Source organism: Schistocerca piceifrons, chromosome 3 (assembly GCF_021461385.2).
Source record: "Schistocerca piceifrons isolate TAMUIC-IGC-003096 chromosome 3, iqSchPice1.1, whole genome shotgun sequence".
Taxonomy (NCBI): Eukaryota; Metazoa; Arthropoda; class Insecta; order Orthoptera; family Acrididae; genus Schistocerca; species Schistocerca piceifrons.
The window spans coordinates 645359684-645431772 of NC_060140.1; the positions used below are offsets into that span (position 1 = coordinate 645359684).

The 72089-nt window shown below is 40.9% G+C and overlaps 2 protein-coding genes across 2 annotated transcripts in view; both read left to right on the forward strand.

Moving 5' to 3' along the window:
* LOC124788921 (trypsin-1-like) overlaps nt 1–1931 on the forward strand; it is a 6145-nt gene extending 4214 nt beyond the window's left edge. The window contains exon 2 of the mRNA XM_047256204.1: nt 1569–1931. Within this exon, the coding sequence (XP_047112160.1) occupies nt 1569–1931 (363 nt within the window). The remainder of the gene's footprint in view (nt 1–1568) is intronic.
* Nucleotides 1932–20083: 18152 nt separating this feature from the next.
* On the forward strand, nt 20084–33661 carry LOC124788922 (trypsin delta-like). The gene is made up of 2 exons (XM_047256205.1): nt 20084–20485; nt 33602–33661. The coding sequence occupies exons 1-2, from the start codon at nt 20084–20086 to the stop codon at nt 33659–33661; spliced, it is 462 nt and encodes a 153-aa protein (XP_047112161.1).
* Nucleotides 33662–72089: the final 38428 nt, after the last annotated feature.

Consider the following 72089-nt stretch of genomic DNA (forward strand, 5'->3'; position numbering starts at 1 on the left):
TGTGTAGATACATCATTTAGGAACAATATTTTCTTTTCTCCACATTATTTTCATCCCTGTCAACTGCCTTACGCCATCTTGGAACTAGCGCCTGTAAACCCGCACGGTAAAATTCTGGACCAACCTGTTCGAGCCACTGTTTGGGAGTGTGCACAACGGAGTCATCATCTTCAAACCTTATTCCACGAAGATAATCTTTCAGTTTCCCAAAGAGATGATAGTCACATGAAGCCAGGTCAGGACTGTAAGGCGGGTGTTGGTGTTGTCCATCTGAGTTTTGTGATCGCTTCCATGGGTTTTTGAGTGACATGTGGCCGTGCATCGTCGTGCAACAGCAAAACGTCCTGCTTTTGCCGATGTGGTCGAACACGACTCAGTCGAGCTTGAAGTTCCTTCAGTGCCGTCACATATGCATCAGAATTTATGGTGGTTCCACTTGGCATGATGTCCACAAGCAAGAGTCCTTCGGAATCGAAAAACACTGTAGCCATAACTTTTGCAGCAGAAGATGGGGTTTTGATTTTTTTTTTCTTGGATGAATTTGTATGATGCCACTCCATTGATTGCCTCTTCGTCTCTGGTGAAACATGATGCAGCCATGTTTCATCACCTGTCACAATTCTTCCCAGAAATTCATCTCCACCATTCTCGTACTGCTCCAAATGTTCGCTGCATACCGTTTCTCTTGTTTCTTTGTGAGCCACTGTCAACATCATGCGAACCCACATGGCAGAAAGCTTTTTTAACGCCAACACATTCAGTATTCTGCAAACTCTTCCTTCCACTATCCCAGCGTAACGTGACAATTCGTTCACTGTGATGCGTTAGCAGTCACCAATTCGTTAACTCTCTGCACAATGTCTGGAGTGTGTGCAGTACGGGGCCTGCCGCTGCGAGGACAGTCCTCAATATTGCCGTGCCCGATTTCATCACGTACCCTGTTTGCCCACCGACGAAATGTACTGCGATCGAAGCGGCAACTCCACACACCTTTCTCAACCTCTTGTGGATGTTTCCCACTGTCTTGTTTTCACAGCACAGGAATTCTATGACAGCACGTTGCTTCTGACGAACGTCAAGTGTAGCAGCCATCTTGAAGACATGCTGTAACGACGCCACTCACAGGAACTGGTTGAACTAAGGTTGAAAACAAGCGGGAAGGATGTATCTACATACTGTAAAACTTTCATACACGCAGAATGAAATCTTTATTTTTACCAAAATAGTGTGCATTTCTTTTAGAGTGATCATCGTACTATCACTTGATTTACAACGATGATTTTTTTGGCAGGATCGGCCATGTTTCCACATGGATTCTTGTTTTCACTCTACGCTATTTAAACATTCCCCAGACGTTAACAAGGTGATCAGTGCCTTCCTTCTGTCCTCGTTACAGGCTATTTCCTTCGTTTTCTCCTTCTGTATTCTGATGCAGAAAAACCTTTCTCAGTGAAGGAGACAACACATTGTCAGTCAAAAGCAGTCCAGTTTCCTTATCAAAGACAACATTTAAAACCTTTTTCCAAGGCATCGTCTACACCATTGATGCAATCAATGTGTTTTGGCAGCCGGTGGCGCTGGCGACGTCGGAGCCGCCGGTCGGTAGCCAGGTGGACGTGACAGGTTGGGGCGCCCTCAAGGAGGACGGGCAGAGCGCGTGGCAGTTGCAGGCCGTCACCACCACCATCGTGTCGCGCGAGGACTGCAACGCCGCCTACACCACGGAGATCACGGAGCGCATGATCTGCGCCGGCGAGCCCGAGGGCGGCAAGGACGCCTGCCAGGGCGACAGCGGCGGGCCCCTGGTGGCCGGCAACACGCAGTACGGCATCGTCTCCTTTGGTTCCGGGTGCGCCGACGCTCGCTACCCTGGCGTCTACTCCAACGTTGCCTACCTGCGCTCCTGGATAACCGAGACCAGTGGCGTTTAACGTGGCACGCCGGAGTTGTTGTAACAATCTGTGTGTTTCTATGTATGTAAAACTGTCTGCAACTATTTACGTTTCTGTCGTTAAACGGTTCCATGTTTCAGCACAGATAATCGAAGGTTTTTACGAAGCCATGGAGACACAGAACTAAGGTACAGCGTTGATTATCACAGTTAACTGATGACGGAGAGGGGCGGTGTGTTCGATTGTTTCTTTGTGCCAGAGTCATTTATGAAAATATATTGTACTAGTGTTAATATGAATACGAAAGAAAAAAACAATTAATTGAACACATGAATGTACATATGAACTTCTCCAGAATTCTATCTTCGTGTTCAGTGAAGGATCAGCAACTGTGTCCAATCTTATTATTTCTTTATATTTCTGTATCAGCTGCACTGATAATATGGGTGAATGGTGACTTGTTTGGATTATTTCCGTCCAACATCGAACAATTACCAGGGTGCTTCCGAAATAATTAACGAAATAATAATTGCACATTTCAAGGGACATGCAACAATTCAACTTTAAAATTCCGTGCCCAATGAATCCATAACTTAAAAATTAGAAATGATGTTTAATTAAAAACTTCAGAATCACAAGCTGTAACGTTTGGATCTAGCCATCGTTGACTCAAATTATTTTTCAGTGCAAATGTTATGTATATTTTGTGTCACATGTTTTACATATGAACCAGAAATCTGACCATATATAGAAGTATGGAAAGTTACAAATGGTCTTTAAACCTGTTTAAATCTCCTAATACCAGAATTCTTTTTTGTTTCAGTAAGTACCACTGGGGTCATAAAGCCCCCAAGTAATTTAAACGGAGTACATCATCACTATTTTATTTATTTAACATGAAAATAACATTACAGCTCTTCAATACAACAATCACAGTTCTGTTTTCATAAATGTTACATTCAAGAAAGAAACAAACATTTTAATAGCGGTCTTATGGCTCCAGCGCTATTGCAGAAGGCTTTGAATAAATTTTCTTTCGTATATACATAAAAATCAGCAAAACATCATTGGATACAATTTGCTCAGAAGAAGAAATTCATATATTTTGAAAACAATAGATTCGGAAACACTGGAAATATATGTTTACAACTTGCTTGTGATGTCATACTAAACCCAGTGGTACAGAGAAGGACAAGATTGCAAGGTAATGAACGTAGGTGTCGAAGGTAGATCTCACAACCGAAATTCATAATTTTGTCACTAAATTTCGAAAAGGAGAGCGTCACATTATTCTTGCTGATCTAACCACATCAAAGGCGTCTTATTTCAGGGCTGTCACTAGTGATCTATGACCCACACAGATGGAAAAGAATAATCACAGCACCAAGAAGGAATTGCGTTACATAAACGAAAGTTGGTAGGCGTGTTTTCCCATCTGAAAAATGGTGTCCAATTAACATTCGCTCCAGTCACATAAAAGTGGTGTTAATAGCGCCACAATGCGAATGCAAATCTTATTTGCTTTAAATCCACGCTGAGATGTGAGCGTTAGTTACCTTTGAGACTGGATGCAGTGAGTTGATGTTAAGAACGCCTTTAAGGCGACAAAGACGCCATTATCTACATATCACTGAGTTTTAACGAGTAACGAGGTTCTGTAAGTGGACTACGAGAAGCTGGATCTTCCTTCTGCAATACTGCAGGAAACGTGGCAGGAATGTAGTTTCTGTAAATAAGTGTTGGCAGTGGTGGTCACAAGAACGTATAGTCGCAAGAACACTGCCGTGAGAGAAGAGCATTGTGTTTGGCGTATACCTCTGACGCACCGTACTGAATCTGTAGTAGCAATTTCAACAGCAGCTGGAACCATAGTGATATACTAAAACGCTAAAAATGAGCTTCTTCAGGGACTACTCCGAGCCAGATGACGTGTGGCGTGCAACGCACTGACCCCAAAACGCCGCCATTTGCGACTTTAGTAGTGTCAAGCGACAGCTCACTGGAGGTCAGTATCGATTCTGTCAGTGTTTCTGGTGAGAGCTTGATCTGCCTCGTTGCCAGTGATGGCCCTCGGTTGGATAGAAGGAGGCCTGCTGAGTGCTTGCAACAAAATGGTTCAAATGGCTCTGAGCACTATGGGACGTAACTTCTGAGGTCATCAGTCCCCTAGAACTTAGCAAATTTGTATGTCAGTCTGGTGTCTCGACTTGTTATGCTGGTCTTTATGGACAACATTCCGTGGTTTTGGTTCCAACAGAATAACACTCGCCCACGTATAGCTGTTGTAATCTAGTATGCTCTACAGATCGTCGACATGTTGCCTTGGCCTGCTCCATCACCATATTTGTCTCCAGTGAAATACATAGGGGACATAATCCAACAACAACTCTAGTGTCGTCAACAAACAGCATTAACCGCTCCTGTACAGAAGGACCACGTGGAACAGGCATGGAACTCCATGCCACAAACTGACATACGGCACCTAAAAAATTCAATGCAAGCACTTTTGGATGCTTACACTCAACAACCTTGTGCATATCCGATTATTAATGTACCAGCATTTCACATTTTCAGTTGCTTATCTCACTCTGAAATTAACTTATAATTTTGCGTTGTTAATCAAATGTTACCTGGATAAATTGTTCAAATGGCTCTGAGCACTATGGTACTTAACAGCTGAGGTCATCAGTCCCCTAGAACTTAGAACTACTTAAACCTAACTAACCTAAGGACATCACAGACATCCATGCCCGAGGCAGAATTCGAACCTGCGACCGTAGCGGCCGCGCGGTTCCAGACTGAAGGGCCTAGAACAGCTCGGCTACATCGGCCGGGTAGATAAATGTCATTACCGTACTTTAATTGTTTTTAGGTTTGACAATTTTTTTCCGTTATCGTATTCAGGGTACATCCGTTGTCGCTGGCTTTTCTTCTCACCGTAAGTATATTGTTCGTTGATGAGACTGTCAGTTCGTTCCTCCGTCAATAGGTGGCAGTCATGGGCAAGAATTTCACTTTCCAGTCGTTATCAAACAACATTCTTTATTTCAAACAGTGGTGATATTTTAACATATCCTGCTAATTCAGATGCAAACTGGATGTGGTTTTTCAGGTGGAGTGACAGAGTCATCTGAAGGAAGGAGGTTATTCCAAGATTTTTGCAGTGGCTAACTCCCATTTTAACCGTTTTCTGTGCAAGATTCCATCCCAACTGTTACGAACGCTCGCTAATTTTATATAGGTGTCAATATCCAAAACCTACGCTTTTCTAGCTTCATGTTCTTGATCTATGCTTAATTACGTATCATCGTTCATCATCCGGCCTATTATCGTCAGTTTATCGGAAATACTTAGGACAATAACTTGAGTTTAATCACAATTGCCTAACCTCAACAATAGTGGGATCTGTTATCAGTGGAGCTTTTCACATCAACGCAGACCAGCAACAATGACGGTTAGTACAGAGGGAGAAAATGCGTAATTGGGCAGTGAAATTGCTGCAAAATTTGAACAACTGAGACGCTATCGGTTGATAAGCATTCGGACAATCAATGTTCTGTTATATCTTAAATAAACAGACAAGTGTAAGAAATGTACTTCTGCTTCATGAACACACCATCGGTTGTTACTCTGGCAAAAATTTAGGTAGTGCTTGTACACAAAGCTGATCTTCATACTCGACTGTAAAATCATATGAAGCTGCTGGCGTGAAAATAGTGCTCGATATCCGGGAGAATAACATCAACACTGATTAAAAGTTAATAACCAAAACCATCGGGGAGCGTTCTCCCTTATAAGGACATGCCTTCCATGACGCCGAAACTGCTACCAGATGTAGCATATGTCACGAGTCAAGGAGTTTCCTACTGACAGGTACTCAGTGAACATGTCAGCATATCGTTAATTCAACATGGAGTACAGAACGCTTCGGTCATTGCACATCGCAATGACCTACACATCACAGATTTACAGAAGCAGTCAACATTTCGGGATTAACAGCTCCTGTGTGACGAATGGGCGTCACGTAGCCGTTCCAGAGCTATATAGAGCAATTCATGGTCTACTGCGAGCATCATCGCAGCCGATTTCGTCATAGGGCGTTAAGAAGCAGTTTCTATGTACTGCACGTGGCTGCATGCACACGTAGATGAATACAGTCGTTTGGTGTGAACGGCTGGGAGATCCCAAATGACAGGTTTAGCCTCATAATTGAAAGATTTTTCCAATCCTTCGCACGGACAGGCATCTTTCCGTCGCGAAGTATGATCTGTGTATGTAAGTGTAACTTTCAAGTGTAGGTGTCTACAACAGACGTACGTCTACTATTGTGCTCGTGTTGAAAAAGATTATAGAATGGCGAGGGTGACACTAGGGGCTGGCACGTAGCCTGCTCCTCGCGAATAGCACCACGGGAGCTGCAGAGCCTCGCATCCCCGTCCGATGGACGGATCACTATCAACAGTGACGCGTTTTCTGACTTCACTAGACACTGGGTAAAAGTTTTGAATTTAGTCCAGGCCATCGGCACAAAGACTGATGATCAAGAGCTTTACAAGTGCACCTTCACTCCCACTACTGGCAAAATAATGGTAGTGAAAATTGCATTCACCACCATAAATCAAACCAACCCACCTCCGAGTCCAGTGCCAATGCACAAGCGTGTATTAGCGGTCTTGGCTACGGAGGGGGGTGGCACGTGTACTGAGTGGGCTTCAGCATGTGGTGAGTGACCCATGTCTCCGTGCCTTTCAAGAACTTTTAACCACTCTGTGCTTCACTGATTGGAAAGTAACTCGTTCCTGACACTATTAGAATGAGAGCTTGTTTCATGTACGACAGAAATGCTGTGTCAGGCATTGTTTGGATAACATTTCAAGCATGCACAAGCTGCATGCATAAACCCTGTATCGGGGAGGTGCTGGAGAGTTCTAATTGGCTCCTACTTAGCGAACCGTTCCTCAGACTCTGACAGGTGGTGTATCGCCATTTAGCGCCATAGACTTATATGTCAGCCTATTCAAGGAGCTATGCACAAACTCGACCTACAGTCTTATACAAAGTAACGGTAGTGCGTCGACTGCCAATTAAAAAACCATATCTCTACGTATGTGCTGCAACTGGCTGTTGCAGTTTGTGCATGCTTGAAATGTTCACCTACAAGGCTTTATCTTTCTGGGAAAGCTTGGCTGTTTTTATCTTGTACGTGAACATAGGCAACAACGTAGGATACTTTTACATTACTTTAACTTTACAGGTGCATTCACTATAAAAGTTTCCAATAAAAGCTTATCACCATAGATTCTGAAGACTTCTGGTACACCAGTCCTATTCTTCGAAAGATGGCAGAAGAGCAGACAGAAATTCACAATCAGTCTTGGAGTGGTTGTGAAACTACACAATGGGATACTGAAAACTTATAGTGTAATAAGGTGACACAGAAAATCATGAAACAAGTGATCCACTGATGGAGTCATAATTTATAAAGCGCTCGACGGTTTGACTGTTTGACTCAAACAACTGAGCAGAAAGATAATATGCCTTCTGAACTACTGATGTCTAAGGAAGCTATCTTTAAAATTAGAACCATCTTATGGTTATGACAAATGTACTATAGCGGGTATTTAATTGTCAGATTGCAGAAAGTAAATTGTCAGATTTACAGTTTGAATATTTATAGATTTCCAGAATTGATGAGACGTGTTATACATACAGCGAGAATGTATTTAATTCGCTAGAGAATGAATTACAGGGTAGTGGTACATTCTTTCATCTCTTAATGGCGTTTGGCTAAACATTATTCACAACTATACCAATCCAGAATGGCTTTTTGAAACAGCCAGTTTGGCAACTGAAAATAATGTTGATGACGATGTCAACTTTAATACTGAAAAGAAAATCCCGTTGAAGCGAAGGCATAGAAATCGATCGACACGATGCTAAACGTTGACGAAAGCGCCTAGTTCCCTACAGAACTTCTAACCTCTTCGCAATTGTCTATAATACCGTTACGCTGCATTCCACTTAACATTGGATCTCCGATCACATAACTCAGAAATCTCAAATAACCAAAACAAGGATGATAGGCAAACAGCTATCGAATAACATCATCGAAGCCGAACTTAAGACTGATAAGTACAAAGGACACACACTATTTATCCCCAGAATACCCCTGACCTATACTTAACGATTCTAATTTAAAAGTTTGCAATTTCCAATCAAATTAGCCTCCAGTTTCAAAATTAACAAATCGCAAGTACAGACTTTAAAACATTGCGGTATCAACCTCAAAGGCAGCTGCTTCTTTAACGGTGAAATATACATAGGTTGCTCCCGAGTATGAAATTCGAAAAATTGGTTCATATATACTCCAGATAACCAAATGAAAAATGTTGTTTGTAACCATGTATTGTAAATAGTTAGAGTATGTTTTTGATAAAATTCTTTTACTCTTATATTTTACTAATTATTGTAAGGGGCTAGAATATGTTTTCAATAAAAAAAATTGCCTAATATCCTATCATTCCAACTAGCACACAATCTCACATCAACTCCCAGAGCGAAGCCGGGTACCCACCTGATTCAAGTATACTCTGTCTGTTCAAAATGTGTCTAGACTATTTATCTGAGTGAAGAGCACTGAATGTTTATACAGCCATGTGAAACGGCCAGAGAAGTCCTTCTTTGGGATTTTGTTCAAGTCACACGACACACTGGCTTGAATGTCGGTTATGTCGTCAATAGATTGATCCTTATTGTAGCCATGTTTAACTTTATGTCTTTTGTCATTTTGTGGCTGTTTCATATTGATAACACCAACCCTGAATGCATGTGACTATTTTTTCAGAAAAGAACTGTCCGAGTTCTGCATTTCAGTCAAATCTCAGCAGGCGTCCAAGCGTCCTTGATTTTCGCTTACGAGTAAAACTGTGCAGGACAAACTTTGCACAGATATTTTTCTTCTGCAAACCATGGTGTACAATGTCTTGAACATTTGATTTAGTGATGTTGCTCCATTGCGATTTGTTGTGCAACAACGTAGTATAACTTCACACTGTTTGCACACAACTGACTAATCGAATGTACATCAGGTTTCCTGAGGAAGACTTTGCAAAATAGTGTCACTGTATTCAATAATTGTAAATATAAGTACTTACACATTTTTGTCGGATCAAGAAGGAAGAGTTGTCCACGATGGGGCAAATGAAACTGGCCCCGAGAGCAGATCCTCGGTACAAATAAACACAGCAGAGGAAGGGATGTACAGTACGAACCTGACTACAGCAGATGTTGAAAGTAACCACCATCAATCTCTTGGCACTTCTGGGGCCAGGCCAGCAAGTTGTCGAAGGCGGATCGAAGCTGCACTGCTGAAATTGCTGCAGTCTCATCGGAAAAGTTCTGCTGCAGTCCTTGAAGACTATGAGGGTTGTTGTGATACACCTTGGCCTTCAGGACTCCCCACACAAAGTATTCGCACAATGACAGATCAGGTGACCTGGGTGGCCAGATGGGGCAGCGACCAGATTGACCTGTGCTAACAACTCTGCCAGACGTGAAGATTGCGTAAATATGGTCCAAGGTGCGGCCCGCTGTATGGAGAGATGCTGATACCTTCTTGCGCTTTGCAATTACGGTCTCAGTGCAGTTTATACTTTCATCTGTTACTGCTCCTCCTCTCTTGTCCGAGGGAGAGAAATTGATATTTTTTCCATTTAGGATTATAGGTGGTAGGGATTCCAGAGATATCGGGCTAACGATCCTAGCATCGTCCACCACTACCGCTTGGGTTTTCGATGGCTGAGCTTCAGCCCCATATTCTTTTATTCTTTCCCGTTTCGGTAATGCATACGTGTCTTAACTGAGATTCTCGATAGCTGTCGTCAGGTTTATTAGTTTTGCTCTTCGGTATAAAAAGAAGTCGTCAGCATACACGTGATATTTGCAGTAGGACAAAACGGATGACACATCACTGACATACAATGAAAAGAGTATGTGGCCAAACACCACATTTATGTAATATGCTCAAAATGGTTCTACCAAGAAATTCTTCAATTTCTTCAGTGAAGTAAAAGATCCTCTTCAAACCCATTTTCGCTGTGAGATGATGGCATTACACACGGAATTCTTTTAAAAATTGCAAGTTTTTTCATGTGTAGAATTTATGTAATGGACATAGTTGCGACTTCTCTCGAACTATTTACTTCATGAGATGGTTTACCAATGTAATCACTTGTGTTTGGCTGTAGTGTGCTGCGAATTTCGAGTAAGGGATGTTGTACACTTCGACATTTATTTATGTGAGATACACCATGTTTCCAGTTTTGGACGGGAAAATCACTTCCGAGCCTTAGAACAGTACCTTCTTCCTCAAACAGTTCAATATATTCCTTAGGATCCACAATGACATTTCCTCTCCGCACCTTCTTCTCTGTTCTTCCAAATGGTCTGGAGGCAGGAAAGAATGTCCAAGAACAGGAAACGTACTTACTGAATGTTACTGGGAGATTCAAGCTGCAACCAATAACACGGCATTCCAACCATTGCTGAATTCTTATTTTTGCCAGGGCATACGCCTGCATACAGTTCAACAGCTGTAACTTCCCGTAGATTAGAATGGATTAGGTTGTAGTGTAAAGGGGAAATTATTTCATTGCATCCATTGTGGCTATAGATCGTAACCGTTTCTTTGTTCTGAGGAGAGTTTGACCCAGCTCTGCCAATTGTAAGGTTGTAGGAATATAACTACCTGGAATAATATGCCGCTCGATCTGCTAGCTTCGGCAAGACCATATTCTTCTGACAGTCGATAGAAAATTTGATCACCGCAGACACTTGTTTCTGTTATACGGCTTTAAAAGCAGCCGCCTTGAGCTTATTAACACGAAATTGTGTCATTGGGGAAATTTTTTACATCAGTAGCTGGTGTCGTGAAACTAATATATTAACCAGTCACAAAAATTGTTCTGAAATAATTGTAATTCACTTTTATTTCCGGGAGGGCTCCTGAATTATAACTTCCCCATAATTTGCGAATACTTAGTTCCGTTGGCAAATACAGTCTCATAGATTTGTGTCTGCAATGGTGAGAATCGACTGGCTGTAGTTTTTCAATGAAGACCTTAACCTCTTCTCCCATTTTGAGATACTAGAGAGTTAGAGTCACCTCCTCTATTCTCCTTTGATGACGGACCAGTGGTGAATGATTTCTTACACACTGCATTCACTCTGACGTTGCCTATGCCCAATATTGATAAGAAGGTCTTCTGATAAATCTGCGCTAATATGGGTCCACTGTTGGCATTAACTCTGATGAAATACGTGACAGACATGCATTGTTTGGAACTGTTCAGCTTCACAGCTCTCTCTCATTTAGTCGCTTCTTGAGTTGTGTATCTCAGAATAATGCGCTTGCTGAAATCGCCTTACATCTTGCATTTTAAGTTCATTGCACTAGAACACAGTTTTCACGTGTTTGCATGTGGGCATTGTTGGCAGGCGTTTAGAAACATACCTGAAACGGTTAAGAGTAAGGCGGTGCTGTGGTTTAAGAAATAAATCGAACTAACTTCAATAGTTCTTATAAGGAAACTCTGAGACAGACAAAAGGTTATGTTGAAGCAAAATATAGGTAATCGCGTTCACCTTTTCCATTTAGCTGTGTTCTTTCTCCATCTTGAAGCATCTCTTGTCTTCTTCCTGCTATGTATGTGGCTGATCTCCAATGCACGCCCGCATCTCGTGGTCGTGCGGTAGCGTTCTCGCTTCCCACGCCCGGGTTCCCGGGTTCGATTCCCGGCGGGGTCAGGGATTTTCTCTGCCTCGTGATGGCTGGGTGTTGTGTGATGTCCTTAGGTTAGTTAAGTTTAAGTAGTTCTAAGTTCTAGGGGACTGATGACCATAGAAGTTAAGTCCCATAGTGCTCAGAGCCATTTTCCAATGCACTTCCGTCTTCCATTCCTACAGAAAATAAGGTACTCTGTTTTACTGAAATTCGAAAGACCACTGGTATGTATTAGAAACACATGCGTATGCGTGTGCGTGTGAGAAACTGGCGGGAAGTAATCGGGAGCAGTATTGCGAACTGCTTCAAAGAATACACAGTGAACTCGGCACTTCATAAACATCGTACTAACGTTTACTTTATACAGTATTATTTGACATATATTCCCGTTTCGGTACCTCCTGTTCGGATAAGGTGGATTCTGGAAACAACACCTTAGCATAATGTGGGTTTTGGAAACGTCACCTGAATTTGTGCTATATTTACATGGTGAAAAAGCCGGTTTCAGAACAGTTTTCTTATTAGAAAAGATGCCAAATAACATGAGCTATAGAGATAAGGCAATAACTCAATTTTCATAAAAAATGGTTAAGGTGGATTTTGGGACCGTGCACCTCATATGTAAAGAGGAAGACGCAACTCTGAACCGTTTTCGAGGAATTAGAGTTTCAAACATTTAAGCGAGCTTAAGAACTGTGTATGTTAGCTACTGCTGAAGGAGTCCGCAGCCGCTCGAGTCAGCGCTCTGTTTCACAAGCAATAGTTCGCTGGAAATTCTTTTTCTTCGTGCCCATTTTTCTCTAAAATTTTGGGGAACAATTTATTATTTTAACCGTATTCCGGCAGATATGTTCAAAATCAGTCCGTTTTCCCGGTATCTGTGCAGGTACGTTCGGACCTACCATGAACTACGTTGCCTGATACACAGCCAGGTACAGTACGACTCACCGCTGGAACGTAGTTTCCCAATATTCTTGGAGGTAGTTTTGATCCACCGGAAAAAAAATGCTTGAGCATAGACAGCTTTTGGTTGGTGGATGGCGAGGGAAAACCGTTCAAAAACCCAGGGAATACTTCATTTGTACGTTAGCCCCCGAAGTTGTTACTTGCCAATCACGAACATATATAATTTTACGTGTAAATGTGGTGACGTGCCAGGTACTTTGACAGAAAGAGAAAGTGAACCTAATTGTGAAGCTCAATCGCTTTACAGTGATGTTTAGGAAAAAGAGATTAAAAATATCACTCATGTACACTGTATGAAACAATAGCATCACTTCGGATTCTTGTATAGTTTAATAGCATACGAACACATGGAAGTTGGAGAAGAAATATTTCGCACCACTTTTCAGATTATAGAAGAGAAACGACCCATGGTAGCAGACGAAGTAGTTGTTTACCAAAAATCTACGAAGGTCTGCTCCAAAGAAAGTGAAGAAAACGCTTCATCAGACGGTTACGAGATCGAAAAGAAGCAGGCGAAAATGGGCAGCGATTAAGTTCTGTTACCGAATGTGCATGCGGGATGTATCTTGGGGAGGAGGAGGGGGGATGAAGAATTAACAGCCATAATAAATCCGTTGTTAGAAGTACGTGGTAACGGAAAAGGAAGTAAGAGCAGCGAGATTCCACCCAGACACCTAGCATTTACGAAATTAACTGCTTATTCGCTCAGATTGGGACTTCTTAAAAGCTAGTATAGTGTTTTACATGTATGAAAGGCTCAAATAGCTCTGAGCACTATGGGACTTAACATCTATGGTCATCAGTCCCCTAGAACTTAGAACTACTTAAACCTAACTAACCTAAGGACATCACACAACACCCAGTCATCACGAGGCAGAGAAAATCCCTGACCCGGCCGGGAATCGAACCCGGGAACCCGTATGAAAGGTTTAGGAAAAGGTTCCCTGTGGGTGTATGAATGGAAACATATAACACCAGCCGCAGACGGTTCGAAACTGTCCTACTGTACTGAGTTCGGGCCGAAAGTGCCGAGTGGCACAGGTATGCCGGTGCAGCCATAAATGTGCACTTTGTGCAAACACACAGAAACACCTTCAGAGATCCTATGTAAGTCACCGAAACTTGAGATTCCTCGTATTAACAGACATCTGGAAATTCCGCTCAGATATACTAAATATCAAATGAGAAACGCCCCACGGAATTCAAAATTAAGGCCTGAGTGCACTTATCCCAGATGTATTATGTGAAAGAAAAATCTTTGCAGAATTCTTGCTTAAATGTCAAGCTATAACTTGAAGTTAAGGAAATGCACCAAGGACTTCAAAATGAAGACCTGAGTATCTTTATCCTACATGTATTGTGAGAAAGTAAAATCGTCACAGCCGGTCAGAGTGGCCGAGCGGTTCTAGGCGCTTCAGTCTGGAAGCGCGCGACCGCTTCGTTCGCAGTTTCGAATCCTGCCTCAGGCATGGATGTGTGTGATGTTCTTAGGTTAGTTAGGTTTAAGTAGTTCTACGTTCTAGGGGACTGATGACCTCAGATGTTGAGTCCCATAGTGCTCAGAGCCATTTTTGAAAATCGTTACAGAATTCTTGCATAACTGTCTAACTATAGTTTGAAGTTAAGAAAATGATGAATGTGAAGTAAATGATCTCCGACATTTCGTTGTAAATTACATACAATTCAATAATTGCGAAATCCTTGATCATGAATGTATAGTCATTTAAGTAATGGAAACGCCGTGTGGCTAGGGCCTCCCGTCGGGTATAGCGTTCGACTGGTGCAAGTCTTTCGAGTTGCGACTTGCGTGTCGATGGGGATGAAATGATAATGATAATGACAACACAACACCCAGTCCCTGATCGGAGAAAATCTCCGACCCAACCGGGAATCGAACGCGGGCCGCGTTGACCACTCAGCTATCAGGGGCGGACAATTAAGTAATGAAGGGTGGTGTGAGGTGTAAAAAATTTTGGTATGTTGGTAAGGATTGCCTACACTAAGCAGCATCAAGTAACTGTAGGCTGTAGTGGTAATTCTGAGCTGAAGAGACTTGCACATGATAGATTAGAGTCAAAAGCATACCAAACCAGTATTCAAACTGAAGGGCAAACCATCAAAATGAGCTGTTCTTTCATTCCCTGCTTCGTTTCACAATAAATTGATGTACGTTTGCCGATATGCAGGGTGTTACAAAAAGGTACGGCCAAACTTTCAGGAAACATTCTTCACACACAAATAAAGAAAAGATGTTATGTGGACATGTGTCCGGAAACGCTTAATTTCCATGTTAGAGCTCACTTTAGTTTCGTCAGTATGTTCTTCCACCTACGCTCAATGGAGCACGTTATCATGATTTCATACGGGATACTCTGCCTGTGCTGCTAGAACATTTGCCTTTACAAGTACGACACAACATGTGGTTCATGCACGATGGAGCTCCGGCACATTTCAGTCGAAGTGTTCGTACGCTTCTCAACAACAGATTCGGTGACCGATGGATTGGTAGAGGCGGACCAATTACATGGCCTCCACGCTCTCCTGACCTCAACCCTCTTGACTTTCATTTATGGGGGCATTTGAAAGCTCTTGTCTACGCAACCCCGGTACCAAATGTAGAGACTCTTCGTGCTCCTATTGTGGACGGCTGTGATACAATACGCCATTCTCCAGGGCTCCATCAGCGCATCAGGGATTCCATGCGACGGGGGGTGGATGCATGTATCCTCGCTAACGGAGGACATTTTGTACGTTTCCTGTAACAAAGTGTTTGAAGTCACGCTGGTACATTCTGTTGCTGTGTGTTTCCATTCCATGATTAATATGATTTGAAGAGAAGTAATAAAATGAGCTCTAACATGGAAAGTAAGCGTTTCCGGACACATGTCCACGTAACATATTTTATTTCCTTGTGTGTGAGGAATGTTTCCTGAAAGTTTGGCCGTACCTTTTTGTAACACCCTGTATAAGTGATGCCAAATTTTTTTTTTAACGTTTATAAGATGAACCACATTAGGGTTATCTTTTGCAGTATTAATTCAACTACTTTCATGTGTGTTTCAGTTTAAACGGTAACTGGTATTTCTGCTTTACTGTAATGGCAACGTCTATGTACTGAGACTTATCCGAACGAAAACTGAACCAAAAATATTAGGTTAATGATGTTTAGTGTAGGTCATTCCACTCGAAGAACACCCTGGATCTCCCAGAGAAACATTTCCGTTGTATCAATTATTTCGTGTACTATCATGGTCAAAACATACGAATGCCCTGTACTGTGTTCCACCTGATTTGCGTACAGCCCACACGTCGCAAGCGTCTTGCAGATTCCTCTACTCACTTTTCGGTACTGTCTTTTTGACTACAAAATGGTTAACACAAGTGAACACTAGAGAACATGTTCTGTATGGCAATAACTCCTGATGTAAACTAACACCAAGTTTATATGAATGTGGCGTGTGCTGTTTCGGACATGTCCGAAAGACATGTAGTAGATTGTGGTAGGTTAGATAGATCAAACAGTCCTTAAAACTCAAAATTTTAGAATAAAATGTTTTTAACAAGATAGCATTCTCATTGGAATGTGAAACAACTAATCCTCATAACTCACATTAATCGTTCCGTAATCTTTACTCAGAACTAAATTCCATTGGAAATATGGGATTTTTCAGGGATGTCTGAATATAAGTTCTAGGATAGTTCGAAGTATTCTTGCTCCTTAAAAAGTATTGCGAGTACCTACCGCCATTTGCTTGGCGGGTGGTTTTAAGTAAGATAGATAACGAAACAACAAGTTAGAAAACCACGATGAACAGCTCCAAGCGGTCTGTAATCACCATTAACAATGTATCACTAGTAATTTCACTCGATTCTATTTCCAATTTAAAGCCACCTATCAGCATTGTTATTTAACATAAACTGACATTAAAAGTCTAATAATCCATCAGCAGCTGGCTCTGCAAGTGTTTGAACTTTAAAGAACATGACGAACTGCTTTTTCCCGGATCGTGATTCAAACCTAACACCTGTAGGCAATGCTACTAAGTCAATATATTGTACTTTCCGAGCACAGGACCAATTCTGATTGCTGCCTAGGCGTGAAGAGACGTGATATACCTCATTTTAAGCAAGTATTAGTTAGTGAAAATGAGATTGAAACTACATGCTGAAGTTCTTGGTACTAGAAATAGACACCAAATGCAGCATCTAGTGTGCCTCTCAACTAACCGCGAGAAACGGTAAACTTGGTTTCATTCACAAGTAAAGTAAACTGACTTAAGGTTTTGTGCAGGATGGGGAATCGGACCCAGTACCGAATCAGATGGTTAACGAAGCACAGTCAGAAGTCAGATACCTAATATTCTCAGCTGCAGAGCTATGTTTGAAAAGGAATAAGGAGATAAATGAATAAGTTATGTCTTCAAAACATTCGAGCCCAGCAACTATATTTGTTTCCCAGCTATGAATGCATCTTAAATATAATTTTGTTTCTGTACCAGCGAGATGTGCGCAAATGTGGGCTAGAAATAACGTGACTAAGAGTTCAATGCTCACAGGAATCAGATCCCTCACATACTGTCACTGATTATACTGATTATACTGATTATACGCGAGGATATGTTGACTGTGGAATTCATTTTCACCGTTACTAGTTGTGGCAAGTTCGAACTTGAAATCTTGTGACGAAAAGTTCTGTGTCTGACTGAAAGTGGAAACGGAAAACCGTTACATTTCTTTGTTGTTGTCACCGAATGGAGAGACGTTAAAAATCAAAGGTTTGCTCAATCTAGAGCTTGAAAAACTTTTGTGCCGGACCAGGATTCGAAGTAGGACATCCGTCTTAAGCGCAGACTTCGAGTAATTCGAAATCTTGAAGAAGCAACCAACTGATGTACCTGTATCGCCGTGGATGGATCAGATCCCTTGAATGGGAAGATACTTCTTCGAACCCCACTCCGGAGCCAATATATTCAACATTTGAAGCTCAAATAAAAGATGAAATATTTACCGTGTAACGTGGCGTTTTGTACATCACTAAAATAAAATTACTCGTGTAAGAAAGGTTAAGGGTGACAGATTTTCTACATGCCACCACTTCCGCCACTATAGTGACTCAACCTAAATTCTGGTCGGTAACAAAAGTAGATCATGTTTCAAGCGCATTTGAAACCACCGTGCAATATTACGATCCTCACTTTGCAGAATTAGAGTTAAATAGGATTAGTTTCAGCCTATTAAAAACGAACCCATGCAGTGGGAACTGAACCCATATCTTATGTGTACCCATATCTTAGGTGTACCAATCTAACATCAATCCACCCCACCAACGAACGTGGACATGTGATAATCTTCTCGTAACGGTGTATAAGAATTGTTACTCTCTGTGCCTGCAGTGGATAACAGCCCGTTCAGAAGTTTCACTTCCTTGTTCGATTGCAATGACATTAACCGGCTGTCCTGACTACCCAGTGAGTAAATACGACTCGATATTGTACCCATTGAAATAAAGTTACTTATCAGCCATCTACAAATATTGGTAACACTGTGGGATGTGGAAGTTTCCATAGAAAAAGTATCCTTCCATTGAACTGCCCTGCTGCACAACCTGTCTGAGGTAAAAGTCATGCATTGCAAAAGGAAAACTGTGTTAACGAACCCAATTTCTCCTTAGTTTAAGGGGGTAGACCCGGGTATGGCTTTGATTAGCGTAATTTTTTTACTGGCTTAAAATGTTCCTCAGAGTGTCTGTTTCAAAGATAAATTCATACAAAGTCTGGCAGCAATTTTCAAATATACTGAAACCAAGATGTATTGCAAGGGGGTCTAGAGAATCCGAGAGCCCAAATGCAACGGATGTAATACCATAGCAGTTGCCGATGGAATATGAGTCCTTTTAGTTTATACTATTCTCAACAAGATATTTCTTCGAACATGATTCGTTTGTGGTCAATAGTATGAAACCACGATCTTGTCTCACGTCTCCTTAACTTGTCAGTTCGCTTGTTTTATACCGATAGAAAAGGTTCGAAAAATAATACCAGTCGTGCAAAAAGCGCTTCGATTGGTTTTTGGAAGTCAGTTAATTCATACAACTTCGTCAGAATGAGATTTTTTTCGACATCAGCGAAAGATATGCCAACTACACGGTGTGGCGTTGGCGATTAAGGGTTAGTTCATTGACAATATTAAACAACAAAAGCTAAAACAGTAAACGTTTACTTTTTTACACATTTTTCAAGGTATTAGTAGCAATAACTCATGAAACATATGTTATTGCATTCGGCTTCTTTTTATACTGTAGCATTTAGCATTTCTGCGATATACTGTAATTTTGATTTTCGGTGCACGCTTTCATAATGACCTTTTTTGTCGAAGAAACTGACTTATTTCTGCGTTCCGCCATTTTTTCAGAATCACTTTTTAATATCTCTATGTACCACATTAACCAATATCATCAGTTTATGAGTTTTGTTCTAAGTCGAAAATTGTGGCTTACAGTGGCCTTTCGTCGATGTCGTGCAGTCTCCTCTGAGTGCAAGCTTTAACTTTAAAAAAAACACACATAACAAAATATTACGCGTGTACAATAATGATCTAAAGTCAGTTTCGTAATCTGTCCGTCAATTTACTGAAAACTATCGGTTCCTAAGTCAAGGATCCCAAATCATCATCCTCGTGTACCCCCTACATAAAGCACACTTCTGTCTGTTGCAGGCTTAGAAAGAGTTTACCTCATTTACGAACCCGCCAGTAATAACAAAGCCTAGAGAAAGAAAAATCGTCAAACAGTTCGCCGGGGCCTATCCACATCAGAACAATTTGTACTCGCCCTGCCTACGGTCGCCTGACGCTACCTTGCGTCTGCCCAGATGTCCTCGAAAATTGTTCCTCAAGTCATCACTTTTATCTCTCTTCAGTCTACAGGGAATGACAAAGATCATTTCTTCATATCGTGAGAGTGTTTGAGAGCTTGGAAACTGCAGTACCCCTTTATTCTTCCATTAATTTTTTCCTTTCTCCGTTCTCTATGAGTGGAAACGACGGTTAATGATTTTCCAGTAATGAGTTACGGAAACATTTCTTCTGCTCCACGTAACATATTTCCACTGTTTTCTGTTCTGTACGTCATACAGTCGGTACAGCTTTACAGGCCTGTATAGCTGTTGCTTATCTTGTTAAGGAAAAATTGTGATAATGATGGGCATTAGTTTGGAACATTATACCTTTGATTGAAGTCAACGTGGTGCCATTCGTGCGTTAAGAGGTGAGCCGTATAGCTGTACTGCGACATATGATCTTTAGTTCTTTGGACAGTATCCAGACAACTTGCGAAACCACTTTATTCGCCGATAGTCGTTCCCTTACCAAAGGACTGATAAGCCATCTCGCTATAAATACTTGGATGAACCGAGGCTGTTCAGAGCCATCAAAGATATGTCCAAGAATGCAGCTGTCCTCTAGCTGCTGTTTGCTGCCTGCAGCCCTGCGCCCTCCACAAGGCTCGGGGGACCGACTCAAACCTCAACTCGATGGCCGTATCTTAGGTGGTGAGCCGGTTGACATCACGCAATACCCGTGGCAGATCTCACTGCAGGTGTTCGGTTACCACAGCTGCGGCGGTTCAATCATCAGCCCTACGTGGGTCCTGACAGCAACGCACTGCGTAGCCCGTGCTGGCGTAAACTACCTGGCTGTGAGGGCTGGTTCCTCAGTTCAGGACAGCGGCGGAACCATCTACAACGCTTCCAGCGTAATTGCACACGAGAAGCACAACTCCACCTCGCATGACTACGACATTGCATTCGCTGAGATTTCTGGATCATTCTCCTTTGACAGCAACGTCCAGGTACTGCTACCATAAAAAATTAACTCTTTTGTAAAGATGTACGTTTTTCAGTAAAGTAATTTATATTTTAATTGCAATATATGGTACTTATGATCCAACTACTACACTAGCAAACGTGTTTTCGATGCCCAACCACGATTCGGTACCTTTGTGCTGGTAAAAGTAGTATAAAAACAGAATACAAGTGTTAACAGATGATGGTACAATGATGCAGAGACATTTTTAGGAATTAAAAAGAGAAGTTAGTTGCATGACAGGTAAACATGAAGCCTCTTGCTTTAGTCTGCAAATACGGCTGTTGTAGGACGTTCAAGAAAGGTCAGTGGTTGATCTGATGGAAGAAACTGAGGAAATGAATTAAAATTTGTGGAATGGATAGGACATAAGCAACGTATCCTGCTTACTGTGCATGTGTAGTAGCTATTACGTAACGGTAGAAGGATAGCCAACACACCTGCTCTGACCACCATAATCCAATGCCCTCCGTAACATAAACTTCAATTCAAGCCTTCAGCCCATTTTCTTCAGCTTCTGTCGTTATCGAAAATAAAGCTGAGACTCATATGTCTCAAGGGAAATATAATCCCATTAGATCTATAGAGCGCCTATGCCTGAGGTACATGTGATTCCCCAGTACGTACAACGCTGGGATGCTATTCTAATACCGGAGAGCCTCAGCAATATTTACGATTCGGGGAAAATAAGCTGAAGGCATGAAAATTTGGAAATTTGTGGTGCGTTCCTATGGGACCACACTGCTGAGGTCATCGGTTCCTAGGCTTACACACTACTTAATCTAACTTAAACTAACTTGCACTAAGGACAACGCATACACCCATGCCCGAGGGAGAACTCGAACCTCCGACGGGGAACCCACGCGAACCGTGGCTACGCGCCCTAGACCGCACGGCTACCCCGCACGACGTTGAATTCATGAATTGAAGTTTGTATTAAGGACGCCATTGGACTACTGTAGTCCATGCAGCTGTGTTATCTGTACTGATATGGTGGAGTAATGGCTAGCACATCTGCCTAATAAAAAGGAGACCTGGGTTGAAGTCTTGGCCGTGGCACAAATTTTAACTTCTGTTTCTGTCATCATTGAGAATCGTTGGTTAATTCAAGTATATCTTAATTTAGGAGGAATTGCGCTAAGTAGTCTTGTGAGTCATGTATACTTTGCTAAATCGATGATAGGATTCGTAAATATGGCTCGTGGTAAATATTTTGAAGTGCAACATAAATGAGAATTTCAATAGGGTTATTCACATTTCTGTGAGAAATGTCTTTCCTATTAATTCGGATACTTCGGTTTTCATTGGTGCATATGTGTGATGTTTCGAGATCTTATCGTTTAGACTTCTCCGATAGATTGCTCTTATAACAGATTTGCTGTTACTGTATCTTCGGATCTTAACATAGTCAACATTTTTAAATAGGCATTCTAACGCACTGTTGGTCATAGGTCCGAATTCTATACGCTCAAAAACTACACAGGAGAGTGCTGACGATGCGGATAAAGAATATTTATTGTGAAAGTCGCGAGCTCTTTCTTCTTATCTCGTGTTTTCTACTGACAATCTCATGGTTGTACTCTTGTTAACTTTACTATTACAGAGATCACCTAAACTTTATTTTTTTTTTATTGGTCTTGAGCGCAACAAATAACTTACTTGGTCTTTCTGCTGCCATTGCTTGTTTTGCTGCATCCATTATTTAACAAAAACATAAAAAAACCTATTATTCATGCTGAGTGCAATGCATGTTCTCTATGGCGGCTCCTGCTGTTGCTGCGGCTGCTGCGGCTGCGGCTGCTGCTGCTTACTACAACTACATATAATTCACGAGAAAGGGTTTGGTCAAATCCAATTCCCTTTTTTTTAAAAAAAAAAACTGTATTCAGAAAGCGATTCTTTCTCATTCAATTAACAAACGCTAGAAGCTCTTTGAAAAATCGCTTCGTATGTAAATCTGCCTCCAGTGCCATTAAAGAAATATTATAAAATAATCAAATTCTTGAGAGAGACTGAAATACTTCTCAGTTAAATGCATAGTGAAACAGTTCCCTAACAATTACGAAAGAAATCAATGACAAAAATCAATACTTAATCTATTCGCCTAACAATAGTTTCCATTAAGAATTCAACTCCTATCATTATCAAAATCACCGTCTGCTGCTACGCACATACACAAACCCTTTTCTTTAAATTAATAAGCGCTCTGCAAATTATAAAAATATATCAACTCAATACCAAATCCTGTGTCGCTGCTGCTGCTCTGCGACGACCCCTCGCCCAACACACGTGCACAGCACAGCAGGCGGACTCCTACACTGGCCTCCAAACTGCCACTACTTAATCCGTGCGCTGTGGAGCGCGACAACAATATCTTAGATTCCAGAGCTTGTGTATACGCGCTGTAGCCAACCTTTAAATCCTAAGAGAGTATTGCCAACTCTCATAACCCCTAACCTCATATTTGAAAATTTTGCAGGGTGATTCTTGCCTAACATATTGGCAAGGAACAAACAGAAATTTTTTTTACATAACGACCAAAAAAGTAGGCAAAGAGAAAAAATGTTACAATTTATATCCAATGCCTAAAAGTATTTCTTGCTTAGCATCTAAGTAAATTTTTTTTTTTTACAAAACGACGAGAATTGTCTTGCATTGCATATGGGCAAGAGAAAAATGTTAAAATTTTATACAAAATGGCAGAAACGTTGCTTGCCTAATTGATTGGAAAGTAGGAAACATGGCTCCTTTTACAAAAATAATATGAAAAAGTTGCTAGCCTAGTATGTATGTAATAAGAAAACATCAAAGGAAATATAACAAGTTCATACAAGTTTTAAGAGATGTGTAACAGTAACTACTTAAGCATTGAATAGTCTTCAATAAGCTAACATAACCCAATAACCAGCAAAAAATAATGTTTTATTTTCTGCATTTGGGCACTTACGTTTCCATGACATTAATCGGTAGTGGTCTGACTACATGATATTTTATGTTTTTATGCTTGCAGTTCCCTCTGGACAAAAGAAACCAGGTCTACATGTGTAAGTGGGCTGTTTAGGTTTTTATATTGGTAACGCCACGTAGCGCTCTGTATGAAAATCACTGGCTGTGCTGTGCTGTGCTGTAGTCTGAGGCTAGGTGGCATTGTTGGAACAGTCGTCCTGTAGTGTTGGGCAGTTGGCTGTTAACAGCGCGTAGCGTTGCGCAGTTGGAGGTGAGCCGCCAGCAGTGGTGGGGTTAATGTTAGTCAGGGCCATTCTTTTGTAGGGATTATTGAAGGTCAGATTGCGTTACGTTAAAAATATTGCGTGTCAGTTCAGTGTTGATCAGAATAAGTAAAGAGCGAAATGTCTGAGTACGTTCAGTTCTGCTCAGCTGTTTGAAAACCAAATAACGTAAGGGGTTTACCAGCACAGTAATTCATAAATTTTCCTACGGGGACATTTCACCTATTTTAAGTGCTGCATACTCAGGGACTTCATATCCACTGACAACCACACTAATATTCCAACATCAGTTAATTTACGGTGTAGGCAGACTCAGGGACTTCATATCCACTGACAACCACACCAGAAGTCAAACTTTCCTCTGGTGAGACAGTTTGACAACGTAGGCAGACTCAGGGACCTTGTGTCCACTGACAACCATACGTAACGTCCATTCTCCCAGGATGACACAGTTTGACAGTGTTGGCAGACACAGGGACCTCGTGTCCACTGAGAACCACATGTCACTGCGTTATTCCATAAGTACCTCCTCAAACGTATGTAGTACAAGTCCCAGTCGAGTATTTCTCTACACTGAAAACGTCAAATTTTATAGAAAATAAACCTCATTTTAAAATACGATATTTCTGACCTAATTACAGAAATTAAGCAAGGAATAATATTATATCATATAAACAGGAATGTGAGCTCTGAGCTCATTTAAATGTTTTCTTTAACTCTATTGCCACAGCAATTCCAGATTTGTGGCATATATCTCAAGTCATGAACAATTTGAGGCTCATCACATGGTGGCAAAGTCAATTTTCTTTAAATTTTTCGCCACAGCAATCACCGATTTCTGGCATGTATTTTTCAATTCAGTCATAATATGAGGCTCACCACAAGGTGGCAAGTTAATTTTCTTACGATTAATTTGGTCAATAACAGTGGCAAAATTTTGATTGTGACCACGAATCATTACAAATGTGGCACCACTCAAAAAATATTATTTTAATTTGTTACAATATTTGTTACAATAATTGTTATTTACATTTTGGTTATAAAATATTTAAATAATCCTACAAATAGAAAAGTAATGCCATAGTGACGCTATTATATATAATAAAAGTTACAGCATCAAATAGAAAAAGTCTAGCCAATGGCTTGCCAAATCAGATCATGAACATGTACAAAATTTAGTGAATAATTACGTGGCTTTGCGCCAGAATTTTTACACTGTAATTACTAAGTTATACCAAATATATAATTATCGTCTGTAATGACTGTCAATATTTCTGATGTCAAACGTCAATGTCTGTGGTATAGCGTCTCAATCGTTTTTATATGGAATCCTCATTGTCTCTGTTTGAAGGCCTCCCTAGTCTTTGTATGAATCTGTGTGGCCATACCTTGGATGGTCACAAAGAACAAGAAATAGAAACAACCTACAAAGTACATAATGAAAAAAATAGATTATTTACAAAATACAACACACAAAACCCCTCCATGTGTCCAGTAAAACTGAAAGAAATGGCTTATTCACCAAGGTGAGAAGAAATAAATTTATGATATGACAAGAGAAAAATCATCACCTTCCAATTAACCTCGTGCTGGAATCGGCACTGCATCACTAAATGACAATCATGAAATAGAAAAATACTTGATAAATAATAAATTGACTTATGTTACACTACTATTTACACTTTCATAAAATATGGCCGATACTCTCGCCTCTAGGCGTAAGAGTCATTTCACTCTGGAAAGAGAAAAGAAATCGTTTAATGCACGACATAATTATCTAGGTCATAGCTCAGTGTTTTTTTTTCCTTCATGGCCGACTGTTTCTGGTACATCTTTCTTCTCGCGATCCTTAACGGTAAGCGTGCTACGCTCCGATCTGAAAATATCGTCTTACTACACAAAATTACGTCACGTCAAGTGCTTTCGTTTCTTCCATGGAGAAAACTTCCGTTGCGATCATGTTTCCTGTAAGAAATGCAATAAAGTCAACATTAACAACAATAAGAAGAGAAACAACAGTATCATTCTTACCATTCCACAATTTCACAGAGCAAAAAAAAAAAAAAAAATAAAAATAAAAAAATAAAAAAAAAATCTTGGCACTCACTCATCACATAATTCAACACTTTGCTGTGTATTTGCATCAGAACTCTTTCCGTAACTCATAGCTATGTCTTAACTTTACTGTGACTTAGATTTTAAGTAAGTGTGTACTCTACCTTAACATTACTGTGACTTAAATTTTACGCAAATGTGTATAAGCTATATCTTCCTTCATAGAATACCAGTGTGGGTTTCTTTGTTTATAAGTGCATCTTCCTTACCTTCTCTTGTTCTATAAATGTCTGCAAAGTGCTTCCTCATTATGTCACACTATTCATGAGTGGTCCATAAATCCTAATACGCTTTACCCGGCAAACTAATAAACATGAAAAATCCACATAAATCATCACTCTTTAAACTACCTCGTAAGTCAGAACAAGTGTCAGTTCGAAGGTTTCTAATTATACTATTGCCCATCAAATATACCTTCTCAATTCAGAGCCACTTATACACTATATTTTATCTGAAGATAATGTCAACAGTTTCTGTTATTTCATGTTATTTCTCCCTAAAAAACGTACATAGTTATTTCTTGCATTTTCCTTCAAATAAGTCACGAAAATTTCATTGTTTCAGTGAACAGTCGCAAGATGTCAAAATTTGGTATAATCCTCTCGTCAGAAATGTCCCTTTGCTAAGTTCTCATTCTTTCAAACAATACAAATCATTCATAATCATTCATTCTTGGTCTTTCATACAGCATAGATTGATAGTAAAAGATTAATAGATAAACATGTTAGTCAAAGATTATGAAACAGTGCTGAAAATTAAAATCGGAAGAATATACTGTAACGGATGGGGCACCTACACTCGCCAAACATATATTTACTAAAGATCAGTAAACCCCCTAGGGCCTTATTACTTGAAAATTTTAATGTGTGATAAGTGATGAAGATCTCGCGATTTATGTGATCGTATTGTCTCTAGTTCCATAGCGTTTGTGTGTGCAATGGGTCGTATACGGAAGGGTCCTTCATACACCAAGAAAAGCTTCCTACTCAAATATTTTTCCTTATGAGATAGTCGATGTGATCCCAACAATACATTATGACCTACCCGTAAATTCTTGACGTTGACTCGTGGATTATGCCGCTTCTTTCTTCTGTCTGCAGCTTTCTTGATGTTCTGTAATGCTATACTTACCACTTCATGGTGTGTTTGCAATAGTTCATCTAGAGTCTGTTGTCTATCAGTTTCAGGTTGGATTGTTATTATAAATTAATCAAACTCTTAAGACAGACTGAAATGCTTCTCAGTTAAATGCATAGTGAAACAATTCCCTGACAATTACAAAAGAAATCAATGACAAAAATCAATACTTAATCTATTCGCCTAACAATGGTTTCCCTTAAGAATTCAACTCCTATCATTATCAAAATTACGGTCTGCTGCTACGCACATACACAAACCCTTTTCTTTAAATTAATAAGCGCGCTGCAAGTTATATTAAAATATCAACTCACTACCAAATCCTGTGTCACTGCTGGCGGACACAGCAGTACGGCAGCTCGGTGATGACCCCTCGCCCAACTCACGTGCGTACCACAGCAAGTGGGCTCCTACACTGGCCACCAAACTGCCACCACTTAATCCGTGCGCTGTGAAGCGCGACAACAATATCTTAGTTTCCAGAGCTTGTCTATGCGCTCTGTAGCCAACCTTTAAATCCTAAGAGAGTATTGCCGCCGGCCGGTGTGGCCGAGCGGTTCTAGGCGCTTCAGTCTGGAACCGCACGGCCGCTACGGTCGCAGGTTCGAATCCTGCCTCGGGCTTGGATGTGTGTGATGTCCTTAGGTTAGTTAGGTTTAAGTAGTTCTAAGTTCTAGGGGACTGATGACCTCAGATGTTAAGTCCCATAGTGCTCAGAGCCATTTGAACCATATTGCCAACTCACAATTGATTCTCACTCAATGGATACAGAAAAAATGGGTACAAAGAGTTCAAAGATCATTTTCTATTTTTGAATGAAACTATTTGCTATGCAAACAAGTTTGAAGTGTATAAATTTCTTTAAATATGTTATAATTGGGTCAATAAAAGTTGATCAAACAAGAACTTTTTATAGTGACTGCAACACATAAGCACATTCTAACTGTAAGTCTTCAACGCACGTGTACTTCCCGTTATTCGAGATTCTACTTGTAAATGAGTAGTAATTCCAAGGCATCAGCAGTGTATGATTTCGATCAACAATAACTTTTCCATGGTTCCTAATAACTAATAAGGAGCGCTAGTGATACTAAATTAGGTTTTTGGTTTTTGTCGGATACTGATCATGCTCGGAGATCATGTTGCGGTTTTTCATCTCTTAATTCTTTATTTCAGAAATTGTAGTTTTGGTGCTTATTTTGTTAATTTTTTGAGGGAAGGGAGTTTGAAATCGCTGTTTAGTCAGAACGGGGGCTTTCCGTGTATGTTTTTAGGCGCAGCCTAAATAAAGGGCCGCCTTTGTCAGTCTTGTCAGTGTCGTCTCCTTTTATTGCCTTCATACATGAGTTAATAGTGCAGTAGCGCTCAATTAGTCACTTCCCTCAATAACATTCGTTTACAAAATGGCACTTAGAACGTTTCTATCCTTCCGTGCAGCTATTAAAAATAGATACAAAACGCTAGGGGCTTGAGTGCCTTACATCTCTAAGTTTTTGAAATTTGACCACTCAGACGCCAGGCATTAGCACATATGTGATCCCATGAGCGGCAGGAACACCTGAAATGGCGTTGGGAATGAAAAGCCCACAGCACGCCCCAAATTTTGCCTCAGTAAATAGAAATAATTAAAGTATAACACGAACATCTACAATCAGAATATTAGAACAATAGATAAAGGCAAGTCTGACACAAAAGAAACAATTTAACGGTCCCTAATACTGGAAAGCAATATAAAAAGTTGATGGCAAGAGGCGAGGTGGAGCTGTGAGGGTATTTTTTTTCCTGTGACTGGCTGGTGATCCGTGAGAAATGTTTACCTAACACAACGTGCAGTCTAACCATGATTCTCCCTCAATTCTATCATACCCGAGGCAGTTCTCATTCACATATGTTTATACTGAAGATTTTGTTGAACTGTTGATACAATAACTAGACAATGTCATACACGATCCTTGGTCTGCCACGATTCGGTCTGGAAGTATGTCTTAAAGCCGTTGTGTCCTATTATGCGGCAAGGTCATCCACAACAGTTGTATCGAGTCCACGATATTTTAGATACTGGAATTGGAACAGGGATGACGTCCGTGCTAATCCCACCCACGTTGCTGATCATGGGAGTATCTCAGAATCACGCAGACTTATCCACGTCATGACGCCAGGATTAACATAGCTGTGCCTCTCTCAAACATTGGAGGAACGGAACGCTGTATTCACTGATGATGGCCATCCGTGGTAGTGCAGAAGTGCAGTTCATCACTGAACTGAATGCGACGTCTTTTATCAGGATTCTATCTTTCTCGGTCCTGGCTCTATTCCAAATGCAGCCGTTTGAGATGTGGTGGTAACTGCAGCCTACGCATGTGACCGGAATTCTATTCCTATTGCTAGTCTCTGATCGGTGGTCCAGAATGATTCACAATGTTGTAAGGTCCATTACATGTCCTAGGAGAGCAGGCACAGGTGTGAAAGGGTTACAGTGTGCTTGATGAACAATAAAGTGGTCCTGTCGACCGGTGGTCAGACGTAGTTGACCGGAAACTTGAGCACGAGTATGCCTACGCTTATGTTTCCACGCAGTCCAACGTCAGGCCACAGTCAAATCCGATTACTCGACAGTCATGAATATTACGCAGTTCGACCAAAAAGTCAACCGGAGACCCAATATGAACCTCCCCCTTTCAAATTCTTTCACGTGCTGATAACGCTGTCTCAGACACTCATGAAGTATCTCTCTTACCATTACAGTGATCACTTAACGGCTAAAGCTGGTCGGGATCCCAATACACTGTGACCAATGTGACCACATGTCAAGATCCTCAATAACCACCTCTTGCAGTGCAGACCACTGTGAAACGTGCAGCAAGAAAATCAGGTTGGTTCTGGATGGCACTGTCAGGGATATGGAGCCTTGCCAACTCTAGTGCCTCGAACAACTGTGCTAGATTCTCAGCTGATAATCCATAACGCAAACAGCCCAGTCGTGATGGTCCCAGAGGTTCTCGACTGCGCTTCGGTCAGGGAAGCTTGGTGGCTAAGAAACCATGGTAAACACTTCCTCAAGCTCTTCGAACTATTACCGTAAACTGAGAAGAGTGTTATACGTTACATTGTCCTATTGGTAGTTACAGTCGTGTCGAGGAAAACCAAACAGCATTAGGGGTGGACATGGTCCCCAAGGCTAGAAGCACACCTCCGTTTAACCATTGTGCCTATGAGAATGCGATATCACGCACGGAATGTTCCCATCTCCGGCCTGGAATCTTCTTACAATAGTTACACGGTTTCTGCTTTCAGACATTTCAGACCGTACACGCCAATGGTAATCTGTCTGAGCATTCATCTGAAAAGGCCACCTGTGGCCACTCAGAGGACGTCCAGTTGCGATACTGGCGTGTAAATTCCAACCTTCGCCGCTGATAAGCAGTACTCAGCATGGGTGCACGAACCAGGTGGCTCCTGCAGGCGCCCAGACGCAGCAACGTTCGGTCAATGATCGTTGAGGAGACACTCTTGGTCACCCATTGGTTCATCGAGGCGATTAGTTGCTCGACAGTTGCATGTTTATTCACCTGCAAAAACGTCTGCAGCTGTCATTCACACATCATCTATTGCATGAGGTGCATCCTAGTTGCCTTGCCGCTAATTTTGAATAGCTTCATTTTGTCATTCACAGCATACTTTAACCGCTGTGGCGCAACACCAGTTTATACGCTTTGCTACTCAGAGAATACGTCCTCACTTCGCTGGAAGGCTAATGAACATGCCCTTCAGGACGCCGGATAAATCGCTCCAATTTCGGCATTACGACAACGAGTGCACTGTTTTCCGCGTCTCCCCAACATACTTAATATACATTACATTGTTAGTGTTGCTACCTGCCGTCTGTGAGTGGCTACTGCACGTTGACTTCGAACAGAGGCAGTGGTCACATTCGTGTGACTGCACTGGTGACTGGCCTGACAGCGAAAAACGAGAAGAAAACTAATGTCCTTTGTGGCCTTTCTTCTTGTCACAGAGAACGGTGGTTCTAATCATTAACGTATCCACAGATACACGTTTGTACGTACTTGTAACTAAGTTGATTTGACGTCCGGCCTTGTCTTATGGGTGCTTCACTATTTTTGTCAGGTAATGTATTTACAGAAGAATGGAGAAACTGGTAGAAGACGAGATAAGGTTTCCGGTTGTGGAGATATTTATGAACACGGGAATCAATATTAACACTATGGCGCACCTTACAGGGAAAACTCCCCATTGCACCACCTTGCGATTTAGTGGTAAGGTGTCCCAGTAGATAGCCCGTCAAAAACTGAACACAGATCTAACGTGAAAGCCGCGCGGCTTGCCACGGATTGTAACATTGAGGTCGTCTGAGGAGCTACAGCGTCGTAGTTCTGTGGTCACGGTGTTGGACTGCGAAGTGGGAGATCCGTGTTCGAATTTACCTTGTGCCCCATATGTATATTATTTTTCGCACAACATTATGAACTGCCCGTCCGGTCATTGACGTGTCTGTTGGCTTGATTAAAATTTATGACTGTGTCGTTGTACAACATCCGTTTGCAACAGCGAGATGTGAGGAAGGGACTTCCAGACGCACGTACCTCATATTTGTTCTACGCATGTACCACATGTTACAGCTCTCCCGTTCCGTTACGAAAGTTGTGACTCTTGAATTCCTTTGTTGTAACATAGTTCACAGCTGCTTCATTTCTGTGAGACTTCATACGGCATTTCGCCTGCTCTCACTATTTACCACATTTACTTGGGACAGTAACACGAGCACTGGAACTTGAATAGTGGCAACTATTTATTAACAACCGATACAAAAGAGTTACAGGTTTGCACCTGTTACTGTCCTTGAAAGTAGTCACCAGAGCTGTGTAGAACCCGTTGCCAGCGATGTCTACTGCCTGTCGAATCTCTGGAACAGTTTTGAAGCGAATGCCACAAAGTGGTTCCTTCATCTTCGAAATCAAGTCAAAGTCACAAGGACTTAAGTCCGGAGAGTTCGTGGATGGTACAGTACTTCCCAGTCCCATCGACCGAATAGAGCAGCCACAGCTTGCGCTGTATGCGCCCGTGCATTGTCGTGCAAAATGATGGGTGGGTTGAGCAGAAAGTGATGCCGCTTCTTTCGCAAAGCTGGTCGCATTTGATGCTCCAAAAACTAACAGTAATACTGTGCATTGACAGTCTGCCGTGGAGGAACGTAGTGCGTTAGGATAACACCATATCAGTCGTACACGAGAATCACCATAACTTTCACCATACTGGGAATCTGACCCACTTTCGACGTTCGTGGCGACCCATAATGACGCCATTCGTTAGATTGGTGTTTCAGTTTTGGCCCGTACGATGTGGCCCATGGCTCATCCAGTGTTACGATACAGCGTTAGAAAGCCTCTCCTTCGCGCTCATAGCGCTCCAAGTGTGTCTGAGTAGCGTCGTAACGCATCCATTCCTGCATTTCAGTGAATTCATGCTGAATCCATCGTCATGCAGTTTTTCGCATGCCCAAGCGTTCCTTCAGGATGCGAAGAACAGTCGTATTCACTAATCCGGTTTCGTGGTCGAGCTCAAGAATCGTATGGCGTCGATCACTGTCCACTAAAGCGGCAACAGCATTCACTTCTTCCTCAGAGATGCTATGACGATCCGGTGCATGTCTGCCACAGTTTGCCGACCTTCGTTGAAAGCTTTTACCCAACGCGCCACTGTTCTGTACGGCAATGCCGATTCCCCGCACGCCTCCTGAAGACCTTTATGACACTGTCGTCATGTACGACCTCTGGCCCATTCAGTCTTGATCCATCTCGTTGTTCCTGTTTTCAGAACATAGTGACACCGTTACAATAGACGCTCGCTCACAAGTCACTGTGTTTCCCCCGACTGTGCCCGCGCCGGTGACGTGGGACAGGCGGGTACATTAGCTTGCAGGTAAGGTAGGAATGTCAACAACGTGTGCTATCAGCGACAATAGCAGATTGCATTGCACAGTGTCTCCACAGCAGTGTTGCCACTATTTAAGTTCCAACCTACTTATATTGTTACCACATTCTCTTACCAGTGTGTAATATGACAACTGCCAAGACTATAGAAAGAGAACAGAGACGTCAATAGCAGACCGACAGTTCGCAATTTTATAAAAAGATGTGGAGTACGAGCAAGATTTGAACACAGACCTTCCGCTTTGAATTTCAACACCGTAACTGCTCAAGCACTAAGCGTGGTTCTTGCAGTTTGCTCGAGGCCGCACTTCTTGAACTTGTAGCGTTCACTGTTTCTATTTTGCTTCTTTTTCCATAGTTCGGTACAGCTTCTTCCAGTTTCCATGCTTGATTTGTGTTCAGTTTTTGACAGGCTATCCGCTGGGCTATCTTACAACTAAATCTGAGTGGCTGAGTGGGGGGGGGGGGGAGGGGCGTGGGGCGTTTCCCTTGTTAGAAGAGTGGCTGAAGAAAGATAAAGCTAAGCTTATAGCATTTGGAGATTACAGAGAGGATTTGGCTATGACTGGGGATAAAGCATATGTACTCAAGTAGGAGACTTCCCTCACCAATGCGGACTTTTATCGGCTATCTGCACTGTACTACGAATATAATAATCATTTCGTGCAGGTTGTGAGCCTCGCCAGCTCGGAGCTCACTGGTGGCACAGAGGTGACTACCACTGGCTGAGGATGCGTCTAGAACGGGGGCCGCCCCGTGACGCAGCTGCATGCCGTCAACACGTCCATCGTTGAGCGGAGTGTGTGTAACGAGGCCTATGGAGGCAGGATCACGGAGCGCATGGTTTGCGCCGCCGTAGAGGGAGGTGGCAAGCCCCCGTGCTCGGCCGACAGCGGTGGCCCTATGGTGGTGGGCTCCAGCCAGTACCGAGTCGTTGCCTGGGCGACGGGGTGCGCTGAGGCCGCCCACCCTGAGGTCTACTCCAGTGTGCCTGCCGTTCGGTCCTGGATAACCGAAAAAACCGGCGTGTAGTGAGGCGACTGTGGCGAGGCTAGTTTCTGTGAATAATGTATATGCAACAGGATCACAAATGGTTCAAATGGCTCTGAGCACTATGGGACTTAACTGCTGAGATCATCAGTTCCCTAGAACTTAGAACTACTTAAACCTAACCAACCTAAGGGCAGCACACACATCCATGCCTGAGGAAGGATTCGAACCTGCCACCGTAGCGGTCGCACGGTTGCAGACTGTAGCGCCTAGATCCACTCGGCCAAACCGGCAGGCACAGGATCACATTACAATAAGATTGTTTCCCAGCCACACTAGAACACTTCTTGTCACCAACCTATGCAACGTTTCTTCTGCTTAAATTAGACTACATATACTTTTTGTTCGATATATCCAAAGTGAGATGGTTCTCGAGGTTGCACATTACGTAATAAAACAAGAACTGGTTTTGTAATAAAATGGTGATAGTAATACAGCATTAATAACACGACTGATCACATACCGAAGTGATGACATAGGCTTGTTTTATTGGAAATGCTGCTGTTTGATACTCCTGTAAACACATATGAAATCCCAGTGCAAGATGAAGAAAAAAGGAAATTTAATGTCCAAAACATACACTGACGCTTTATTCTTATCCAAACAGCCACAATAGATCAGCCCCCGAAAAACCCTGGTCAATATTTTCGTAGTTATTGTTCGATGGCGTTAACTGTGGTTATTTACGGACAGTTAGCTTACTCACTTCAAATTTATAAATGTTTATTAGACGCAGAACTGAAATATGACGATTTTGCATACCGCCATTTATGATCTTAGGTATATGTGCGTGCTGTAATAAAAGTTAGCTGCAACTCCGTTATACACCAAAGTGTAAAGTTTGTGAGGCGCTTTGTTGGTATAGCACATTAATGACGATGAAAGAAATTAATTACTTGTGGTCTGGCACCTATTTGCTTAAAAAGACACATTTAAAGGTTGTTGTGCTGCCCCCTTACGTTAATAACAAACTCGTCCTTATTTATCTTCCTGATAAAAACATGGTCATTAACAGTAATCAATAATAAAATACAAAAAGAAATTGATTTTTTTGCTAAACAGTCATCGTAAATCATTGTCTTTCATCAAATAATAATAATAATCTGAACGACGTTTATTAGTAAGCATTAGATTAGATTTCCTTTCATTTTAGTTGATCCGTAGTGAGGAAGTCCTCCAGGATGTAGAACACGTCAGAAAAACAATACTAAATGACAAATATTTACAACTCTTCCACAGGTCCCGAGTGGAGTGATCGCCATTTTTTTTTTTTTTAATTCAAACAGGAGAGAGGAGATAAAAATAATTCTTCTGGTTACCAAATCAGTAATGCAGAAATATCCTACAGTTTAAATAGTGAGAATGTAATAACCTCTCTAGACATATGAGAACTTCCATTGCATGACACTCCAGCAACGACATCATTGCGTGTGGAGTGAATTTCAGTGTTTCGTGAAGACTATGTAGGGTGCGGCTGAAATTCGACCACCCTGAATTTGATGATGACGACTGCATATTGTTCATCAGCCCACTTTAGATAATTTTCTCACTGTTGCCGTTTACTTTTAATCTTTGAAACTTTATGATCTTAAAGTTCCAGACGTCAACATTCACAGCATAGCTAATTGCGGAGTAAAACTGGATATGCATCACTAGTTACTTATCGTAAGTCACTTTCCTTAGTCTCCCATAACAATTACATTTTTTCGACACGATGATAAACATATAATTACTAAATTGTGCCAGCCTCACGAGTCAATTACAAGCTCCCGTAACAAACACTAACTGAAACGCCGAAACTAAATGAGGTCATAGACACATTTGCAGTTAATGAGAACAGCAGAACAAGTAACTCAGCATTATAGAATGAAAGAAAAGAAAAAAGTAATGTTACTTACATCGTCTTCAGACAGATACCTGATTAAAATAATACTTCCGTACGAAAATAATAAGGATGCAGATGTCTCATCCATAGACCCTTACTTCAATGAACGTCATATATGAGGAAGAAGTCAAAGAAATAACACTCTTGACACCACGAACTAAATGTACAACGCCTGTTCATAAATGAGGATTATTCGCCTATAGTAGCCATATATCACTAAACAGAATCTCAGTTAACATTAATTATCAATCACAACAACTATTGATCACATTAATGTACTGAAGATATATATAGACATCACGTGAAACGCACACATGATTTGGTATTTGTGGCGGAAAGAAGTGTGAAAGGGAAATGGCGTACTATGTTGTTTACGACTGAGGGTGGTTGAGCTGAAACATGATCCGATACCAATTAATAACACAAGAGCTCGCCCCACAGGAGCTGAGGGTACATGACGGATCAAAAGAGGAATCTCTGAAACAGATATCTGTAAAACCAACATGATCTCACTGAATGGCAACTTTTAAAATCACAAAGTACAAGTACTCTTTAGAACAACATTCAAGACTTGAAAAAAATTACACTTATTAATCGTTCAGACAGTCCATAAATTATGGCCTGATAAAATATGTAATGCTACATCTACATCTACATTTATACTCCGCAAGCCACCCAACGGTGTGTGGCGGAGGGCACTTTACGTACCACTGTCATTACCTCCCTTTCCTGTTCCAGTCGCGTATGTTTCACGGGAAGAACAACTGTCTGAAAGCCTCCGTGCGCGCTCTAATCTCTCTAATTTTACATTCGTGATCTCCTCGGGAGGTATAAGTAGGGGGAAGCAATATATTCGATACCTCATCCAGAAACGCACCCTCTCGAAACCTGGCGAGCAAGCTACACCGCGATGCAGAGCGCCTCTCTTGCAGAGTCTGCCACTTGAGTTTGTTAAACATCTCCGTAACGTTATCACGGTTACCAAATAACCCTGTGACAAAACGCGCCTCTCTTCTTTGGATCTTCTCTATGTCCTCCGTCAACGGATCCCACACTGATGAGCAATACTCAAGTATAGGTCGAACGAGTGTTTTGTAAGCCACCTCCTTTGTTGATGGACTACATTTTCTAAGGACTCTCCCAATGAATCTCAACCTGGTACCCGCCTTACCAACAATTAATTTTATATGATCATTCCACTTCAAATCGTTCCGCACGCATACTCCCAGATATTTTACAGAAGTAACTGCTACCAGCGTTTGTTCCGCTATCATATAATCATACAATAAAGGATCCTTCTTTCTATGTATTCGCAATACGTTACGTTTGTCTATGTTAAGGGTCAGTTGCCACTCCCTGAACCAAGTGCCTATCCGCTGCAGCTCTTCCTGCATTTCGCTACAATTTTCTAATGCTGCAACTTCTCTGTATACTACAGCATCATCCGCGGAAAGCCGCATGGAACTTCCGACACTATCTACTAGGTCATTTATATATATTGTGAAAAGCAATGGTCCCATAACACTCCCCTGTGGCACGCCAGAGGTTACTTTAACGTCTGAAGACGTCTCTCCATTGATAACAACATGCTGTGTTCTGTTTGCTAAAAACTCTTCAATCCAGCCACACAGCTGGTCTGATATTCCGTAGGCTCTTACTTTGCTTATCAGGCGAAAGTGCGGAACTGTATCGAACGCCTTCCGGAAGTCAAGAAAAATGGCATCTACCTGGGAGCCTGTATCTAATATTTTCTGGGTCTCATGAACAAATAAAGCGAGTTGGATCTCACACGATCGCTGTTTCCGGAATCCTTGTTGATTCCTACATAGTAGATTCTGGGTTTCCAAAAACGACATGATACTCGAGCGAAAAAAGATGTTCTAAAATTCTACAACAGATCGACGTCAGAGATATAGGTCTATAGTTTTGCGCATCTGCTCGACGACCCTTCTTGAAGACTGGGAATACCTGTGCTCTTTTCCAACCATTTGGAACCTTCCGTTCCTCTAGAGACTTGCGGTACACGGCTGTTAGAAGGGGGGCAAGTTCTTTCGCGTACTCTGTGTAGAATCGAATTGGTATCCCGTCAGGTCCAGTGGACTTTCCTCTGTTGAGTGATTCCAGTTGTATTTCCATTCATTGGACACTTATTTCGATGTCAGCCATTTTTTCGTTTGTGCGAGGATTTAGAGAAGGAACTGCAGTGCGGTCTTCCTCTGTGAAACAGCTTTGGAAAAAGGTGTTTAGTATTTCAGCTTTACGCGTGTCATCCTCTGTTTCAATGCTATCATCATCCCGGAGTGTCTGGATATGCTGTTTCGAGCCACTTACTCATTTAACGTAAGACCAGAACTTCCTAGGATTTTCTGTCAAGTCGGTACATAGAATTTTACTTTCGAATTCACTGAACGCTTCACGCATAGCCCTCCTTACGCTAACTTTGACATCGTTTAGCTTCTGTTTGTCTGCGAGGTTTTGGCTCCGTTTAAACTTGGAGTGAAGCTCTCTTTGCTTTCGCAGTAGTTTCCTAACTTTGTTGTTGTACCACGGTGGGTTTTCCCCGTCCCTCACAGTTTTACTCGGCACGTACCTGTCTAAAACGCATTTTACGATTGCCTTGAACATTTTCCATAAACACTCAACATTGTTAGTGTCGGAACAGAAATTTTCGTTTTGATCTGTTAGGTAGTCTAAAATCTGCCTTCTATTACTCTTGCTAAACAGATAAACCTTCCTCCCTTTTTTTATATTCCTATTAACTTCCATATTCAGGGATGTTGCAACGGCCTTATGATCACTGATTCCCTGTTCTGCACTTATAGAGTCGAAAAGTTAAGGTCTGTTTGTTATCAGTAGGTCCAAGATGTTATCTCCACGAGTCGGTTCTCTGTTTAATTGCTCGAGGTAATTTTCGGATAGTGCACTCAGTATAATGTCACTCGATGCTCTGTCTCTACCACCCGTCCTAAACATCTGAGTGTCCCAGTCTATATCTAGTAAATTGAAATCTCCACCTAAGACTATAACATGCTGAGAAAATTTATGTGAAATGTATTCCAAATCTTCTCTCAGTTGTTCTGCCACTAATGCTGTTGAGTCAGGAGGTCGGTAAAAGGAGCCAGTTATTAACCTAGCTCGGTTGTTGAGTGTAACCTCCACCCATAATAATTCACAGGAACTATCCACTTCAGCTTCACTACAGGATAAAGTACTACTAACAGCGACAAACACGCCACCACCGGTTGCATGCAATCTATCCTTTCTAAACACCGTCTGTACCTTAGTAAAAATTTCGGCAGAATTTATCTCTGGCTTCAGCCAGCTTTCTGTACCTATAACGATTTCAGCTTTGGTGCTTTCTATCAGCGCTTGAAGATCCGGTACTTTACCAACGCAGCTTCGACAGTTTACAATTACAATACCGATTGCTGCTTGGTCCCTGCATGTCCTGACTTTGTCCCGCATCCGTTGAGGCTGTTGCCCTTTCTGTACTTGCCCAAGGCCATCTAACCTAAAAAACCGCCCAGCCCACGCCACACAACCCCTGCTATCGGTGTAGCCGCTTGTTGCGTGTAGCGGACTCCTGGATAGGTCAGTGGTGGTGGAGTGTTCGTCGCTGTTAGTAGTAGTTTATCCTAGGGCATCACGCATTATAATTAAGAAATTACAGCGTTCATTGTTAAGTTGACCTGAAACTACGCCAGTAGCCATTTGTTATAAGATAATAGTAAACTAACGGGTGATAGCTCTGTTATGGTAATCGGCTTATATATATTAGCCTAATAATAATTAACACTATAACGCTAATATTACGAGGAAAAGGGGAACCGTTGCACAGCCATAGACAATATTTTTATTCCATCTTAATTATTAGGTGGACATTCTCTTAATAAAAGGGTGAATGGCCTTTCAGATCATGGTGAACAAACTTTAACACTAAAGGTTTTTGTACTCAAACATAGGTTATATATAATTGCAAACTATATGGAGAAGCTAACCCAACGGCAATAGTGAATTTTTTAAACCTTGTCAAGGAACAACAAGGGCAGGACGTTTACAGTGCGCGATAAAATGGATGGCAAATATAATGTGTTCCTTAACACATTTCTCAAGATCTTGGAAAGCTTCTTTCTATTAGAAGCTTCTAAAGAGGGTACTAGCAGTAAAGGGCAGCCTCGGTGGCTGACTAGTGGGATAAGGATATCATTAGAACAAAGTGAGGATTATATCAGACTGTGGGAAGTAGCCACAGTCGAGGTACTGTAGCCCATTACAAACAGTACTGTAAGGTGCTTAAAAATATATTAGGAAGGCAAGGAGTACGTGGTACGCAATCAGAATAGCTAATTCAAAGGATAGGATTAAAACAATTTGATCAATCACGAAGAAAGTATCTGCTTAGCAGCACAAGGTCGACGACATAAAGTCAGTTCGTAACAAATATATATCTGTCAGAAATGTGTACCGTACCTAACAATCACTTTTTGAGCATTGCTGATGAATTAAATAGAAACATAGTATCTACAGGGAATCATATAACTCTCTAGGAAAATGACTTTTCGAGACCGATGTCTGAAACACTCCACTGAGACAGTGACCAGTAACTAAATCCCTGAAGACTAAGGACTCTCATGCATATGATGGAGTACCTAGCAGATATATTAAAGTACTGTACTGCACATGTTAGCCCAGTACTTAGCCACATTTGTAATTTTTCCTTTAAGAATGGTCATTTTCCAGAACGATTAAAGCGCTCAGTAGTAATGTCGCTTTACAAAAAGGGAGAAAGGGAATATGTAGACAATTTTAGACCTATTTCTACGTCATCAGTGCTTGCTAAAGTTATTGAAAAGGCTGAGTATGTAAGGATAATTGATCATTTTCTTTCACATAATTTGCTATGAACAGTACAGTTCGGATTTAAAAGTGGTTAAGCAACTGAAAATGCTATATTCTCTTTTCTGTGTGGGGTACAGGAAGGATTAAACAAAAGATTTCGTACACTAGGTATCTTTTTTTATTTAAGTAAGGCTTTTGATTATGTTGATCACCAAATATTGCTCCAGAAGTTGGACCATTATGGAATACCGTTAAGTGCTCACAACTGGTTTACCTCTTACTTTAACAACAGACAGCAAAAGGAAATTATCCACTGTGTTGAGAACGGTTATGATGTGGGAATCTGAGTGGTGCACGTTGAAATGGCGGGGTGTCCCAGGGATCAGAGCTGGGGCCACTCCTGTTCCTCATTTATATAAATGATATGCCCTCTAGTATTATGGCTAAGTCTAAAATATTTATGTTTGCTGATGACACTAGCTTGGCAGTAACGGACGTTGTGTGCAACACTTACACTGTTCCAAATAGCGCAATTCATGACGTAAGCTCATGGATTGTTGAAAATAAACTGACACTAAAAACAGCAAGACTCAGTTTTTGCATTTAGTAACACACAGTTCAACAAAAACCGACGTTTTAATTTCACAGAATGGCCATAAGATAAGTTGAAGTTCCTAGTTGTCCTGACAGAAAAGTAAAGTGTAGTGGAAAGCTCACATTCAGGATCTTGTTCAAAGACTTAATGCTGTCATTTTTATTATTAGAACTGTATCTGAAGTAAGTGGTAGTTTGACACAAAAAAATACTAGACAAAAATCCAATCTGCATTTGGGTCGCACTTCCTTGACTCTTGTGCAGAGAGGTGTGCAGTATACGGCTGCATCCATTTTCAACAAGCTACCATAGGAATTCAAAAAATCTTAGCAGTAATACACGCACTTTGAAATCGAATCTGAAGAGTTTTCTCATGGACCACTCCTTATATTCTGTCGAGGAATTGCATGAAAAATTAAGGTGATTCCTGTGCTATATTGTTTATTGCGTATTTTGAACACTTTTGTTTTTTTTATTTTTTGGATTCATAAACATTTTATTTTGTCTCTTATTAGTTTTGTGTTGTAATTTCATATACTGACACGTTCCATGACCTTGGAGATTTGCTCCTCAATTTGATCGTATGGAACTAGATATGTAAAACAAATAACTATATAAAAAGACTTGAAACCATTCTCGCTGTATGATTTTGTCATGAGAGTGCAGGGTAGCCACTGTGGACAGTGGACAAGCTTGACTACAGACACAAGCCCGTTGTCCGTTAGACACAACGCTAGGGAACAACTCAAACTAAGTTCTCGTATGTGACGATGAACAGAGCTAAGAAGAGTACAAATGTTTGACTTAACAGAAGAGGCATGGACGTTGTTCATTTGAACGAACCAATCGTCCGCTAATTAACGCATGTCAAACAGATCAACACATGGCGACAACGTCAGCGTAAAGCTGTGTGTCTCATGCACTATTAATACCGAAGCAGGTACTTGTGAGGATCCCGTATCGTCACATGACAGGATACCTGATACTGTCAGTAACATTTGAGAGCAATTTTATCGAGCTGCTTAGTCGGAGTGAATATGTTGCAGCTACCTCTCGTTTCGCCGTGGTAGAATTTAGAAGCAACCGCTTCATTTAGCCCTAATCGAACTGCTTAATCGCAGTGACTACGCTGCCACCGAGGTAGAATTTCGAAGTATTCACATCCCACCGACAGTATTTTGAATAAAGTCTGGTAGCTGTTGCTGGGCTTGAGTGCTCAGAGTGGCAGCAGGCAGCTGGCTGTCAAACTGCAGTCGATTGGAGAGGATGGAGTGGTGCTCGGCATTGGTGACCGAGCCGAGCGATTGGTTTGATACTATAAGTGGGCCGACACTGTTCATGTGGAGTTGTTGATTCGTTTTCAAAGTAATTATTCATGCTGCGTTTTTTCGCTGTGGAATTTCAGTGCGAAGAGGGCAGTGTCATATTTTGGCATGCGGAATATTACTAAATTGTGGATATTTAATTATAAGTGTTTGCTATGGGTAGTGCTTTCGGCAATAAATGGCATTTTTCGAATTCTAGTAACAACGAAGATTCTTAATCCAACTTGGTATTATCTCTTTCCTTAAACTGTTAGTCACTGAATTATGTGTCTTTTATTTAATGGAGTTGTGAGAGTCAAAACTGTTGTCGTAATGTGCTCCAGAAACGTTACGACGAACTTAGTTTTTAGAGGGTGTCTTGAGGATAGGAAACTGTGTCTAGAAATGTCATCCAACGACGCACAGATCGCTGAAGTTACAAGAACTGGTACTTGGCGTGGTACCACCATTTCGTCACTAAACGTGACTTTCCACGCTGACGGACCGCAGGGGGAGAGTCTAGCAAGGTTGTTAGTTTTTCAGTGACCGCTACTGATTGCCACGATCGCCAGTGGAGAAGATAGGCTAGCTGCTGCTTAGAATGGCCTTGTCTCTTATCAACTCGATGCTCTGTTGACTCAGTGGATGACAGTTTCGGACACGGGTGTCGTCCCCAGTTTATTGTCTCCTGGCATCGTCCAATTAACTGCAGATAAGAACCCATGTCCAAAACTGTAAGCCTCTAAGAAAGCACAGCGTCACGTTCATATAAGGGAAGGCCTGCCAAAGCAGCAGCTAGTTCCATCTCCTCCTCTGGCGATCGTGGCTATCATTCGCAATCAATCAATAAGAAACATTGCGAGACGTTGCGAGTACGGTGCTTCAGCGCACAAAGTCGGTCTAATGGAAGGCGCCGGCGCCAATAACTTCGACGATCTGTTGCGTAGTTGGACGACATTTGGGGACAGAAGTTCCTGTCACTGATTTGTTCACCGAGGCACCCTTTACATCCCCTCTAAGTTTGTTGCGACATTTCTGGTGGCTGTTGTGTATGGAGACCAGAGGCAAGGACGTGAACACTTACTTTTATTGTAGTTACTTGTGCACTAAGTATTTAAATAACGATGGCTAGTCAGCTGAGAACAGTGACGTTATTACTGGAAAGGCCAAACTGTAGAGATAGGGCAAAATGGCAATTCGAATTTGGACGTAAATTTTGAAATACAGGGCGTTTCAAAAAGAAAGAGCAGATTTCAAACATTTATTTCTCAAAAACTACAAATGATAGAAACACAATTCAAACGTTTCTTGTCAGAGTTTTTCAATGGTCCGCGCAGAAGTTCCATGCAAATCCGCAGTGGCGCTGGCGTTTGTTTGTAGGAAAATGGCGACGACACCACAGGAACGATTATTTTGTGTGCTGCAATTTGCAAAGTTAGAGTCCATTGTTGGTGTGCAACGTGCATTCCGCCGTCAATTCAACAAACAGCCGCCTCGTCATAAGCAAATTTATGAGTGGCATCACAGATTCGTAGAAGATGGTTGCATCTGCAAGCGAAAAAGCACGGGTCGTCCACGCACATCGGATGAAAATGTCGAGCGTGTCCGTGCAGCTTACGAAAGGAGCCCTAGAAAATCCACGGCACGGGCAAGTCACGAACTAAACATGTCTAAAACAACGGTATGGCGCGTTCTGAGTAACCGTCTGCACATGAAGCCGTACAAACTGCAGTTATTGCAAGCATTGCGTCCTGACGACCACAACAAAAGGTTCGAATTTTCAACTGCAATTCTACAGGACATGGAAGAGGACAATTTTGCCGAACGATTAATTTTTTCAGATGAATCAACGTTTCACATTTCTGGTAAAGTTAATCGGCATAACGTACGAATTTGGGCGAGTGAAACTCCGAGGGACGTTATTCAACATGAAAGAGACTCACCAAAGGTTAACGTCTTTTGTGCAATTTCGGTAAACAAAGTTTATGGACCTTTCTTTTTCATGGAGAAAACTATCACAGGAACCATTTACCTGGACATGTTAGAAAACTGGCTATTTCCTCAACTTCAGGAAGATTCAAATCACTTCATCTTCATGCAAGATGGCGCCCCACCACACTTCTCTGAACCTGTACGACGGTACCGCCTCCCAGGTCACCAGACCTTACTCCCTGCGATTTTTATTTGTGGGGGTACATAAAGGACTGTGTTTATGTCCCACCTATGCCCGCTACTCTTCAAGAGGTACGACATCGAATTGTTGCGGCCGTGAATTCGGTAACTAAAGACCAGTTGCGTCGTGTGTGGCAAGAAATGAGATACCGGTTTGATATTTGTCGTGTAACAAATGGTGCTCATATTGAGGTACAGTTTTGATATTTGTTGTGTAACATTTGGTACTCATATTGAGTGAAGGACCGTTGGAATTGTGTTTCTATCATTTGTAGTTTTTGAGAAATAAATGTTTGAAATCTGCTCTTTCTTTTTGAAACGCCCTGTACATGAGTCAGTGATAAATAACAATTGTGTTTATGCTGTACGAAAGGTATTATAAAAATGAATACAGACATACTAAAAAAATTTACGGTAATTATAAAAACGTGATGATTTTAATAAAAAGTTGGGCGAGGTTTTAACAAAAATCTTTATGCGTATAAGCGGAACATGAACAAAACTGTTGATGATACAAAACAAGAACTGAGCATGAATTTGAAATAGGAACTCGATGAACATAGTCAAAAATAGGACAAAATGTTGGATCAAGACGTAGTAGGTCTTCGTAATGACTTCGTACTGTCTAGTCATTAATTTTTCGCAGGTATGTACAAAAGAATTCTCTGAAGAACAATCTGAGTTGATAAGCGAGGTCAAGACGCAATGCCAGCAAATAAAAAAACCTAACAGAATTCAGAAAGGATAGATTAAATGCACTTGGTGATGGAGATATCACAAACAGTTTACCTTGTAGTGGGGTGCACTCAGCCTTTTGATGCCAATTGAGGAGCTACTCGACCGAATAGTAGCGGCTCCGGTCAAAGAAAATCATCATAACGACCGGGAGAGCAGTGTGCTGACCACACACCCCTCCTATCCGCATCCTCACCTGAGGATGATACGGCGGTTGGATGGTCCCGATGGGCCGCTTGCGGCCTGAAGACGGAGTGCTTTCTGTACTTTTTTACCTTGTAGTGAAACTGAAATAGATACTTATTGCGAAATAGTATTGGCAGAGGTTATACTTCACAATGGAACTAAACTATTAACTGGATCGTTTTACCGACCCCAACATACAGTTATAGTCGGTGGTGACTTCAATGTACCCTCCATATGCTGGAAAAATTATATGTTTAAAAGCCGGTGGCAGTCATAAAACATCCGAAATTGTACTGAATGCTTTCTCAGAAAATTATTTTTAACAATTAGTTCATGGGCTCACTCGAAGCGTAAACGGTGGCGACAGCATATTAGACCTCTTAGCATCAAATAATCCTGGAGAATAGGGAGTATCATGACGGATACAGGGATTAGCGACCACAAAGCAGTTGTTGCTAGGCTGAATACCGTAACACGTAACAACCACCAAAAAGAAATGCAAAGTAGATCTATTTAAAAAAGATGATAAAAACCATCTTAAGGCCTTTTTTAAGAGACACTCTCCACTCCTTCTGATCTGATCACATAAGCGTGGTAAAGATGTGGCATGATATCAAAGGGATAGTAATTGAGATATATATACATAAATTATTAGGCGATAGTACTCATCTCCCATGGTACACAAAACGCGTCAGATCGCTGTTGCAGAAGCAACGAAAATAGCATGCCAAATTTAAAAGAACGCAAAATCCAAAATATTGGCAAAGTTTTGCAGAAGTTCGAAACAGTGCAGGCTTCAGTGCGAGATGCTTTTAATAATTTACACAACTACACTCTGTCTAGGAATCTGGCTGAAAACCTAAAGACATTCTGGTCATACATAAAGCACACCAGTGGCAAGACGTAATCAATACCTTCGCTGCGCGGTAACAACGGTAAAGACACTGATGACAGTGCCACTAAAGCAGAGTTATTAAACACGTTTTTCCAAAAGTCCTTCAAGTAAGAAGACGAAGTAAATACTACTGAAATCCAATGAAGAACAACTACCAAGATGAGATACATAAAAGTAGATATCTCGCTGTAGCAAAGCGGCTTAAATCACTTAATAAAGGCAAGGCCTCAGGTCCAGATTGCATACCAGTCAGGTTCATTTCAGAGTATGCTGATACAATAGGTCCATATTTAGCAGTTGTATACAACCCCTTGCTCACAGAAAGGTCCGTACCTAAAGACTGGAAAATTGCTCAAGTCACACCAATACCCAAAAAGGAAATAGAAGTAAACCACTGAATTACAGGCCTATATCATTAACGTCGATTTTCAGTAGGGTTTAGGAACATATACTGAGTTCGAACGTTATGAATTGCCTCGAAGAACACGATTTATTGACACATGGTCAGGACGGATCAGAAAACCCTCTTCTTGTGAAACTCAACTAGCTCTTTATATTCATGACGTAATGAGTGCTATCGACAGGGGATGTCGAATTGATTCCATGTTTTTAGATTTCCAAAAGGCCTTCGACTCCGTTCCTCACAAGCGTTTTCTAGCCAAACTGCTTGGTTATGGAATATGGCCTCAGTTGTGCTACTGGATTCGTGATTTCCTGTCACAAACGACACAGTTCGTAGTAATAGACGGATTGTCAACGAGTGAAAAAGAAGTAATATCCGGTGTTCCACAAGGAAGTGTCATAGGCCCTATATTGCTCCTGATCTGTATTAACGACATAGGAGATAATCTGAGTAGCCCTCATAGACTATTTGCGGAAGATTCTGCCAGTTACTGTCTTGTAAAGTCCACCAAACGAATTGCAAAATGATTTAGGTAAGATATCTGTATGGTGCGCAAAGTGGCAATTGATCCTGAATAAAGAAAAGTGTGAAGTTATTCACATGAGTACTAAAAAATCTGACAAATTTCGATTACGCGATACGTCATATAAATCTTAAGGCTGTAAATTCAACTCAATACTTAGGTATTACAATTACAAATAACACAAATTGGAACGATCACATAGATAATGTTGGGGGTAGAGCAAGCCAAAGACTGCGATTTATTGGCAGAACACTTAGAAGGTGCAACGTGTCCATTAAAGACACTGCTTACAGCACGCTTGTCCGCCCTGTTCAGGAGTATTGTTGTGCGGTGTGGGATCCGCATCAGATGGTACTGACGGACGATATCGATAAAGTTCAAAGAAGGGAGCCTCGTTTGGTAGTATCGCGAAATAGGAAACATAGTGCCACAGACATGATACATGGATTAGAGTGGCAATCATTACAACAAAGGAGTTTTTGTTGCGACGGGATCTTCTCATGGATTTTCAATCACCAGTTTTTTCCTCCGATTGCAAACACATTCTGTTCGCACCCGCCTACATAGGGAGAAATGATCATCATGATAAAATGAGAGAAATCAGAACTCGCACAGAAAAATTTATGTGGTCGTTTTTCCCGCGCGCCGTTCGAGAGTGAAACGGCTGAGAGACAGCTTGGAGGTGGTTCATTGAACCTTCTGCCAGGCACATTATTGTGAATAGCGGAGTAATCCAGTAGATGTGGATGCAGAAGAGCCATTGTAACTAAGATAAAGACACAAGTTAACTCACAGCAGGAAATTGTAAGACAACTTTACCTGGACAGTGCGGTAACAAATAATAAGGTAACTGGTACGAAAAGATCGTGAAAGAAAACTAAATTTATGAGCTATTACAATAGTATCGGGGGCTCAACAACAATGTTCCGATTCAGAATCAAAAGTGCAGGAACAGGAAGAGACAGGGAAGAATTTAAAACAATCCAACACAGCAGTGCACGCAATATTTGTCCGACATGAATCAGAAACGACAACGCAGAAAAGTCATGGTACAGTTCCTGTCACTGATTTGTTCACCGAGGCACCCTTTACATCCCCTCTAAGTTTGTTGCGACATTTCTGGTGGCTGTTGTGTATGGAGACCAGAGGCAAGGACGTGAACACTTACTTTTATTGTAGTTACTTGTGCACCGTAATATCTTCGGTTAAGAACAACGAACCTGATCCACAAAAACAATTACATCCCGTGGAATTCATGAAACAACTTCAGGTTTTATTCCACGAATCCTGAATGAATCAGATAAAGTTGATACTTGCACAACGCACATGGTTGCAGAAGGTGGGGAAACCGTGTGGCAAAAACGTGTGCCCGAGCAGTATTCTACAGTTGTACACTTCAAAAAAGGCTTTTCTCCGCAAATATTATTTTCGATAAATAAGTAAATGTCGTGTGACTAGGGTCTCCTGTCGGGTAGACCGTTCGCAGGGTGCAAGTCTTACGATTTGACGCCACTTCGGAGACTTGCGCGTCGATGGGGATAAAATGATGATGATTAGGACAACACAACACCCAGTCCTGGAGCGGATAAAATCTCCGACAGAGCTGGGAGTCGAACCCTGGCTCTTAGGAATCACATTCTCTCGTGTTGACCACTCAGCTACCGGGTGCGGACATTATTTTCGATGCGCAATTACGATCGACAGTAAGGATCGGTGCGTAGCATTTTATACAAGCTATCTGGACGATCCTATTAGCGACGGCGATATAATCACAATTTTGGTAAAATATTTATAATGGAAAGTAAGAAAACGGAATCTCAACCGAATTATGGTTTTCAAGAGTTATTAAGAGTTCAAATCGTTCAGAAGGGATAGGCAATGAATGCACGGTCGTTGGAACAAATCAAAATTCGACTCATCGCAGTCAACATTATCTGCCGACGCGACACACCGCGGCAAGGTAAGTTTGGGCGCCCGCCTGTAATCAACAAAATGACAATCACCAGCAGTACACAATAATACGCGAAGAGATGAACGCTCGCGAAATTGTTGCGGAATGATGCTCGGTTTCGAAATAATCCGAGGAATGAAAATGATTTTGATAGGCGGAACCAGCAGGTATATAAGATAGGAGAATTCTGGATCGTTCATTGCCCCTAGATACAGATAACAGACGCAGACAGCGCGAACAATGGCCAGTAAACTAAAGGTAATCTCGAATGAGCCCCACTGAGGAACGAACGAACATTTTAATGGGTCAGAAGAAAGAATACAAATGATTTGGTGTTAAAATAGAGACATTAAAGCTGATTTACTGAGAGAAGATGCACTAGTTACAGATGAGGCACTGCGTCCAATGATTGAACTTAGTGTAAATAGTCTGAAAATTACAGTAATTTTAGATACTAGAACTGATACTACAGTGAATTCCAACAATTTATGTGAACAGACTCGTTGAATAGAAGCGGTACCTGTTTTCCCTGTCAATAGGGTGCACGTAGATGCTGCTACTAAGCACAGAAGTTGTGGCGTTAGCACGCAGGAACACATTAGATGCAAGATTCTAGACAGACATTTGTAAGTGGTCGTGTTTGCTCTTAATTTTTGATTGTGTACTGGAATTTTTGCAGCGATTGGTTGACAGTAAGAAGATGTAAGATTGGTCATGGAAGAGCATGTTTAAGTATTAATGATAAGGGTGAATGACTGGATGACAATTTCGTCGGGTCGTTCGGAGAAAAAGGAGAATCGTCTGCAGAGTTAGTAATTATAATTATCAATGAGAAAATAGAAAGTAGAATTGAAGCGCCAGTCTATGTATGTACCCAAAAACTAAGAGAGTTGGGAAATAATGTCAAAAATCCGGATTTGAGTAATTTGCACACTTCCAAAAGAGAATAACTGCAAGAAGCTATACGTATGTCTGGAGAAGTCTCTTTCATTTAAACTTGTGTAATGAAGGTATGTAAATGTCAAATTAAAGTGCGACCACACGAACCGTCTAAGATTAAATAATGTTCACTACCGCTAGGTGGAACAGAAACTGTAACGAAAGAGATTATACATGTGATAAATCGTGATATAACTTAGAGGTTGGAGAGCGAATACTGCAGTATGAAACATTCAGTAATTAGAAAGAGCGCTTCGGTCATACTTTTTCTGGACATTACTCTAGCCTAGAGAAATTAACCCGAAAACATCGAAGAAATTTTGCGCAACGTTGCTGATACAGCACTTCCTACCTTAGTAGCCTGATATGACACGTAGCTATTGGCTATCAGAGCTGGACGAGGGAAGCCGACAGTTAACTGCATTCTTGCAAAACAGACATTGTTACCATTTCAGACAGATGCCATTCGGTTGAAACGTTTCCTCATTAACATTTGAAACAGCTTTGGATGAGATTCTTGGAGAAATTCTATAGAACGTGACAGTGTACGTCGAATATGTTTTGATATCGTCTCTGTCGGAGGAAGAGCAAATAGTCATGTTGGATAAAGTTTTGTATAGATTTAGAATGGCTGGAATCACACCGAAACCACGTTGCGGAATCAAGCACAATTACTGTTTCGGGAAGTTACCTATCTTTAAGGACGTGATCAATGGTTTGGCGTGTCATAGTATTGGTCTCCAACATGGTGAAGAATATGGCAATATTTTCGCTGAGTTTACAGGTTCTCGTCTCAAACCGAATTAACCACTGAAGAAAGACAGCAAATGGCCTTGAAGCAAATGGAGAAGATGGCTATGGCAAGGAAAGCAATTGGGAAAGCAGTTGTGCGTAAAATCGGATATTATATTCTGAAAACTTCCAGTTTCAAATATTCAGTACCAAAGGCCGCAATTAAGGAATTTTTGCATTTCTATTCACGACCATTTCGAAATCGGAGAACAGCATTAGGTTTGTGAATAAGTTCGTACCGTTTTTCAATAAATTTAATTGTGCTCTTGAAAATGTTTTTAGAGAATGGAAAAAAGCAGGTGCACCAGCACACAGACTGGGACCAAGACATAAGGGCATAGAATTAGGGTGTTTAGCATTTGCTGATGACATGGCACTGATCGCACAAGACATTACCGATGCGCAGAAACAGCTAGAATTATTACAAGAACAGGCAGCTAAAATAGGATTACAAAATTCATTTGAAAAAACAAAATTTATGACTGACATCAAAGATGCACCTTCTGATCTCAAAATTGGTAATAACTACATCTCTCGAGTAAAAGAATTTAAATATTTAGGTGAATGGATTGCAGAAAATTGTAATGAAAAGAAATCCGTCAGATCAAGTGTCCAGAAAATGGAGACTGCGTTTCAGTTAACAAAAAACATTTACAACAAAAAGAGTCTCTCGTGGAACTGCAAAATACGACACTATACAACAGTAATTAGACCCGAAGCTCTCTACGCATCTGAGACACTAAACCTTCTACACAGAACACTAAAAGAGAAATTAGAAGTGAAAGAACGTAAGATAATGAGGAAAATCCTAGGACCAAGAACTAAAGATGGGGTTCATTATACAAAACCCAATGCAGAAATATATAAAAATATCTCCAAAATAATAGACACAATGCGCGTGAGAAGAATCAAATTCATGGGGCACTTAGAAAGAATGGACTCAAACAGGTTAACGTACAAAATCCATACATTTTTAAAGAACAAAACTACAAGACCGAACTGGTACAAACAGACGGAAAAAGACCTGAGAGAATTAGGGTCTCCAAATCCACATGATAGAAATGAAATCAGAAAAATCACAAACACACGGGGTTTTGAGGAAGAAGAGAGAAAAGCTAACCGACATACATGGTCTACGCAACGAAAGCTAGCCCATTCGTTGTTCATGAAGGAATACTGGGCGAAAAGGAAGACCAACAAATGTTGATTACGCGTGGTCCTAAGTGATCCATCCGCGAAGAAGAAGAAGAAGAAGCAACAGATACACATTACACTTACTTCAGTAATCAATAATACACATTCCTTCACTATTTACTACAGTCTGCCAACTCTATGGTATGTTTTAATTCAGCGTATGTAGAAATAACGTGATTTTCAGGCGAAGAATTCATCAAACCACATCCGGCACACATTTTCATCCGAAAAGGAAATTCCTTGAAGATTGTTCGATAGAGAGCGGAAAAGGTGAAATATGAGGACGGAAGATCAGGTGAATAAGGTGGGTACGGAATGCCTTCTCAACCCAAATCTTGTCTAATGTTCTTTCTCAGTCTAGCAGTATGTGGATAAGACTTATAGCAGGGTAGCACAAATTCACTCAGTGTTCCTGGTCGTTGTTCATGAATTATGTCTACATGACGTCTGACTTGTTGACGTAAAAATTAGCAGTGATGCTTATACCACGGGGAAGCAATTCGTAGTACACCACCTGTCGCTGTTCTACTACATACATAGGATTATCTTTCGTCGATGCGTGCAGTTCTTCGTACGGCGAGTTGCTGCCTTATTTGTGCTCAGACATTCCTTTCTTTTCCTTATATTAGACACCATTTCTAGTCACAAAGATACAGGACAAGAATGGTCGGTATTGTTCACGAGCTAATTGATGACAAGCAAGCAGAGATACACATATGGCAACATAGTGATTTTTGTCATTTGGGCTTAGAGTATGCCGTAGCTACACACCCCATTCTTAACCCGTCCCTATTGAATGCAAATACGGCACGATCACAATTCATAACAATTATTAGTTGTAGAGTAATTAATGTGGATCATTGTGGAATAATGCGTTTGAACGATCTGATCAAATCCCGAAAGTGTCCCTGAATGTGAAGAGTCACTAACGCTAAAACGATCCTTCTCAAAACGAAGAAACCATTTTCTTGCAGTCTTCCGGCCAGTGACATTAACCTCACACATCTCGCAAATGTTCGTGGCTGCCTGCGCTGCTGACACCCCTCTACTGAACTCAAACAGATAAATGTTCCGGAAATTTTCCGGTTTCTCCACTTATCATTTCATTTTCTAGCGTCCATAGCTCCACTAGAACTACTAAACCAACACAGACAACAACAGTCCAGGTAGACATGCCGACATCATAAGTGTAAGATTGAAACGCGTATGTATTCAGTACCAGCGATGGCGAGGCATGACCGAATCTCTGACCAGAGAGTTATTTAGCGCAGTAGTACGTAGCGAGTCGGCAGAAACAGTTGTTGTGTGTAGGGAGTCGCGAGAGGATGTAGTCAACCGACTGTTGTAGCGAGTGGACGGTTGTACTGAGCGGGCGTCGGCATGGGTCGGCGGCGTGCTCTCTTTACATCTCTGGTCAAGGTTCGGGACGAGGTATATTGTTAAAAAAGGTAATGAAGCATCATTGCGCACATCTGATAATCTATGTTAATTGTAATTAATTTGTTCAAGAAATGCCCCAATAATAATTTTGTTTTTTTAAAGTAATCGTTTTAAAGAAAAAGATTCATTTCAATTGAAATAATATTTCCTATGCTTTTCCTCCCAGAATCAATACACCAGGTTTAATAATTTCACAGGGCCGAAGGTCAGCGCTGCTGGCCTATTATTGTGGGTTTAATGATCAATCTTCATTTCTTAATTTTTGTGGCGAGTTTACATTGGGCCATTATTTTTCAATATTTTTGTAGCAAATGTACAGTTGCTTTTATTTCAATTTAACGATGTTTTGTGGGAGCTCAACAACATTTGGATTTGGCTCTATTTCGATTAACATTCACTTATAGCCTTTTACATTATTTGCGAGGAGGTTATACTTGGCTCTATTCACATTAACATTTATATTGTCTTGTAAAAATCTGGTGGGAGGTTACGTTTAGCACGATGCCCATTTACATTTAATTATTTTCTTTCATTTCTGCGGGGAGGTTACACTTGGTGACATCCGGCCAGGATCGTATTTCTTTGTGAATCTTCTGAGAAGTGGTCATATATCTGTACTTATATACTTAAACATAATTAGGATTTGGCGCAACGCATTTACTAATTTCGTCATTTTCTTTCACAGATCATCGACAATTCGTTGCTTTTTGTTGCATTTTTGTTTGTTGGATTTTGCATTGTCTTTGTCTCATTGTGAATAATTGTGATTTGTGTAAAAATGCCGCGAAAAACTATTAATAGTACATCGCGAGGTGTAATGAATGAAATTACCGACTTAAACAACTTCACCGATAGTACTTGTGACACGCAGTGTAATGATGACAATCCTGCGTTTACTGACAATCAGTGCGTTCCAACCACTAATGATGATTTTTGTCTTAATGATGAACAAACGAACTCAATTGTGTCCTCTGTTAATTTGACGACAATTGATGACGCGGGGCGTTCTGTTGCAATGAGCGCTGCAAAGCTTAACACAACCGGTTTGCTAAATTCACGTGACGAACAGACAAATTTTTCTAATGAAAATGAACAGTGTACTGAAAGTACGACGGATTCATTTACTTCGGAGGTAGTGACTAAAAGTGCACATCCGATTGGCAAACAGTTTTGTAAATTACAGAATGACCAAATGGTCACACAAAACGCAACAATTGCAGGTACGGCATTAAACAGCACAGAGAATAGAGCCGGTAATATTGACTTTGAACGAATTATGGCAAGATTGCTACAACAACAAAGTGAAAATCTTAAACAACAATTTAATGAAAATTTCAAACAACTTAACGAACAGAACAAACAGCTTAATAAAAAAACAAGACAATCTTAAAGAAGATTTCAAACAACTTAATGAAAAACAAGACAAACAGAGTGAAGATAACAAACAATTTAAAGAAAATTTCAAACACCTTAATGAAAAATTAGACAATAATTCCAGACAGCTTAGTGAACAAATTAGAGACGTTGCTGCGCAGTGTCATGATACTAAGGAACAGTGACGCGAGGAAATTGAGGCTTGTTAAAGGAAAAGTAGCGAAGAAATTAGATCTGTCGCTCAAGAATTAAGGGATATGCAAACAGCTACAGCAGAAAAACTTAGAGAGGAAATTAGTGCAGTCGGTAAACAATGCTCTGAAAAAGCAACACAATTACGCGACGAGTTTAAATTAATGACAGCAGAACTTTCGCGCACAATGGATGCAAAGATAGACGCGAAATTCGACCAACAGAACACTCAAATTGACGAACGTTTTAATCATCACCTACAAAACAGTGATACGCGTTTCCGTAAATTTATACATGAACAGAATAAAGTAAGACGACAAGTCATGGAAACAATCACTGCACAGAGACAGGAAGACAAACGGAAATTGTTTGCGAAAGCAAAAACAAACGTAGACAACAATATTGCTTCAGTGTCCATGAAATTAATACCATCAAACAGTCGAATACAGAATTACGTAATGAAATTTCTGATCTTAAATCGAAAACAGACATTCACACAGCAGACTTTCAGACAGTGACAGACAGACTCGAACAATTATAACTAACACAGGAATCCGATGTCATTAAAACAGACGTTAAAAAATTGAACGAAACCACACGTAAAATTCAAAAACAAATTAATGCTGGTGACACTAAAACCGATGATCAGGTAAAAATACTGACTGAAAAATATGATGAATTGGCCAGTTGTATTGACGTTATTGAAAGTGATAATGACAGCAAATCAGATGATACTTCACCGGTTTCATTTAATCAAACACCTGAATTCCAAAATCTACAGCAGACAATCAATGAGATCGATTCATCTAATAACACATTACGTAGAAAATTGTCAAGTTTACAGCAAGAGGTAACTGAGATAAAAAATGTTTCAGGGTTTGACACATCACAGCAAACGCCACTTTGCGAATATTTGTCAGAATCACGCAGCGCGTATAATTTGGGCAATCTACAGAGAGTACGGGACTTAGATTCCGAACAGACACAGACAAACAGATTCTCACACAAACCTGAACGTGTTCTTAAATTCCGTGACGAGAACGTAGATTACGAGCAATTTTTATCCGTAAGAAAATCTAAGGAATTTAATAATGACAGAGCACAGGTACACGCTTTGAGCTGTATACGACAATTTATTTTTGTATTTTCACCGCTATTACCTGTAATGCAGAAACCAGCTTTAAACTGGATACGACAATTTGCTACTGTATTTTCATCAGCATTGCCTATAATGCAGAAATTGGAATTAGCATGGATACAGCAACTTGATTTTGAATTTTTACCGCCATTGCCTGCAACGCAAATGCTAAAATTTATTTGCAGCGCATAATGGACCTCAGGGGATTCATTACGCTTTAATGAATATGTGCCGTAGCGTGCATAGGGCCCCGAGCTGTAGTGGTGGTGTTTCATCTTTAGTTTTATGCACTGCTGCCTTCTCTTCTACTATCCTTTATATCTATCAAAACAGCTCTTTAACTATTGCTCTATCTAGAATTAAGAAATATGTAATGAAAACCCGATGTGACAATTTTTTACCAAAAGTGACAATTTTCATTAGGCAGTCCAGAACCACGAGGACTTTAATAACAGATAAAATTATAATCATCAGTATGTGTAAAATTTTCAGCAGTCGCGACCACATTTTTGTAACAATAGACGTTTTTCACCACAACAGCATGAAAGTCAGCCGCTTAGCATACGTAACCAACAATGCAGTCTACAAGGTCAACCAAGCTTTAATGTTTCGCCGCGTGCACGTATAGTCCCAGGTACAACAAATACTAACGCACGGCAGCAAAAAATAACTACGTATAGAAGCACACTATTTCAATTCCTATCGCAAATGCACCGTATAGAAGTGACTATCATGACAGACGTAAAAATAATGAGCACAATTTTCAGCGTACATTTAATAACAGTCGATCTTTTCAGCAGCAAGAACATCAGCAACAACATATTATTATGAATGAACCAGACGATAGGTGTCATCTATAGCGTAATACGTCAGGAAGAAATAACAGAGCAATTCAAATAGTGGATATGCCACAGCATCTTCCCGTAAATAACAGCACGTATGAAAGAATTTGACCAGACACAGTACAGGTTGCATATTCCAGTAACACAAGCAATAATTTTGACACGCGGAATCTTGTTCTCGAGAATGTTATTTGAAACATGCTTTGTTGAATGCACCACTTTTATTGCACCCAGACCTTACCAGAAATTTTTCCATTGCCACCGACCGTTCTAACACCGCTTTAGGTGTACATATTTTCCAGGAAATTGAAGAAGATGGTTCTACAGTAATTAAAAACATCGCATTTGCAAGTCGCATTCTGTCACCTGCTGAACGAAATTATTCCGTTACAGAACTGGAAACATTATGTGTTGTATGGGCTTTTACGAGATTTAGGCACTTTCTTTATGGCAGACATACCACCGTATACACAGATCACAGAGCGATACAATTTTTATTTCGGCTAAATTCACACACGACAGATTAAGCAGATGAAAGCTTTATTTACAGGAATTTAATTTCACAATTGTTCACATTCCCGGCACACAAAATGTTATAGCAGACGCACTATCTCGTTCTCTCAAAACAATCAGCATGACATCGCAACCAACTTCTGCAAAGCAAATTTCAGCGTCATGAACATTCAACAAGTTGCATTTGAAAATTTTATATCGTCGTCATTACAGGACATAGCAAAAGAGCAAAGTAAAGACAACGTGTGGAAAGAAATTAAACACCTTTGGCAAGATAGGAATAATGTTACGATTAGAAACCATTATACTATACGCAATGACATTCTGTTTCGCCGCTCTCATCCTGACAGCAACAATTGGTTATTATGCATTCCTGACGAACTGGTTAACAAATTAATCTGGTATACTCATTTAAGTTACGCACATTACGGAGCCAGAAAATGTTTTCTTATACTGAGACAGAACTGTTATTTTACCAACATGGAGAAACGTATTCGACGACTTTTAGCGTCATGTAAAATCTGCCAGAAAGCTAAGTCAGACACAACTTCACATATTGCTCCATTACATCCAATTGTACCCGTTAAATTGAGACATATGGCCGCTGTAGACATTTTTGGTCCGATTCCCAGAACTAATAGAGGTATTTTGCTACATCTTTGTCGCTGTTGAACTCACTTCAAAATTTGTTACTTTCACTCTGTTACGCAAAGCTACTGCTAAAACCGTTTCGAAAGCATTTGTAAAGCATTTTCTATTTCATGTAGGGCATGTGTTGAAAGTAATTTCCGACAATGGATCACAATTTCGTTCTGCTATATGGACATGTATGTTACGAGCTAGAAACATTTCTCCGATCTATATATCGAGGTGCCATGCTTCTTCGAACCACTGTGAACGATTAATGAAAGAAATTGGTAAACTGTGTAGAATATACTGCCACAAAAGACATATTGATTGGGACACACAAATATTCTCATTCCAAGATGTAATTAATTCCATATTAAATGAATCCACTATGCTATCTCCGTCTGTTATACTGAAAAATGTTGAACCACCTAACAAAATTAAAGAATTAGTAAACTTTCCTACATCTCGTCAACTACGACACCATGAAATAATTGACATTGCACTGAACAACATCAAACGAGCCGCAGGGCGCCGGAGAAGACAGCAAAAACAGGTTTGTACACGCCGTGATTTTCACATTGGACAGAAGATATTAGTACGTACACACTATTTATCTAATAAAGGAAAAGGTAGGTGCAGTAAATTTGAACTTCTATACGCAGGTCCATATCGGATTCGCAGCATTCCTCACCCCAATGTTGTACACGTCGAAACTTTGAGAACCAGAAAATCGAAAGGAAACCACCACTGGTCAAACATCAAACCTTTTATTGAATGAAGATACTTTGTGATTTAACATGCTATAATGCCATTTGCTATTTTTTATGACTATTTATGCAATTATACTCACATGTCTACGTACTGATGATTATCGTACTTTTCCTTGGCAAGTGCCCGGCAAGGTAAGGTTAGCAGGTTGCTCTTCTTGTCGTTACACATCAGACCGTGCATATTTTTCCAGATGAATTTACACATTTGATGACTATTTATGCAGTTATATTTATGTGAATACTTACTGATGACTGTCGTGTTTTTTCTTGGCAAGTGCCTGGCAAGGTAAGGTTAGCAGGTCGCTCTTCTTGTCGTTACATATCAGACTGTGCACATTTTTCGAGAGAAACTTACGTATCTTACGAATAATTATGCAATTTTATCTAGTGACATATTAATTTTATTAAATTCTCTCTCCATTAAAGTCTTTAATTCTCGCCTCTATTAGCTACATAACATACAAGCTGAATACAAAGAAGGTCACATTTCTTGTCATTTCTTTTTATGTATGTACGATTGTTTCATGTTTTGTTTGTATGCACTATGAAATAGTTAAGATATAGCAAACACCAGTTGACTTTGACATTTTGCCTTATCATATCTCAATATCGTGACTACCTTACTGCTACATTGTGATACACTGGGTACATTTTTGCCTCTGAACACTATCTATGTTTTTCACATATTACGTTTTCTGTCATGTTATGCTGTATGCTTAATTATGTTACCATAAACCAGTCATTATTTAGTGAGTATATGATGTAAATGCAAGACATTAATCTTTGTTCATCAATTTCAGAAAGAAATGATGCGTGAAAGAAATAAATTAAACAAAAATGGGAATTTCACCTTCGGAATGATCGAAAGAAGATGCAAACCTCGTGAGGAAGAGTAAATGAATCAGGATTAACAAGCATTACCAAGAATATACTATACACATCATAGAATAGCAGTCTTAACTAATTTTTTCTTTCGGAATACAAGGCGATTGATGCAGGCTGTCAGACAGAACTACACATCTTAGTTTTAGTGATGAAATATGCTAGAGATAAGGAATAGTTTTGTAATGAGTAATGAAGTGACTTTTCTTGCAGATGATAATGAATGCTGATGAATAATGATGAAGAATATGCTACTATGGATAATGAAGTTTTTCTTTACAGGTGATGATGATAATGGAGTTATGATAATATAGGTAATGAAGTGATGGGATAATGAAGTTTTTTCTTTACAGATGAGGATATTGTTGAAGTTTATGTATTTATGCTATGTAGTTATTTAAGTATTTGTTGCAGTTCGCTTTGACAGTAGGTATTATATTGTGTAGTATGATGACTGAAGGTTTTGGAAGGGACAGCTATGGAACACATTTTTATACACATTTCACTACCTGTTAATTCGAAGTTCACTACTTTTCAGCATAAAATGCGTTTCTTCTTTCAGTTTAATATTCCATTTTTGTATATTTTTGCAGGAGAAATTATTTATGAAATTAATGTGCTATAAGCAGTTGTTCATTAAATCTATGTCATTTATGAATGTGATTACATATACTCTACTTGTTTCATAATCTTGCTACAGCTAACTCATGACGAATGACGTTACTCATTTTCATTTACAGCAACAACCCCTATAATTACCCAACGCAATGCATTGCTAACAAAAAAATGTATTACCAGTCCCAAATAATGACACCAGTTTAAGAAAGTTCTGAGTAATACCGATCAGCTCTGAATAGTATGTCACTGGAATAATGAATTTTGAGTAATACTGAGTAATAATGCATAAATACTATGTGCATAATTTCAGTAAATAATATTTTTGTTTTACTCTATAAATGCTATGCCAATAATTAACCCTTGTAACTGGGAAATGAATGCTACTGATTACTGTATTGAGATGACCAATGATTAATAATGAAAATTAAAAATAATAATGCTTTGTAACGGGAAATGAATGCTACTGATTACTGTATTGAGATGACCAATGATTAATTACGAACATTAAAAATAATAATGCTTTGTAACTGGGATATGAATGCTACTGATTATTGTATTGAGATGACCAATGATTAATTACGAACATTATTCTGTAATACTATGTTATTGACTACCTCCTGTTTTAAGTAATGACTTCTGATGATTTGTAATTAGGGAATGAGTCCCAATGTTCTCTGTAAAACACCACACGAATATTATTATATAACGTCTTCTGATGATTTGTAATTAGGGAATGAGTGCCAATGTTCTCTGTAAACTGATGATTTGTAATTAGGCAATGAGTGCCAATGTTCTCTGTACAGCAATTCTTGAGCATTATTCTGGAATACTACATACATGGTACAGAAACGTTCAATAACTCGGCAATGAATGCCACAAACTACTAATGTAATTCTCAATGAAGACTAATATGAGACTTAATGTGCTTCACCTTCTGACCTAACTACCCTGAATTTCAGCAATATCCATTTGTCCTGTATATCCTCTTGATCATGGAGCACTATATTTGGTTTTTGCACTAATGCTACGTTGGTGTGCCTTGTAAGAGCGTGGTGTTGACACGACATGCTGTCCACCACTGTAAGCGATGGAGACGTTATTATGGTCCCACTGTTTGGTGTACCTAATGTACTGCCAAAATGATAACAAGGAATATTACTACGACATTTCAGTGTCTTGGCTACGCTGATAAATACTTCTGGGAAAAGAACTTCAGATTGTCTCACTAGGTGTTGTGCTTCAGTAGAAAGATATAGACTTTCAGTGCAGCTGCGTGCAACCTAAAGTGCTACAACCATGATGTAATCCTTCCCTTTCCTACCCTAATTCTTGTAACATAGTGAAAATCATTTTTGCTAACATGATTTGTATTCATTGCCTATACATTTTTTCGATTTGCTGATATATTCTGAACTACAGTGTGTGTGCACTTTTGTCATTTTTCTAACATGATTTATACTCATTGTATGTACATTTTGATTTGCTGATATATTCTGAATTACAGTGCGTGTGCACTTTTGTCATTTTTGTAACATGATTTCTCCAGTGCGTGTGCATTTTTGTCATTTTTCTAACATGATTTCTACTCATTGTATATACATTTTGTGATTTGCTGATATATTCTGAATTACAGTGCATGTGCACTTATGTCATTTGTCAACATGATTTTTACTCATTGTGAAAACGCTAAAGAGTTTTTTCAGTGCGTGTGCACTTATGTCATTTGTTAATATATTTGTACTCATTGTATATATATTTTGTCTTTACCTAATATGTTCTGTACTCGGTGGATGTGCACCATATTTACTTCATGTTCTACACCTGTATATTCTGTGATTGTAAAGTTAGTTAGTTAAGAAAAAATTTGTTGCTCATGGCAAGTCCAAATGACACCATCGCTGCCAAATTCCCCCCCCCCCCCCCAGTGGAGGGTTATGAAACGCGTATGTATTCAGTACCAGCGATGACGAGGCATGACCGAATCTCTGACCAGAGAGTAGGGAGTCGCGAGAGGATGTAGTCAACCGACTGTTGTAGCGAGTGGACGGTTGTACTGAGCGGGCGTCGGCATGGGTCGGCGGCGTGCTCTCTTTACATCTCTGGTCAAGGTTCGGGACAAGGTATATTGTTAAAGAAGGTAATGAAGCAGCATTGCGCACATCTGATAATCTATGTGAATTGTAATTAATTTGTTCAAGAAATGCCCCAATAACAATTTTGTTTTTTTAAAGTAATCGTTTAAAAAAAAAGATTCATTTCAATTGAAAGAATAATTCCTATGCTTTTCCTCCCAGAATCAATTTACCAGGTTTAATAATTTCACAGGGCCGAAGGTCAGCGCTGCTGGCCTATTATTGTGGGTTTAATGATCAATCTTCATTTCTTAATTTTTGTGGCGAGTTTACATTGGGCCATTATTTTTCAATATTTTTGTAGCAAATGTACAGTTGCTTTTATTTCAATTTAACGATGTTTTGTGGGAGCTCAACAACATTTGGATTTGGCTCTATTTCGACTAACATTCACATATAGTCTTTTACATTATTTGCGGGGAGGTTATACTTGGCTCTATTCACATTAACATTTATATTGTCTTGTAAAAATCTGCTGGGAGGTTACGTTTAGCACGATGCCCATTTACATTTAATTATTTTCTTTCATTTCTGCGGGGAGGTTACAAGATGAAGAGTTAGGGAAAGTGTATGGGGAAACTGAATGGGTAATTCAGCATATAAAGGGAGATTAATACCTGACAGTCACGAGTGATTGGAATGTGTGGCTATAGGGGAAGGAGTAGAAGAAATGGTTGTGGGGGAATGAGATTGTAGAAACACTAATTCAGTTCGGCAATAGATTTTAGATGGTAATAGCGAATACCCTGTTCAAGAATCACAAGAGGAAGAGTTATACTAGAAAATGCGGCATGGAGATAGAAAAATTTTTAGATAGATTACGTCATGGTCAGGGAGAGATTTCGACATCAGGCATTGGATTGTAAGATGTACCCATTGGCAGAAATACACTCAGATCACAATGATGAAGGGCAGGCTGCAGTTTAAGAGACTAGTCAGGAAGAATCAGTGCACAAGGAAGTGGAACACGGAAGTACTAAAGAATGAAGAGATATGCTTAAAGTTATCCAGGGCTACAGATATTGCGATAATGAGTAGCTCGGTACACAGTTCAACTGAAATGGATAGTCATCTGTGAAAATCACAACCACAGAAGTAGGAGAGAAAAACGTAGGGACAAGGAAGGTAACTGCGAAAGAATTATGGGTAACAGAAGACACACTTCAGTTGATCGACGAAAGAAAGAAGTTTAGAAATATTCAGGGAAATTCAGGAATACACGAATATAAGTCACTTAGGAATGAAATAAATAGGAAGTGCAGGGTACCTAAGGCGAATTGGTTGCATGAACAGTGTGAAGAAATCGAAAAAGAAATAGTTGTCAGAAGGACTGACTCACAATATAAAAAGGTAAAACAACCTTAGTTGAAATTAAAAGCAAGGACTGTAACATTATTAATGCTGTGGGAATTCTACTTTTCAATCAAGGGGAGATAATGGATAGATGGAGAACTCAGAGTGCCTCAGTGAGGGAGAGAACTAATATGATGTGATAGTAGCAGCAACAGGAGCCGATGGGGAGGAGATAAGAGACTCACAACAAATATCAGAATTGAACAGAGCTTAGGGAGACTTAAAAAAGGTAAAGGAAAGATAACACTTCATTAGAATTTCTGAAATCATTTGGGAGAGTGGCAACAAAAGGATTATTCACGTTGCAGTGTAGAGAGTATGAGACTGGTGATATACTATCAGACTTTCGAGGAAGCATTATCCACACAATTTCGGAGATAGCAAGAGCCAGGAAGTGCAAGAATTATCGCACAATCAGCTTAACAGTTCGTGTGTCCAAGTTGTCGAGAAGAATAGCACACGGAAGAAGGGAAAGAAAACTGAGGATCTATTAGAAACGTAAAGGTACCGTACACGCAGTTATAACGTTATGCTTGATAATAGAAGTAAAAGTAAAAAAAATCAAGACACATTGGTATGTTCTATTAAATTGGAGAAAGCTTTTGACACCGTAAAATGGTGCAACGTGTTCGAAATTCTGAGAAAAGTAGGAGAAAATTATAGCAAAAGGTGGGTATTATACAATATGTTCAAGAACCAAGAGGGAGCTATGGGAGTGGAAGACAAGGAACAAAGTGCACTAATTAAAAAGTGTATACGACAGGGATGTAGTCTTTCGCCTCTGCTGTTCAATCTAGACGTCAAAGAGTCAGTGACGGAACTAAAGGTTCAAGTGCGGGATTAAAATTCACGGTGAAAAGATATCAATGATAAGATTCGCTGATGACACTGCTCACCTCAGTACAAGTGAAGAAGACGTACAAGTTCTGTTGAATGGAATGATCTGCCTAATGTGAACAGAATATAGACTGAAAGTAAACCGAAGTAAAACTTAAGTAATTAAGTAGCAGAAATGAGTACAACGAGGAACTTAACATCATATATGGTGACCACAGTCAAAGAATTCTGGTACTTAGGCAGAAAAAGAACCATGACGGACGGAGCAAAGAGGACGGAAAAAACAGACTATCACTGGTAAAAAGGGCATTCCTGGGCAAGAGAAATCTACTAGTACGAAATTAGGTATTAATTTGAGGTAGAATTTTGTGAGAAAGTTCTTTGGAGCGTAGCAGTGTATCGCAGCGAGACGTAGGCTGTGGGTAAACTGGAACAGAAGAGAATAGAAGCTTCTGATGCTTGGTGCTACGGAAGACCGTGGAAATGAATGTGAACTGATAATGTAAGGTTTGAGAAAGTTTTCTTCAGAATAGGTGAGAAAAGGAATGTGTGGGAACTACTGACAAGAAGGAGGGACAGGTTGATTCTGCATCTGACTAGACTTTAGCGGATAACTTCCGTAGCACTAGAGGGAGCTGCAGAGTGTAAAACTGTTGAGGAAGACAGATACTGGATTACATCCAGCAGATAATTGAGGCTGTAGGATGCGAGTGCTAGTCTGAGATGAAAAGGTTGGCATAGGACACGCATTCGTGGTGGGGCGCATCGAACCAACCAAACGACTGATTACTCAATAAAGGGGCAATAAAGGCAAGTACCTGTACCGCCGATTCGCAAACCAAGTGACGCTCGTCAATGTCGAAAATATTATATGCGACACGCATTGGGTTGTCTGCAGAGTGAATCCTGTGAAGGAGTGACTGGAATACTTGCTGGCAGCCCAGCTCATAATTGGAACTGTAGGCGCCAGCAACTGAGGACAATCGTTCTTCACAGACCACTCTTGAAATCGAGTCCTAAGCATCGGATAGCAGCAGCTACATACAAAGGAGCAGCATTGTCTACAGGAAGCCCCGCACATACAGCCACAGCTAAGGCAGCTACCAGAAGCTTAGTCATCAGTGATAACCCACGCCAAGGACTCCCTGAGCTTAAAGTCGGTATGAAGAACGAGGACAAGATCGTACACGTAAACTGTTCAGCAAAAGACATGGCTGCCAAGAGACATCCCAGAGAGGCGTCGACAAATGCCGCAGAGCTACGCTTCCATGGCGAAAGAATACAACAATACGGACAGCGGGCAGCCTTGACGTACCAAATGAAGGATTAAAATTCGGGTTGTGAGACAGTAATTGCAAAATACATGGGACGTCGCTCCGTGAAGGAGTCGCATTTAGACAACGACGGTGGTAGCTGGGTACCTCATATTATGGAGTGCCTCTTTTAGGTAGTCGTGATCGGTGCGATGGAAAGCTTGGCTGAAGTCAAGAGCGGTATAAAGCACAAGCCGATGACGTGCTTGAGCGAGAGCAATTATACTGCAATAGTGACAGTGGGCAGTGCACATGTTATTGGCATTGCCGGAAGAGGTTTCATGAGGGTAAGCGACGTACTGGTCCGTCCGTTTAGGCCCTGCAGCCGATAGCCGAGTAAAGACCTACGTGTCCCTACTGATCAAAATGGCTCTGAGCACTAAGGGACTTAACATCTATGGTCATCAGTCCCCTAGAACTTAGAACTACTTAAACCTAACTAACCTAAGGACATCACACACATCCATGCCCGAAGCAGGATTCGAACCTGCGGCCGTAGCCGTCACGCGGTTCCAGACTGAAGCGCCTAGAACCGCACGGCCACACCGGCCGGCTCCCTACTGATTAACGTCAACGGCAGATCGTCGCTGATAGGCGATGTACCCTGAGGCTTACGTATGGGAGTGAGTATCGAGGAAATTTTCAGGGACCTGCACAACGGGCGTGAGGTCGCGACAAATTTCCGTCCACACCAGGGCCTGTAGGGGGCGGAAAGTGAAATGGAACTCTAGTGGAAGGCCGTAATGGCTGGTTGACTTATTCGTAGAAACCAATCTTGTCAGCATCGTCCTCCCTGACTGGGTAGCAGATCCATAGTTGCACCCTCAGGAATCGAGCCAAAGGAGAGTTGGAAGACAGCTGCAGTGTTGGCGGATGGTGACAGTACAGCGTAATATATTGTGCATGCAAGGCAAACCGTATACCCCACTGGTTATTTAAGCAGCACCAATCATCAGTCGTAAGACATTTAATCAAAGTCTTTCATCGATGGCTCTGCTACGTTATCATGTGGGACATAGACGCAGAGCGGCCGCCTGGTTTGAGGCGCCATGTCACGGATTACGAGCCGCTCCCGCCGCAGGTTCGAGTCCTCCCACGGGCATGGGTGTGTGTGTGTGTGTGTGTGTGTGTGTGTGTGTGTGTGTGTGTGTGTGTGTGTGTGTGTTGTTCTTAGCATCCGTTAGTTTAAGTTAGTTTAAGTAGTGTGTAAGTCCAGGGTCCGATCAACTCAGCAGTTTGGTCCCTTATCAATTCACACACCTTTGAACATTTAGACGGATGGTACTGTGGTAAGCCAACATGTGTTCGCGTCCTGTCCATAGTTCCTTCAAAGTGGCTTTAGGAGAGGGGCGGTGAGCTGTCCATAGGCACATTTAACAATTGCCTGACGCTCTGGCCAACATGGAATTTTAGTACATGCCCAGAGAACGCTGAAGTAGGAATCCTAAGTCCATCTCCATCAAGCAAAATCCTCCCTTTCATAGCCAATCTAGGCATTGTAGGATTTGCACAGAGGACCCACCCCGATAGGACACAGTTATATACATAGCAGCGTCTGCGACAATGTTTTCACATAGTGTCGAAGAGCAGTTATGATCCTCAACCGCAGCACACCATTAATTGACAGAGATAGACGGCACAGATACAGGAGTCATGGTGAGAGAGGCCAGTGGGCCTTCATCAGGCAACTATAGGAACGGCTACTGAAATGGGTAAACCCTGGACGATCGCCATGAACCAATTGGTCCATTAGACGCTGATCATCCGGACATTGCTGATGTGAGAGCCGTATTCAGGCATCTGCAAGACAGGTAGTTGCATCACCGAGGGTTTCATCACATTAGAGGACCATCGAACCAGCAGTAGGAGAACCATAGGAGACGTGTGCCGTAAAGCTGGGCGAGCACGAAAAGTTGAGGGAAGGTGAGATCATCGTCCACAGGACGTTGCATTTCAGGAAATAAAGTCAGCTTATGGCACGAAAGGCTGGTAGTTATGTCGACCACGGATATGTGATGTGTTTCAAAAGCTGTCGTCGCCAGATGGTGGGCAATGCAGACATAGAGGAGCACAAGGATTTCCCTGCTGGACCAACATTGAAGGTTATATCATTGTGATACGGTGAAAGACGACCGCACCAAGAGCGTACCATCGCCCTGTACACCTCCGGAAGGCCACCCTCAGCATCGACGTCGTCTGCCCAATAGGCAGACGTCTCATAGGGCCAGTTCAGTCAAACACTATCAGAGGCGCACCCACAGGTAGCTTCAGACAAGGTGGACGAAGGGAGATGTCCAAAGGTGCGAGCAGACTGGAGACGGTGGAGGGACAGAGTGTCGGAGGACAGGGTATCATCGGTAGGAGAGCCATCATCCTGTGCTCACAACCGATGGAGGCAGTCATAAGGGGAGGGTACTCTCTTTCCTCATTGACAGTTGCTTCTAACATGCCGTTCGATGTCGGATGGCAGATGGCTTTTGACATTTGTCCATGTGGCATAGAAATGGAGAAAGCTCCATGATCAACACCCATGTGGTCAGGACAGCCTTCTTGTTGCTGCCATACCGTCTGTTGGTACTTCCGCCAGTGGGAATGTGAGGGAGATAGGGAAAACTTCCAACACGTCATCGAGAGGAGTCGACGCCGAATGCCAACCGATTCAGTGTGTGGACACGAGGCAGCTCTTCTACGGATGTGGACAATAGATGTAGGACAATGGACTACGCAAGGAGAGCAACGTCTCCAACATGTGTCTGAACCAGTCTGCGTCGAAGACATCCTGAACAGACACGGCCTTTCTGGTCACAACTTGAAAAAGTGCGTGGTTACCCATCATACATGGCTAAAGCCCTGCAGCTGGCAATAACCAAGTAAGAAGGCCCTTGTTTCTTCAGTTCATTTTTTATCTAACGGGCAGGATTACAGTAGTTTTAGAAAGTCTTTCGTTTTAGTAACTCGATGAACGACGTTACCTTAATGTTTACAGGCAGTTGACACAACAGCCGACGGCATCTCAAACGGGAGTTCGGAAACCCTCAACGTTCCGATGCCAAAACCGCCATGATCAGCCATGACAGGCCCTGCATGGCCGTCAGAGTATTGCCACTTGAGGTCATGAACATGACGCCGTACATCGTCGGAGCACGGCTCTTCAATAGCAAAGTTTCTACACACATTGCTACTAATGATAGAAAAATGATTCTCTAGAATGTCCTGTGGTGGGAGACGCATTACTTCTGGATAAACCATTTGACTTCATACACTTTTGATCTTACACGATAAAAATAATTCGGTAATTTAATCCTGGCTTGATGATAGTAAAACACCATGATGGTCGATGAATATGGGCAAGAAAACAAGCGGCTAAGCGGAAGTAACAAGCACGCGCTCAGTCGCAAGTGGCACAACAAGCGAGACGCAAACAAGATATTCTCGCTTCACCACTGCCGAAGGCAGACTGTCCACTTCACTACCTGTGGTATGTGATCTGCATTGTGTAAACACCATTTGACCGGAAGTTCGAATTAAAATGGCTCTAAGCACTATGGGACTTAATATCTGAGGTCATCAGTCCCATTGACTTAGAACTACTTCAGGCTAAGTAAGTACAACACACACATCCATGCCCGAGGCGTGATTCGAACCTGCAACCGTAGCAGCAGCGCGGTTCCGGACTGAAGCGCCTAGAACCGCTCGGCCACAACGCCCGGCTGACTGGAAGTATCTGGACACCTAATATTAGACAATAATGTGGAATAAGGAAAAATTTCCATCCAGTAACACTTATACGAATTCTTAAGCCACTAATCCAATTCCTTTTGCCAATAAAGAAGAATTCCAATCGCTACACATTGTAAAGAACGGCAAAAAACTGTTAAATTATAGGACTGTGGTAAGTTCAGGGGACATCGTCGTTACCTTAGAAATCATGTTGAGCAAATCTACTCATGACATGTAGATGAGATTGCTCAAAATCATGACTTGTTTTAGAAACAAGGTAGTCATTATTCAACCAGCAGTGTGAGGGTGAATTCGTGTACACAAAGCAATGATACATTAAACTAAAAGCATTTTCTTACTGTTTGGTACTAAGGTTTCTTGAAATATCAGGAATAAAATGCATTCGAGAGTATGGCTTGAACGGTTTGATTATTTACTAGCACCAACATGGCCAACCGACCATCAACTAAGATTTATTTGCAGAAACGTTTAAAGTGAACTTTTCACTAGAAAGCGCCGACTACTCCACGAAAGCAAAACATATGGAGACTTTTAAAACAGCTTATTGTCAGGTTATTGGTCAAAAGCGATCAAAGACCGCAATATACGCAGCATTATTACGCTTAAAGGCTTTGACCAGTCAGACTTTTAGAGCCCCATGTTCTTTTTTTCTTTTTTTTTCAACACATAGTTCGGAAGAAACAGCTTATGTCTAACCCTTACAGTCCTGTGACATGTAAACAAATATGTCTGCCCAATTACTAATCCAACAGAGGCGTATTATGCTAGCAACGTTGACAATGAAGCATTACAAAGCCTTTTACAAGAATTTGAATTAGATGAGGTAAAATAGTCCCCCATTCGGATCTCCGGGCGGGGACTACTCAGGAGGACGTCGTTATCAGGAGGAAGAAAACTGGCATTCTACGGATCGGAGCGTGGAATGTCAGATCCCTTAATCGGGCAGGTAGGTTAGAAAATTTAAAAAGGGAAATGGATAGGTTAAAGTTAGATATAGTGGGAATTAGTGAAGTTCGGTGACAGGAGGAACAAGACTTTTGGTCAGGTGATTACAGGGTTATAAATACAAAATCAAATAGGGGTAATGCAGGAGTAGGTTTAATAATGAATAAAAAAATAGGAGTGCGGGTTAGCTACTACAAACAGCATAATGAACGCATTATTGTGGCCAAGATAGACACAAAGCCCATGCCTACTACAGTAGTACAAGTTTACATGCCATCTAGCTCTGCAGATGATGAAGAAATTGATGAAATGTATGACAAGATAAAAGAAATTATTCAGGTAGTGAAGGGAGACGAAAATTTAATAGTCATGGGTGACTGGAATTCGTCAGTAGGAAAAGGGAGAGAAGGAAACATAGTAGGTGAATATGGATTGGGGGGAAGAAATGAAAGAGGAAGCCGCCTTGTAGAATTTTGCACAGAGCATAACTTAATCATAGCTAACACTTGGTTCAAGAATCATAAAAGAAGGTTGTATACCTGGAAGAATCCTGGAGATACTAAAAGGTATCAGATAGATTATATAATGGTAAGACAGAGATTTAGGAACCAGGTTTTAAATTGTAAGACATTTCCAGAGGCAGATGTGGATTCTGACCACAATCTATTGGTTATGAACTGCAGATTGAAACTGAAGAAACTGCAAAAAGGTGGAAATTTAAGGAGATGGGACCTGGATAAACTGAAAGAACCAGAGGTTGTAGAGAGTTTCAGGGAGAGCATAAGGGAACAATTGACAGGAATGGGGGAAAGAAATACAGTAGAAGAAGAATGGGTAGCTCTGAGGGCTGAAATAGTGAAGGCAGCAGAGGATCAAGTAGGTAAAAAGACGAGGGCTAGTAGAAATCCTGGGGTAAGAGAAGAAATATTGAATTTAATTGACGAAAGGAGAAAATATAAAAATGCAGTAAATGAA

Bases quoted from the DNA above. Each gene is read 5' to 3' on its own strand.
- LOC124788922 (XM_047256205.1), top strand. From the start codon at position 20,084: ATGCAGCTGTCCTCTAGCTGCTGTTTGCTGCCTGCAGCCCTGCGCCCT. The intron at 20,486-33,601 runs GTACTGCTACCA...CATTTCGTGCAG, and splicing joins CCTTTGACAGCAACGTCCAG to GTTGTGAGCCTCGCCAGCTC.